This window comes from Nelumbo lutea, chromosome 8, assembly GCF_056320005.1.
Source record: "Nelumbo lutea isolate HS-2025 chromosome 8, American lotus-T2T, whole genome shotgun sequence".
Classification (NCBI taxonomy): Eukaryota; Viridiplantae; Streptophyta; class Magnoliopsida; order Proteales; family Nelumbonaceae; genus Nelumbo; species Nelumbo lutea.
Window position 1 is genome coordinate 31,981,847 of NC_142691.1, and position 62,683 is coordinate 32,044,529.

The 62,683-nt window shown below is 39.6% G+C and overlaps 1 protein-coding gene and 1 long non-coding RNA gene across 2 annotated transcripts; one reads left to right on the plus strand and one right to left on the minus strand.

Moving 5' to 3' along the window:
- Window positions 1-4,438: 4,438 nt before the first annotated feature.
- LOC148843713 (beta-mannosyltransferase-like protein) lies at window positions 4,439-40,121 on the plus strand. Its single transcript, XM_088959822.1, has 2 exons — window positions 4,439-4,834; window positions 39,535-40,121. The coding sequence occupies exons 1-2, from the start codon at window positions 4,655-4,657 to the stop codon at window positions 39,706-39,708; spliced, it is 354 nt and encodes a 117-aa protein (XP_088815948.1). The 5' UTR covers window positions 4,439-4,654; the 3' UTR covers window positions 39,709-40,121.
- A 1,194-nt stretch (window positions 40,122-41,315) lies between these two features.
- Window positions 41,316-44,571, minus strand: LOC148843714 (uncharacterized). Its single transcript, XR_016102995.1, has 3 exons — window positions 42,957-44,571; window positions 42,786-42,875; window positions 41,316-42,719 (listed from the first exon to the last, which is right to left on the minus strand). It is a non-coding gene; the product is annotated as an uncharacterized LOC148843714 (long non-coding RNA).
- Window positions 44,572-62,683: the final 18,112 nt, after the last annotated feature.

Here is a 62,683-nt window from a genome sequence, read left to right on the forward strand (position 1 = left end):
TGCACTAAGGCAGTGCTCTTAGCCCAAGGAGTGGGGGGCAATTGGTGGAGGGTGATTTGACCCTACCTATGAAACGGTGACACATGGACACTGAATCAGCATGAGCGACAACTCAGCGTTGTAACCTGGTACGATCAAGTGATGGGCCTTCCAAGCAGCTGGCTACGTTGTAGCTCGCGAATGGATTTCACCACCACGCGAACCCCAGGATCCCCGAGCTACCTTTGAAGAGATACTCCGAGGCAACCTTAGCTCGTCCTTGCTCCCAAGCAGACAAGCCATTCTGAGGACCTATTCCACTAAGGGTAATCCTGGAGTGTTCCAAGCTCACTACAAAACAGCTCGCGAATGAGCCGCACGAGCGCCATCCAGGAAGCTTTTGACTGATAGACCATATTGATCAGACTGCGCCATATCCCTTACTGACAGCACAATCCCAGTCTTTTCGGCAATCTGCGTCCATGTCAGCAAGCAGAGGCGTGCCTGCCACTCTAGAAACGTGTCACTCACCCGGGTGAGACGTACGCCACAACGGCCACTTGCGCAGCCTTGGTAGGTAACGACTATGGCAGGAGCCCATTGGCGGTTATGCCCGACCTGATGTGAGTGTCCCTATAAAAGCCCTTAGGGCAGAAGAGAAACTTCTTGAGATCTCTAATCTCTCGAGTATAGTGAGAACGCGTTATCTGCACTCTTAGCCTTCATCTCCTTCTTGCTTCTCCTTCATAGTACTAACTTAAGCATTGGAGTATCCCCACTGGGAAAACTCCCCCGGGATTCCTCTTCTTCTTCATCTCAGGTACCTTGTAGGAGCCACGTGAGTGCCAGCTAGGAGTGACCGGATCGCACCGCATCATTTGGCACCGTCTATGGGAATCGCTTCGAAAGTTCTTTTTCTAAACTTTCACATCTTCTTACTCTCCAAAACTCAACGCTCATGGCTTCCTCTAGCAACATTGGATGAAGCACGGAGTTGAATAACTCCACGGAATGTCTCCCAAGACACGTGAGAAGATTGAGGGCATGGCGGAAGTTCCCTATGCCTCAGTTGTAGGGAGCATCATGTATGCCATGCTATGCACTTGTCCTGACATTGCTCAGGCAGTGAGTGCGGTAAGCAGATACCAATATAACCTAGGGCAAGAGCATTGGGCCACTGTGAAAAAACATACTAAAATACTTTCGAAGGACAAAAGAGTTTTGTCTGATATTTGATGATAGTTCACTACATATCCAGGGGTATACTGATGACAATTTTCAATCAGACCCAGATAATAGAAAGTTTACATTTAAATATATCTTCACGATAAGATCGTGTACTGTTAGCTAGAAAAATAGCAAATAAGGGTCCATAGCAGATTCCGCAACCCAAACCGAGCACATTGCCATAAGTGAGGTTGCCTAATGAATGAAGGTGTTCATTCTAGAATTTGGAATTCAGTACATCAACCATTCCACTGTTGCGTGACAACACTGAATTTACGAGAGATTGATGGTAAAAGGTAGTATTAGTGGAGAATGTGACAGACCCATTGAATAACCCATTGAGACACAATACATATTTGACTATACATATTTGATTGCCCTTAGCTCCAATCAACATGATGTACATTATGACATTTATTGTAAATGAATAAAGTACATATTTGATTAATGTTATTGTGGTGTTTTTGTGTAATACCATTAAACTAGACACATATGAGACTCATGTTAGTTTAGAATTTTTATAGCCGTTGGATAGATATGGGGAGATTTATTCTGCCAAGGCTGACACTGATGTGCCGCCAAGTTGGTTGGGGACGTTTGTTTCACTTGCCAGGGTGAGACTTGAGGTACATGTAGTGTGGGTTTTCTCGAAACCCTTAACTAGACCAAATTGTAGTATTGCCCTGGACCTTAGAGATAAATGGGCAAAATTGAAATGTTACACCTGACTGATAGACTCGATTATGATACTACATTAGGTGTCAGATTGGGCTGTTTTTGATATGCCAATCAGTGAGATCCTTAGAGGGGGTCAAAGCCTAGGTATGTTGGGACAGTCCGAGAATTGATTTGAGTGGGTGATCATAGTGATAGGATCAATCATTTTGTCAGGCAAAGTGAATGATCGGGGAAATGCACTATCTCTGAGGGAAACCTAAACTGTCGGCAGTGGATTTTAAATATGTTCGAAATTTGGTTTTGCAAAATATATTTATATAAAGAAATACTTATATATTATGGTTTCAAGATTGTTTGCAATAGGTTTTAAATCCTGGGATCAATGTGAGTAGAGAGTGCAATAGTATACTTTGCAGCCGAGGGAGATGCCATCTCTTGTCGGGCAGTGTTTGATCATTAAGGGCTGAGATGTCAAGTATAAGACTATTGAGGGTTATACCTGATGGACTAATATTGCATCTGCCCATAGTCATTGGGCCTTCATAAGATGGTTGGACCCAATGACCATTTAGTATAAATGTTAGGCCCATTAAGAGCCCATAGTGATGAATTCAGGGGTTCACTATATTTAACAGTGAATTCGGCCAGGCTTTGTAACGGAGGCTAGGATAAACCAATGTGGCTGATGTGTAGATCAATGTTAGGCATACCATACAAAGAGGGCTAAGCTAGCCAGCATTAAAGGGAAGTGAGCCTGAAAGCTTAATGGGCATAAAACCCATTTCGAACTAGGTTAATTAAATAGGGGCAGATCTGAGTTTGGATCAGTAAATAAGGATAAGATGATAACTCTTATCCACTTAAAGAGTCCAGATTCAAATAAAGATTTGGATAAGGGAGCTCTTAATTTGATTAGGAATAAACTGATATTGAATTGCAGATAAGATAATGGATTATCTTTATCACTTAAAGAATTTAGATCCAAATAATGATTTGGATCAAGAGACTCCTAATCAGATTAGGAGGTCACCTCTTTAAGGCTATAAATAGAGAGCAGGACGGATATAAAAAAGGATACACACACAAGACAAAAGACAACTCAATTTGACTGATTTTTGCCTTTAGTTCTTTTTCTCCTTGCTTTTGCCGCTCTGCCTTGTTCGATTTCCATTTTTTGGAACTAATCAAGACTGGATGTTGATATTGTTTTTTGCTATGATAAACAATTTTGAAGTTGTACTCATTACTCCATTCGATTCTTGTTGAAGAATCGCAAGTTCTTGGTGAAGAACTACCTACTGATCCTACCTCATTCTAAGCTGTGTCATTTTTAGTGGAGGGAGGATTTGATACACTCTTTGGGCGTGAATACCTACGTTGGGAGGAGTTTTTTGTATGGATTCCGTATCAGGTATATCCCTTCCTAATCTTGGTTTCGGATTTGGTCCAGTTTGATTATAAGAACGAACATTGAAAGTGCAATTTTTTAAATTGGGAATACGATTCCTAGATGAGAACAAAGAAATTTTTGAAATTTCGCACAATTTTCCTATAGGGTTCAACCATCCATATGATGGGTCTCTCATCTCTTCAAGAGATGTATTTAATAACATTGATAATGAATTAATCATGCAACACTTTCCAAAACATGAAAATTGATAGGGTAAGTATGAGATGTATCTATTTGTCATAAAATGTTTAAGTGAAAATGTTTTAATTTCATCTTTTATTTTATTTATTCAAATATTATAATTAAATTATTGTTATGATAATGTCTCACTGACTAAAATGAATCGCCACTACAGGTGTCTACCGGGTAAAATAGAAATTGCCATCACTAACACTCACACCTGACCATCATTTTATTTGATACCAAAAGTAAAGGAGAGAATGACAGTTCAGCCTAGGGTAATTTATAGGCACAAAGTACAGTTGGGGTAGGTGCCAATTTGGAATTGATGCCAATTCATGGGCGTGCATTGATGCATAGGATGGGGGTAATTGACCTTTTGATATTCTGTATATCTGTAATGATAATCAGAATTCTACAATGGGTTTGTCCGTACTTTTCCCAAAGTAAATTTAGACAAAAATCATAAATCACAAATTAATTAGATTTTATTCTTTCGATCTAAAAATTTGGAATAAGTCTTCAATCCTTAGAAATCTGAATTGCAACCCCTTCCTAGTGGTGGACTTAACTATAAAAACCCCTAAAATTTATCCAAAGCCTACTTTTGTTAATAAGTCAAGTGCTTCAAAGCTTTTTTTTTCCTTCATAAGTACTTCCAAGTTGGAATTGCATTTTATTAGTGTAGGCAGAATAAAAGTGGATTGTGATTTGAATTTGAAGCCATGCTGGTTTAAGGAGGGAACCTCATGGATGGAAAGGAATAACGTTTCCTTCACGTTAGATTGGAATCTAAAAGTAAAAGCACCTTGACGGTTTGACCTGATCTGACCCTATAATAAATATATTATACAAGTGTCAAGTCCCATCTGGTGGGACCCTCATTCGCAGTTCAGAGACGCATCCAGTCTCAAAATGTCTTTTGTCTTCGCATCTATGCCACGTGTCGAGGTACCAAGGCAATGGACGCTTACATTGGTTCCTAGTCCCGGCCGGATAGTATGTTCGGTGCCGGAACATCTTGATGCAGATATCAGGCGATGAGTGAAGCAATTGAGCAAGAGATGCCGAGAAGCGGCAGACCTATGTGATTCCAGTGTTTCGGAATATTGAGATATCTATTTCTGGTCGTCATTAGATATGTCGCTGAGAATTAAAGCTGTGGTAGATAAGTTCGTGCAGGAACTGAAAGAAGCCCTCGATGCAGACATCCAAGACAGGATCATGAAGGAGAGGGAGATGCAGAGCTATATAGAAGAGAGGGAAAGAGAGGTTGCAGAGAGGGAGGCTGCTTGGAAAGCTGAGCTATCTCGCCGTGAGGTAAACGCGAAAACAATAGCAATAAAAATGATTGAAATGGAAAGTTTCCTTGGGAGATGGTTATTGTTTTTGTCTTGGATTAAATTGAAGTTTTTCAGTTGTGAATCCTCACTTGGTGATTTGGAGAGTGCCTATGTTTAATTCTGTCGAGGGAAATTGAAACGGAAGCTTAATAGGTTATTATAAACCAGGATTCTTTTAGTTGTAGATTGTTTTGATAATTTAAATAACATAACCATTTCAATTTCTTATTTCGCTTAAAGGAGCTACAAGTATAGAACATATTAAGCTATAGCGTATATGATAAAAAAATGCCAAAAGTTAGGTGCATGTCCAATCTACCCTTCTCAAGACCCCAGATATCTGGGACCAACATTGGGCAATCGCTAGTCTTAGGAAAACTCGATGACCGTGATATCCAAATAAGGGGACAATAGAGAGAAGGGGGAGGAAGAAGGGCAAAACCTTGATAAAATATATGAATATGAGATGTGCGGCTTGAGATAGTGGCAGAGTTGGTAAAAGAAACGCATAGATTAAGATTTTTCATTGGATAACCTACTAATAAATACAATAAAACCAAACATAGATGTCTATCTTGATTTTTATTTTATTTAAAATAAAAATGTCACATTAAACTCCTAGAACCTGAAAATACATTAAGATCAACCAAAACTGTAAAATGCTAACAATAATTGACATCAATTGAACCCATAACAGCAAGTGTACTGAGTATCCATGAAAGAAACTATTAAGTATCAGGTAGTCGGCATAATAGAAAGATTACATAGTGCACATTGACAAAATCAAATACATGTTAACTAGATCCATTGTTCTTGTTAGTAATCAAAACAATTAAGTTGTGTGGTGTTTTTTTTTTTCTTTGGTAATAAATAAAAAAGAAACTTTCATTCAAATAAAGAGAAGAATACAGGTAGTGGGGTGATGAGTAATCACCCATGAGTTTTTACTAGTTCCTGCGCCAACCTTCCAAGAAATGCAGAGCCATCACAGAATGGAACTCCATAATCTCCTACACCCCGCCCTATATGATGTTGAAACTTCTCTTGAATCCCATCCAAAATTAACCACCTCAAATTTAAAGCAACCACACTTCTCTATAAAACCTCCTTCTTCACCCGTAATCTCCAACTCGACTTACCCGATAAAGCTTTATTAAGCAACCTTTCTAACAAAAAAAAGCAACCTTATTCTTCTTATGCCCAATCCTTCCTTCTCCTTGGTTCTACATATCCAATCCCACTTTACCATGTGCATCTTTTTTTCCTCCACTCTGATGTTCCAAGGAAATTCCCTTTGCAATCTCTCAATTTCTTTTGCAACCAAAGCTTGCACTTTGAGAAGCTTGAGAGACCCTTTATGGAGGAGGAAATCAAGGCTGCCATTTCCAAGTTAGCGGATGACAAATCCCCAGGGCCAGATGGTCTCACCAACCTTTTTTATGTAAAATGCTGGGATATAGTGAAACAAGACCTGATGAATGCCTTCTAGGCGTTTCATGCAAATGCTTCTCTGCAAAGAAGCTTAAACACTACCTTTGTCACTCTCATTCCAAAAATAGAAGGGGCTGTTAATGTCAAAGATTTCAGACCAATCAGTCTTTTGCACAGCTTTTATAAGATTTTAGCTAAAGTTCTAGCCGAGAGAATGAAAGGGGTGTTAGGAAATGTAATTTCAAACAATCAAAGTGCTTTTGTCCCGGGGAGGCAGATGCTTGACTCTGTACTTATTGCCAATGAACTGATTCATTCAAGAAGAAGAGAGAGAGTCCCTGGTTTGATTTGTAAATTAGATATTGAAAAGGCCTATGACCATGTCAATTGGAGATGCATTGATGCTGTACTGCAGCATATGAATTTTGGCTTGAAATGGAGGAATTGGATCAAAGTATGTATAACTTCCCCTAAATTCTCAGCTTTGATTAATGGTCAGTTAGCAGGGTTTTTTGACAGCTCAAGGGGCTTGAGACAGGGGGATCCCCTCTCCCCATTGCTAATTTACTTGTGTTATGGACATACTTGTCCTCTTTTGCAAGAAGGCAGCTGACTCTGGTTGTTGGGAAGGTTTTGCAATATCCCCTGAGGGGGAAAAGGTCAATATCCTTCAGTTTGCAGATGATACATTATGCTTTGTGGATGCCTCCCCTTCTCGGTTGGACTTAGTCCTTGGGATCTTAACCTGGTTTGAGGTAGTTTCTGGGCTCAAAGTTAATTTGAATAAAAGTCAAATCATTCCAGTGGGGCAAGTTGACAATTTTGAAGATTGTGCTGAGGTGCTGGCTTGTCAGATTGATTTCCTCCTTGTGAAATATTTGGGACTGGCCTTAGTGGCAAATTGGTCTTCTTCCTCCGTGTGGGACTCAGTCATTGAAAGAATGGAGAGAAAATTAGCTTCTTGGAAGGCAAGATACCTCTCTTTTGGGGGCAGGGTTACTTTGATAAAAAGTACCCTCTCCAATCTGCCCACTTATTTCCTGTCTCTTTTCCCTATCCCAAACAAAGCAGCAAAAAGATTTTAGCGGCTTCAGAGAAACTTTATTTGGAGGGGTTGGGAAGAGGAAAACAAAATCTACTTAGTCAAGTGGGACAAGTGTGTTGTCTTAAGGAAGAAGGTGGTTTAGGAATAAGGAAATTAAAGAGTTTTAATTCAGCCCTTCTAAGTAAATGGATTTGGAGGTTTTCTTCTGAAAGGAATGCTTGGTGGAGATCTCTTATAGCTGAAAAATATGGGATGGAGTGGGGTAACTGGAGATCTAGAGATCCTCCTCCAAGTTGGGGTAACTCCCTTTGGAAAGGTATCATGAAGAATTTTTCTACTTTCTTGGGAGGAATTTCAGTCAAGATTGGGAAAGGGGATAGAACTAAATTTTGGAAGGACCCTTGGTGTTTGGATGGGCCATTGGCTGATTCCTTTCCTCTCCTATTTAAGTGTGCTTTTAATCAAGATTCCTCAGTGGCTGAGGTTTATTGTTCTTCAGGAGATTCTTTTATTTGGACCCCCCTTTTTAGGAAGAATTTATTTGACCGGGAGCTGGAAGAGGTGTTGGAGCTGATGGATCTCCTTCAGAAGCAGAAGCTTGACCTTGGCTTGGAAGATAATTGGTGCTGGAAATGGAACCCTGATGGCTGTTTTCTTGTCAAATCTCTAGCTTCCAAATTATGCAGCTCGGATCCCCCAGACTTTCCTGCTACTCAGATCTGGAATCCTACAAGTCCATCTAGATCCAACTTTCTGGTGTGGACAATGGTCCTTGACAAATGCCTTTCCAGATCTAATCTTGAGAGGCGTGGCATTCAAATATTGGATCTATCTTGTGGTCTTTGTGGTTCTCTCCCAGAATCTACAGATCATTTGTGTCTTCACTGTTCGGTCTCCTCTTAGGTGTGGGAGCACTTTCTGAAATCCATGGACATCAGCTGGGTTATGCCTAGGTTGGTCAAAGAGCTACCGTGTTGCTGGAAAGTAAAAGGCCTAAGTAAGAGGAAAATTAGTGTGGAGGACCATTCCTGCAGCAGTTTTGTGGTCCAATTGGACTGAAAGAATCAACAGAATCTTCTGTAATAGAGTTAAAAGTCCCGAAGACCTTGTACAGAGAGCAGTGGGCAAGCTGATCTCTTGGGTGTCTGTTACTGAGGAGTTCAGGCACCTGAACTTGCCTCTTTTATTTTGGTCTCAGTCCTGTTGGAGCTTGTAATTTGTGTTGTTATCAGGCTGTTTTTCCTTGGCCTGATCTCTGTCTGTACTGTACGGTTTCTTGTTCTGAATAAAATTGCCTTATTTTTTCCAAAAAAAAAAAATAATAAGTAGGTAAGTTGGACAAATTAGTGTAGTTTTGCCTCCAAAAGGTAGGCACTTTCCTTTCCAACCTGCTAGTTTCTGCTCAACTCTATCCAACACTTTTGGCTGCCAAGTGGATGCTGAAGATGCTTTAGCCCCAATTGGGAGACCCTAATAAGTAAATGGAACTTCCCCTACAAGACAACCCAATGATACTTCACAGTCCTCAAGCAATGAATGGGAGGATTTTTAGTGAAAAGAGTATAACAGAAATGGAAATCTTTGATTTTGTGAAAATTAAAGTGGCACATTTTGAGAACTTGGAAGGAAGTGGCCTTATCGGCTCAAGCCAAGGAAAGGGTAAACATGGAATGGAGACCCCCAACAACCAACTTTGTTAAATTCAATTTTGGTGGGAGTTATATTGGTAGTCAGGTTGCAGCTGGACTGGGAGGGGTGTTCAGAGACACAGAAGGAAAGGTCTTAGCACTATATTCAGGGCCATTAATGCATTGACAGCAGAGCTCTGTGGATTACTCCATGGGTTAAAATTTGCTAGGCAATTTGGTTTTCACAACTTGGAAGTGGAAGTGGACTCTCAGGTGGTCATTTCATGGACAAGATGTAGCTCCAAAATCCCATGGGTCTATAGACATACTTTTCAGCAAATGGGATGGAGGATACATTACCTAACAAGGGAAGCAAGGCACCAAATGTTTTGGGCAGAATTATAAAGTATAAAGTTTGTCTTTAAGAAGTAAATCCCACCTATTTGTAATACTTGAAATTGATATTAATAAATCTTTTTTACTGATAAAAAAATGAATGAGCAATATCCTGTACACATTTTTGTTCAAGTTGATTTTTCAACACTGACAACACCGTAAAGCATTTTAAAATAGCTATCAAATTCGGCAGTTATTCTATCGAGGCTTCCACAAATATCAAAGTGTCCTCTGCATATTGAAATTAGTAATGCCTAATCTTTCACCACCCACTTTGACACCTGTAATTAAACCTCAACCACCCCTTATTAATTAGCAAGTTTAACAACTCCACCACCAAAACAAAGAGCATATGAGACAATGGATCTCCTTGCCTAATTCCTTTTGTTGCATTAAAAAATTGTGTTTAAACTCCAGCTACAAGCATTGAAAACGAAATTGAAGAAACACATGCAAACATCCAACTTCTCCACTTCTCCCCAAAATACATCCTGGTGTGAACTTCCTCCAAAAATCCCCAATCCACATGATTATGTGATTTTTCAATATCAATTTTACAAATTACCCCATCCACCCCACTTCTTATCCTTGCATCCACACATTCACTTGCGATTAACACTCTCCAATATTTGCCTATCCTCCACAAAAGCCATTTGAGCTGGGCCCACTATCAAGTGTAACACTCTCTTCAACCTGGATGATAACACCTGGTCAATAATCTTGTAAGGATCTGAAACCAGTGTTTTAAAAGGGCATGGCACAAGAAGAAAAGCAAAGGGGCCTTTTTGTTCCTGAGGTGCAAGGTGCAAGGCAAGGTGTGCACCTTTTTGAAGAAAGGCACAAAACTTTTTAAAATTTTCAAAAATGGAAAAATTCCAAAAAATAGTATTAACAAAAAATTCATACTTAAATTTTAAACTAAATGTTTTAAAAAACATATTAGCTCAAATTAAAATACATAAACATAACATATGCAACAAATTCAAAGTGAAAATGTACACATAATTTTTTTTGGATAATTAAATGAAATTTTATTGAAACAAAAAAGAGGAGCAAATACAGCAGGGCAAGGGGAGGGGTAAAATTTCTTAACCCTTCCCAAGAACAAACTTATATTACAACATTGCCCAAAAAAGATCAACTCTTCCCACCCCTTGTTTAGCAAGTGCATTCGCAAAGGAGTTTGCACTTCTCTTAATCTGCTGAACCTTAATCTCCTTGTCTTGGATCAGCCATTTAAACTTTCTTTTTCTCATTCGAAAACTTCCAGTCCCATTCTCTTCCTTTTGAAGCCAACCAATGAGCAACATTAAATCACCTTCCACAACTGGTTTTCTGATAGTTAATTCCTTCGCTCTCTTTATCCCTTCCAAAATTACCATAACCTCAGCTCTTAGGGAATCCCCTACTCCAATGGCACCAGAATACATAGCAATAAATTTTCCTTCCTCATCCCTAAAAACTCCTCCTATACCTGATGAGGTCAGATTGCTTTCACTACTTATGTCAAAATTCAGTTTTGTGAACCCAAATAGTCGGAGGGGACGAAAGTGGACTAGTCACATATTTAAGAGGAGCTGAACAAGCCACTTCTTTCCAATTCTTGGTAATGTCTCCTATTGAAATACCTCACAAGAGTATCATAGTCTTTACACAATGAACCACCCTAATAGTTATTGTTTTAATGATGACATCCTTACTTTTTTTCTTTTTTTCCGGAGATTTTTTTTTTTTGATTTCTTTCTTCCCAAATTGTCCAACAAACAGCTGCTCTTACACATCTCCATAGTATTCTACTTCTTTTCTTTGATCTTGTAGTAGAAAAAGGAGCAAACAAGCTCTATAAACTTGGTGGAGGGTCCATCTACAACCAAATAGAGAGAGAAACCAATTCCAAAGCATTGAGACAAAAGGGCAGAAGATTAATAAGTGACAGCAACTTTCATCATTATCTTTACAAAGGATGCACTAGTTTGGGGATAAACACCAACTATGTCTTTTTCTTTGGAGCAAATCACAAGTGTTACACTTTTCTAAGAAAGCTTCCCAACAAAAAGCTCCTATCTTGGGAGGAATTGGTTTACTCCAAACTTCCTTAACTGGAAAAGGTTGCCTAGGGTTAGATGAATGATTTACTTACTCTCTAAAGAAGTAAGCATAGGAAAAAACACCCGATGGTGGAGTCCAAATCCGGTTAGCCCTTCTAGAAGGATCCAACACCACCCCATCTAGAACTTTAATCAAAGCAGAAACATTGTTCAATTTAGAATCTCTAAGTGCCCTTCTAAAACCCATATTCCAGTAAAAAATTGAGCTTAGATTAGAATGGACTTGAAATGTGGTGACATGCTCATTTTTTAAACCTAGAGAGGAAATATAAGGACGAGAATTGTTCTTTCCAAGGTAATTCTCCCACCTAGACATGTTCCTAGAGTTTCACAAGATTTCCAGAGCAAATGTCATACCTGATGGAAGGAAGGACGGTTGAATGACATGACCATATTTCCAAGGAGAAGTTCTTGTGGCCTTAGCCAATACTCCCACATTCCATCTTTCAGTTGCTTGCCCATGGATACTTAGAACCACTTTAGTCCACAACTTAACCCTATCCACTCTCAGCCTCCATAACCATTTTCCCAACAAAGCCTTATTCTTCTTCTTTTGTAAATTACCTAATCCTAACCCACCAACACCCTTAGGAATCTTATACACTGACAAGAAATAAATAGGCAAATTATCCAACGTAGATTTAATTAATGTTATCCTACCTCCCAAGGAAAGGTAGTTTCTTCTTTCATAAAGCTAATCTCTTTGTGAATCTATCAATCACCAGATTGCAAAAACTGCTCTTATTCGGATTATCCCCTAGGGGTAGACCCAAATAACTCAACAGCCATTAAGTAACTGCAAAACCCAATATATGAGCCCTATCTTCCACTTCCGTATGACTCATTACTTCCAACCACACAATTCTTATCAAAACTGTCTTTAAGATTGGACATTTGTTCAAACAAATTAATCACCAACTTCAAGTTACTAACCTGTCTGACCTCATCTCCTTTGTAGAACAAGATGGTATCATTTGCAAATCGTAAATGGGTAATTGAAACCTTATCCCTTCCTACTTTCCACCCTCTCACCAAATTTCTAGAATCTACCCTCTTAATTAATCTCCCCAAAACTTCGACAATCAAAGTGAAGTGGAAAGGAGAGAGGGGGTATCCTTGCCTAATACCTCTAATGGTAGGAAAGCGATCTACCACTGAACCATTCACCAAAATAGAGTAGTGGCAAGTCCAAATACACCCCTATACCTACTTACACCACCTCTCCCCAAACCTAAAGGAATCTAGCAGTTCCATTAAAAATGACCAATCAACCATGTCATTTGCCATTTCAAGATCCAATTTGCAAATTGACCCTTTTTTCCCACTTCTTTTAAAATCTTCAACACTTTCATTAACAATTAAAAATCTACTCGACAATTTGTCTACTTTTTATAAAGGCACCTTGATTTGGGGAGATGAATGTATGAAGCACCTATCTAATCCTCCCAGACAGTACCTTAGCAATGATTTTATATTAACTGTTTACCAAGCTAATAGGCTGAAACTTTTGAAAGTAAGGAAAAATGCAAGGAAGCTTTAGTTGAAACAATAACATTGAGGGTGGCACATTGGGTAAAAAGCTTAAAGCTGTTCTCAGATTTAAAAGTTGAAGACTTTTTCAGGGTTTGGGTCTTATTGCTGTTTCATCATCTATGAGGTGACAGGTTTGTGAGACCTGGTCCCCTCCAACAGAGGGTTGGAAGAAGCTGAATTTCGATGGGAGTTGTGTGGGTAACCCAGGCCCTTCAGGTATTGGGGGGGTTATTAGAAATGAAAATGGTTCCATTATTGCTCTGTTCTCCGGTCCTGTGGAGGAGGGTGATGTGGCTAGGGCAGAGTTTCTAGCTGTAGTATATGGGGCTGAGAAGGCCAAAGAGCTGGGGATTAATAGACTGATCGTCGAGGTAGACTCAAAAACTGTGATAAAATGGTTGCAGAAAGGGGAATGAGTGACCTGGCAGCTGAAGAATGATTTCAGAAGGTTCAAATGGATGTCAAGGAATATGTCTAGCAAAGCAAAGGGTTCAAAGAACAGATATGTTTTGGGCACATTTGTAATTCTGTCCTGGGTCAGCTTCTATGCTGATTTCTTTGCAACTTCTTGTTTTATTCTAAAGCATCTTAATTAATGAAAATTTTTAGAGTTATTGATAAAAAGAAAGCTAATAGTCTGAAACTTTCTAGGATGACTTGCTCCCATCTTTGGAACTAAGGCAATGAAAGGAGTATTTAGACCCGGATTAATCACTCTCTTTCAAAAAATTCAATGAAAACCTTTTGAATGTCATCCTTAAGAATGCCCCACTAGTCCTGGTAACTTAGGCCAACCCTAACCTTCTAACCTTATTCTGTCATTTAGGGTCCTTGTATAGATATGTTTGAAGTGATCCATAAAAGCCCCTACAATTATCATTTACCACAAGCTTAGAGATGTGATTTTTCTTTCTCCTCTCATTTGCTATATTGTGAAAGTATTTTGTATTATTGTCTCCTTCCCTCACCCACTTGTGCCTAGATTTTTGTCTCCAACATATTTCTTCTTTGAAAAGAATATCTTCCAATTTCTTCCAAGCTCCCACATCATCTTCTTACCCTTTCCCCAAAGTTCCGTCTCCTTCCTTTGCCTCCAAGACCTCAATTTGATTTATCACCTCTTGTTTTCTTTCTTCTATCATTCCAAAATGCTGTATATTCCATTTCTTAATTCTAGATTTCAACTCTTTTAACTTCCAATGAAATTTCATTCCCTCCCTTGGGTTACTCTCATTCCACCAATCCTTTACTTTTTCCCTGAACTCCAGGTGAAGTAACCACATATTCTCAAATTTAAATGGGGCTGGACCTCTATCTCCAAACTCATTCTTACTAGTAGAAATTGGCCAATGATTAGAAGTTACTCTAGGAAGTGCATTGGATACTAAGTCGCCCCGATGCTCTTCCCAATCTGCAGTGAAGAGGAATCTGTCTAATTTTGAGTAAATTGGGTCAGCCCGAAGGTTGGACCAAGTGAAGCTGTTATATAACAAATTCAATTCCTTAAGCTCAAACATGTTGATGAACTCATTAAACTTCCCTATACTTGTGGTGTTTTTTTGCCTTGAATTATCAGACTCCTCTGTGAATCTAATTACATTAAAATCCCCTCCTATACACCAAGGTCCTTCACAAAGTCCTTTGATATCACCCAACTCTTCAAACAACTCATTCCTTTCTCTGTAACCATTAGGGCCATAGATGTTAGTCAAAACCCATTCATACTCATCTGCCACTTGTTTAAACTTAACAGAAACTGTAAATCTTCCCACTGTTTCTTCAACTCCCTTCACAATCTCATGATTCCACAAAGTTACTATCCCTCCAGATGATCCCCAAGTGGGACTCATTGCCTAACTAATTCTTCTTGCCCTCCACATACTTCTAGCCCACCTATCATCAAAAGTTGTCAGCTTAGATTCTTGAGTTAGAACTATGTCTAGGTTTTCTTTCCTTATAACCCCCTTTATTTGAGATCTCTTACATTTCCCAAACATCTCACATTCCAACTTACAATCTTCATTTCTCCAAATTTGCCCCCTAGCCTATACTCTTGACTACCCGCTTCCCCTTCTCCTTCTCTTCCTTTCACTAAACTCTTTATCTCCTTCCATATCCAATCTTAATCTCTCAACTTCACTCAATTTCCTTTTTCTAAACTTCCCTTCTTCCTTCTTGTTCCTCAAACAGTTTAGCTCTTTCGGGTCTTTAGACCCCTCACAAATTCTCTCAGGTTCCCCCCATCCCAGTTACAAGACTCCCATTTTCCTTTCCCATTATTCTTCTCCTTGTCCAAATCTTTTCTTTTTAATTCTTCAAACTCTTCTACTATTAAGTCCCACTGCCTTCTCCCTCTCTCCTCCTACACTACAATATCCCCGCTTTCTCCTTCAGCTTCCAATTCATGGGCCAGGGTTTGGTAGCAGTCTGGGAAACTAGAGAACAAACAACAGGCACAGAGCAAAAGTTAGTACCCAAATCCAAATTCTCAGACTTACCTGGACCTGGTTCCAAGGAAGACTTAACAACCTGAAGTGGGACCTCAACACTCTTTCCCATTTGGGAAGTTTGTGTTTCACAAACCAACTCAGGGAGAGTTTTTTGTAAGGAGCTTCCTAAGCTTAGATCACACCCACCTTTACTTCCACAACTCTGTCATTTATCCACATCTGTAGAATCCTTGTGAAAATTCTAGTGATCATCCACTAACCCCTTATGGACACCTTGCCCATGGTTTAAATGATCTAAATGGTCCATTTAACCACCCTCTCACATCCTCCTCATCAAACTCTTTTTCCAACCACTCCCTCAACACCTCCCCTATTTTATTGAATTCCAACCCATCTAGGAAGTATTTCCTACTTGGGTCCATTTTGAATAACTTCAAAAAATAGTTCGTTATTATTTCCTCAATCTCCCTTTGGTTGTCAATCACCCTATTCCCTTCTTCCGGTTTAAAAATAAAGTTTCTTCTTTCCCTTGCCATCATATGAAAGAAAAATGAATTGTTCTTATCACCTTCCTTCAACCGCAATGCCCTAGATTTTTGCCTCCAAATTACCTCTTCATATGGTGAATCATTTTTTCAAGCTCTTCCCTTTATTCCTCTCTTGTTTTTCTCCCTTCCCTTAATATATTAGTGTCCTTCTTCCAATCTATCTAGATCTGCCATCTTTAGTAATTCTGTTTTTTTTTTCTTTTTGTTTTCGTTTTTTTTTTGTCTCAACATTCCCCAAAACTGATTTTATTCCATATCGTCAGGTCTTCCCTTAACAGTTGTAATTTCTTCATAAAAAAAACCCAACTTTTCTCTGAATTTGATAACTTCTCCATTTTATCTTCCATCTTCTACAAACTGAAGGAATTATGGATGCCCAAATTGCATATTTTCAAATCTAAAAGGTTTGGTCCCATCCACCTTTGAGGAACTTCTCAACAAAATTGGCTTGTGATCCAAGATTGAAAAGGCAAAGGTCTCTTTAATTCGAGAAAAAAAATTCTTCCTAATTAGAATTGAAGAAAGATCTATCCAATCACCTTAAAATCAAAGGTATTTGCCCATTTGACCAAGTAAACTTTGAACCCAATTTCCTACAATCCAATAATCCGTTTCTTCTAATAAAATTGTTGAAGCTTCTTATTCCACTCAACACTCTACTATCTCTCCCCCTTTCTTTTCATTGGTTTTCAAACACATTGAAATCCCCCCTCCCCAAGCATCCGAGGACGCACACCCACTTAATGAACCCCCTCCAACTCCTCCCACAACTCCACACTATCCTCTTCTCCATTTGGACCACAAACATTAGAAACTAGCACCTTTTCCTTTGGTTTCAAATGCTCAACACCACCAACATTAAAAAAAGATCCCTTAAAAAAAACCACCCTAGCCCAAACATCTAGGTCCCAAATAATTAACAAGCCTTGGGTAGACCTGCTCCTGATTTTTTTGGCCAGCACTCTCATCCTCCAGGGCTGAGCTGAACTTAGGTTTCAACAGGAACCTTAGAGAATTTGAAATTCCTAGTGTGTCTGAGAGCTGTTAGCTTTGCTGAATTCAGTGGTCCTGGGAGAAGGTGGTTAGGATTCTAGGTTTGGGACTTAATCCTCATTGTTTGTTCTGGTCTTTCTTTAATTCCCTGGTAGCCACCTCCCCTTCTTCTTTCCCAGTCAAGGAAGTTTGGTGTTCTCCCATCCCCCAAAAATCAGTGCTTTCTGTTGGGCATTGTTTCATTGCTGTATTAGTACCTTTGACTTGCTTCAAAGAAAAAAGATCAAATTGGTGTTTCCTTTATAAGTTAAATGGTGAGACTGCCTCTTAATCTCCTGTCCTTTTGTTAGCTTTATCTGGCATTGGTTTTCTTCTCTCTTTGGATGTAGATGGTCTTCTCTTGGCAATTTGGAAGAATTGTTTAGCCCTATTGTTTTTAGTTGTACTAAAAGGAGGGACACAAGATTTTAGGAAGATGTACTAGAGCAGTGGTGCTTTGGACTGTTTGGGAGGAAAGGAACTCAAGATTTTTTGAAGATAAAGAAAGAAGGAAGCTCTGGTAGATGTCATACCTCTAAGAGTGGCACAATGGGCTAAAAGTCTGAAACTTTTCTCAGATTTTAAGGTTGAGGATTTTTTCAGGTCTTGGGGTGTAATTGTTGCCTCATTGCCCAGAAGACAGAAAATAGTTGAGTGGTCACCCCAAACTGTGGTTGGAAGAAACTGAATTTTGATGGGAGTTGTGTGGGCAATCTGGGTGCCTTAGTTATAGGAGGGGTCATTGGGGATGAGGAAGGAAACATCATGGCCGTATACTTGGGACCAACTAAACAAGGTGATGTGGTTAGATTAGAGCTACTGGCTGCAATATATGGGGTTGAGAAGGCCAAAGATTTGGGTATTGATAGACCGATCATTGAGGGTGATTTGAGAACTGTTATGAACTGGCAGAAGAAGGGTGGGGGTTGACATGGCATCTAATAAATGAATTCAAGCGATTTAAATGGCTATCAAAAGGCATGACAATCGACATTAAATGGGTTAGGAGAACTGCAAACAGTCTGGCAGATGGTTTAGCTAGGCAAGGGGTACAAACAATTTCCATATATTGGGCTCAATTGTAATTCTTGGGTTGGGTCAGCTTTTCTAAAGCTGTGTTTTTTTCTTGTACACAACCTCTTGTTGTAATTATTTTTTTCTATTATTAATGAAATCACTTCTGTGTTGCTGATAAAAAAAAAACAATTAACAAGCCTCCCACTAAGCCATTTGCCTCACAACCCACCCATCCAACTGATAGGCCCCCAATTATCCTCACATATGCTAGGAGAGGAAAAGGGCAGCGCAAGCCAGGTCAGCAGTCGGTTGAGGGAAATGTTTAGCAATGCAGCTAAACATTTCCCTCAACCGATTGCTGACCTGGCTTGCGCTGCCCTTTTCCTCTCCTAGCATATGTGAGGATAATTGGGGGCCTATCACCAACATCATTTGAACCCCAAAGATCATTAATGATACCTATGTCCAGCCTTTCCAATTTAGTCTCTTGTAGCATCACCATATCCAGTCAATAACATCTCACCATATTCCTCACTGCCTCCCTTCTCTTATAGTCCCTCAACCTTCTCAACATTCCACTAGCACGTTCTCATCTCTTCCCTTAGCCTTTCAGTATTTCTCTCTCTCGCCCCCTACCTTTTGTAACTTGTTTGTACAAATTGCTATCATTTCTGGTCTTTGGTTTTTTGTACCTTTTTCAACTCTTTGAATGTTCTTTTGGTAATTCATCTCCTACAAATCAAAGGCCCAACACTTTACTCACTTCAACTTCAGTGTTCACTTTTTTTTTTTTTTTTTCAAATCAAATGTTTTGTCAATCATATGTCTTTCATTCATCCTCACTTTATCGTCACTTATTTCACTTGAAACATCATCCTCTTCTAATGACTCACAATCAGAATCCCCTTGATTGTTGATTTATAGAGGTTTGGCCCTACATTTTCTTTTCCTATAATAATACTCTGGAGTCTTCTCCACCCCTTGGAAATAGCCTCTCTGTGTATTTGTAGGGGTAAGGCTACGTACATCTGTTCCTCCCCAGACCCTTTAACTTTCTCCACCCCAAATCTTTTTTCATTTTTCAATCTCCTTGTTTCCTCCTTCCTTCCCTTTTTCTAAGCCCTCCGTATTGTTATGCTTACCTTCCTTTTCTTCTACAAGACCCTCAGTCCTGGCTTCTCTTGGCTCCTAATGACTCTCTGCCCCTCCCTTTCAGATTTGAGATTCAACTCTATAGTTCTGTCCTCTAACTCCTTGTTTGAACTACCATTCTCCCCAACCTCTTCTCCTTTCAGCACCGCTTCTAACCTCTACCTCGTAAATATTTATCTTTTCTGTATTAACTTCAACCTCTATTACTGGACCTAACTAGTCTTTGTGATTTCTTAACTCACCATCAACTGGATTATTTCTACATTCATCATGCAACCATGATTGGTAGTAAAAATTTGTCATGTAAGGTGGAGAAGCCAAAGGATGGAAATGACTCACCAAAATGGCCTCGAGAAATTCCTCTATTCCTAACTTTGTCCTGCCCTTGTCAATTCATCTTTCACTTTGAACAACTATAATTGCATTGCCTACTTTTCTATTAATTCTTGTCCATTGATCATCTTCCTTTCGAACATTTAGGTCAATACCTACATTACCAAAGTGATTTGTTGAAATTGTTCCTACATGCTTGTAATCATAATGAGTGATAAACCATTGATAGTTGCCTCTCCCTCTTACCTCTGTTGTCTTTCGTGCTAAACATCTTGAAGCTTCTTGACTTTTCCTCTCCTTGGGATCCCTATCTTTGAACAACCCTTTGTAATGAAACCCTTAGAAGAATTTGGTAACCCCCACTCTTATTGTTAATGGGCCCAATTAGATTTGAATTGTTAACTGGTCCAAAACCTTTAAAATTTGAATTGGCCCCACCATTCCTTTTAATATTTGATTTTCCATGAATGCTGTTAAAATTTCTAGAATTACCTCGCTACCCTTCTTCCTTGACCCATCATCTTCCTTCTTCCCTTTCCCCTTTGCCTGTTTGTCACTTTCCTTCCCTTGTGAAACCCTAATTTTGTTCTCTGTCTTCTCCTTTAAGTTTTATGTTCTAGTGCACTTATCAATTAAAGTAAACATTGGGTCACCATTCCTCACAATCATTCTCAGTTCAAAAGCTTCTCCTACATGGAATAAATCAAGAAGAGTTGGAAGTGAAGATGGGTCCTCTGTTTCTATTAAGATTTTTGCAGATTGTATTTGCACCCAAAGCCTACTAAAATCAAATCTTTTGAATTTGCCACAAGCATTCTCTATTTCTACTAAGGTTTGTGTGCTCCAAGCATGAAGAGGGATTCTGAAGTCTTCAATCCAAATGAAGGATTTTTGCTGTGCTATAAACCTTGTGGGGACCATCTATCCAGCCTTAGTTCAGGTACCTCCCCCATTTTTCTCTCGATCTAGCAATGTCTTAGCACTACTCTTCTTGAAAATAAATAAGAAAGTACTTACTCCCAATTTTCTTGCTCAAAAGAAACTCCATCTATTCCATCCTGCAAATGCCCGCCTTTCCACCTCACTTATTTCACGATTAGAGTTTTGAGACCTCCTAACTAAACACCGGTGGATGAACTCCAACCTTTCATCTAGTTCCTGAAATTCCCCAACTATAACACCTCTTTATGCCATCCCCTCCAATACTGTAACTTTCAATCAATGTTCTTCGCAAACAGCATCCCACAATCCCTTTTCCATTGTCATTGGTGATAGGAGGTCCATGCCAATTTGGATTTTCCACCCTTGTGAAGCATATATAGGAATCTATGTCTGTCTTCTATACTTTCTCATTACACGGAAAATCACAATTATTTTTTTTATGGTAAAGAAAAATTTTATTAAAAAAAGAAGGTATAAGGAAAGTTGATAAGAAATCAACCACCCTAAAATTATTGATAAAAAAATAACCACTCTAAAACCAAAATATAAACATCGTACTGCAAGGACAAGTAGCCCTTTATACATCAACCGGCCCAAATCCACAACCCCATTACTTCAACTAAAAATATCCACCTAAAAAGCACTATACCAGTATCTCCGGATTTTTTGAGATTCATTCCTCTTCCATGGCATCATTAGACTCAGAATTTGGTATCTGCATCATTTCAATCCCTCCTCTTTAGGTCGATAAAAGCTTTTCTTGAAAACTAATCACCTCCCAAAAGGGTAAGGTAAGATGGTGCTTTTATTCATAGAACATGGAATATAGGACTTGTCAACAAAACATAATTGAGGCAATTTGCATTTAAGAAGACTAGAAGGAGAAATAAGACTAAGTTTATCAAAATGTGGGTGCCAAAGATGACAATGCCACAACTGCTAGTTACTCCTTGAAGAAGAGGATGTTGATGATGCAAGTGAACAACTATGGAAAGATGTCAAACTATTCCTACCAAACTCTATAGCAAAAAGGTGTCCAACCTTGTAGCCCCTCCCTTTCACTGTCCTAGTGAGTTGGTTCTCTATGAAACAACCATTACGAGAAAAATGGATAGAGTATCCATCATCAACTAGTTGACCCATAGAGATTAGATTAGTGGCTAATTTTGGAATAAGAAATATTTTTTGATCAATAACTGAATTTCATTAGATTAATATAAAAATAGTTACAGGATTGGGAGATGTAAACTGTCTTACCTCACCACAACAACTATGCAATTACAAAAGAGCCCAAAACAAATGATTCCTTCCCATCCCTTGTTTAGCTAAAACATCAGCAAAGGCATTTGCAGTCCTTTTAACCCAGCTGAATTGCAATTCCATATCTCTCGTCAGCCATTTACATCTCTTTTTCTCATTGTTGTAAATCCAGAAACCCTTATCTTCCTTTCGCAACCGTTCCACTACTAATTTTGACTCACCTTTGATAATCAACTTCCTAACATCCAGCTCCTTTGCCTTTTGCACTCCTTCCATGACAGCTGAGCCATAACCTCAGCCCTTAGAGAGTCACCTACTCCAACAGGGCCCCGAATATAATCCAATAACTCTGCCTTCACCATCTCCAAAGACCCCTCTACTACCAGAAGGACTCGAGTTTCTAGAACTACTCCCATCAAAGTTCAGTTTGATGTAATTAAACGTTGGATGAGACCAAACAAGACTTATATTGGATCTATGACAATCAGAACTAGCCACTTCCATCCATGAATTCAAGATATCACCTGCTGAGAAGTTGGCAAACATATCCATTGATTTAACCCAATGAACCACTCCCACTGTAATGGTTTCTATGGTAGCTTCTCTACTTCTTTCCCTTTTTGAAAACAATCTTGCATTCCTCTCTTCCCATATGGTCCAACTTACAGCCACCCTAACACATCTCCACAAGACTCGTCCCGTTTTCTTTGGCCACCTCAAGAAAGAGGAATCAAACAAGCACAAGCTTTACACATTAGTCGGGGGAGACCACCTGTACCCAAGTAACAAGAAAAACCATTCCCAAATAGAAGTAACAAAGGAGTAGGAAATTAGTAAGTGAAAGCAAGTTTCTCCATTATCCTTACACATTACACATCAGCAAGGAGATAAGCACCAATTTGTTCTTTTCCTTTGGAGTAAATCGTAAATCGCACACCAATGAGGAGTTAAGCAAGTTTTTCCAGGAAGACTTCCCAACAAAAAACCCCAACTCTTGGAGGGATAGGATTACCCTAGACCTCAACCATTGGATATGGAATTTTGGAAGAATCAACAGGTTGAACGAGGGCCTTGAAGAAAGAAGCACATGAAAAGGAACCAGAGGAGGAAAGAGTTCAAATGCGACTATCAGGTTTTGAGGAGTCCAAGTAAACCCCATCAAGGATATGAAGCAAATCCAAGAGCTCATTAAATTTTGAATCCCTCACACCCCTCCATAGTTGTCAAGGCGACGCCTAGGTGACAAGGCGTCCTTGGAGGCTTGCCTCGCCTAATCGCCAAGCAGTTTTCTATAGTGTGTTATAAAAAACTTTTATATTCTTAATTTTTTGAGGTTTTAATTATAAAAAGGACATTTTAAACTAAAATATTCATTTTATGTGTTTATATACTAATTTATTTTTATTATTTTTTTATTTGTTAGGGTTTAATCAAAACAAACATTGCTAAATGCTGTATTGAACCCTCAAAGACTTCAAAACCTGAACCAATAAGTAAGGAAGAACTTAAAATGCTGTCTTCTTTTTCTTTACTAATTATGTGTTTATATACTAATTTCTTCTTTTTCTTCTTGTTCCACCTTTTCTTCTTTTCCTATAATAGAAATAGGGGTTCAGCCCCTATATTTTTTTTAATTTTTTTCTTCTTTTTCTTCTCATGAATATGTTGGAATATGCTGATTTTCTATACTTTAACATGAAGTTTATACTTTTCTTATGAAAATTATGGATATTTATTAAGGAAATATATTATGGAACCTAGGGAACTACCCTAGGATACATATTTTTACTTAAAAAAATCCATCACCTAGGCGACAAGGCGCCCCCCTATTGCCTAGCCTTGCCTTGGCGCCTTGAAAACTATGCACCCCTCCTTAAACCCAAATCCCAATCAAAACCTTTTTGAACTTGATGGAACCAGGAAAGATGACGCAAGTTTATCTTTATATTGCAAAAGGACAAATATAGCGGGATATTTATCTCTCAAAGATAGATTACCCACCCAAACCTGTTCCCAAAATTTTATAAGGTTACTAGAACAAAGGTCATACCTGATAAAGGATAGGAAAGATGGAAGGACAACAATAATGGCTTTCCAAGGAGATGCTTTGGTATCCCCAACCAAAATTCTAGCATCCTAGCCATCAGCTGCAAGCCCATGAATACCAGTCACTATCTTAACCCAAAGCTTGTCCTTCTCCATAAGTTGTCTCCATGGCCACTTTCCTAGCAGAGCTTCATTTCTTTTGAGTAAGTTACCTAGGCCTAACTTCTTGCTTCTACTCATCATTTCCCAACAAACTCTATGGCCTTTTTTTCTCCTCCCCTAGCTCCCACAAGAAATCCCTCATCGACTTTTCCAGTTTTCTACTCACACTCACTAGCATCTTAAAAACAAACATAAAGTACACTGGCAAATTGGCCAAGGTAACTCTTATCAATGTGATCCTTCCTCCTAAGGATAGGTAGTTTTTCTTCCAAGATGTAGGTCTTTTGACAAATCTTTTAACTATCCTTCTTCGAATTATCACCTAAAGGAAGCCCTAGATACTCCAGTGGCCATTGAGACACCTCACAACCCAGATAATGTGCATACTCCAACAACTCCCCTTTTTCCAAATTTACATCCACAATACAACTCTTGTCAAAATTCACCTTAAGGTTGGACATTAACTCAAAGAGTTGTACTGTCAACTTGATATTTTGAACCCAATTTCTACTTCCTCCATCACAAAAAAGCAGAGTATCATTTGCAAATTGCAAGTGAGTAACTGGAACACTGCCATGACCTACCTTCCAGCCTCTCAACAGCTCTTGTGAATCCATAGTTTTAAAAGGCTAAAGAGGCGAGGCGTGACGCGTACACCTTAAGGCGAGGCGGCCAAAATAAGCCTTGCCTCAATAGCCTCAGAGAGAGGGAGGGAGGCAGGGAGCGAACCTTTGTTATTCTTATTCATGAATCATTGGAGAAGATAACTCTTTTTGTTGGAAATCCATTGGTAGAGTTGATCGAAAGAGTGAGATTGTGAGAGCAAACCCTGTTCTTCATGAGCCAGAGAAGATTGAAGTTTCAATGATGTAGTTGTTGGGAATCTACCATTACCACTGGGAAGTCCATCTACCGACCAATCTGTTTATATAGATTCAAGTCTACAAGTTTAAGCTTCAAAACCTGAACAATATTTTGAGTTCAGATGTTTTGAGATCAATTGTACTTCAAATGAAGATTTTTAGGCGTGAAAAGATGGATGAAAAACTGACGAATAAGTACTTCTGTATTTTAATGTTTTGGATTGAGTCGACTAACTGATTGTTGCTATATGTACTCTGTTATGATTAAATTTATTAATACAAACAATACCAACAGTCAAAAAAGTCCAATCGTCCAATGGGTATATGAGAGTGTCTTTTTGCTCATTAACATTTAACAGGGTTGTAGTTGCTTAACAAGTAATGGGATGTACACAAATTAACATCCTATACTTTATTTTTTTTGGTAAATAAAATAAATTACTTTTATTTAGTGAATATAAATCCTAATCTTAAAATTCAAAAAATCAAGTAAATTACTTTTTTGATTGATAACAAATTGATTTTTTGATATTCAAATGCAACTTTGTCTTCAACATGTATTCACAAATACTAATTTTTCTTTGATTCTTAGCTTCTTCTTCTAGCATATTTATTTACTTTTTCTTCTTTTTTTTTTACAATAATAAAATTATTAATTGGTCAGTAATTTAGTATGTTTTGGTTGACCACCAAATTACATGATCAACTCCTTCATTACTTTGAATCAGTAGCCAATTTTTATTTTCCTTGTTAGGTTTCAAAGTAGCACCATAAGCACTTCATCATTGAAATTAATACATGTAGCAAAAAATACCTAATTGATTAGTATGTTCCAGTTTGATATGCTTAGTAGTACTATTATAAAGTGTAAGCTAGCCTATTGGTCATTAGACTATCGATATATTACATAAGTTACTATAAACTATAAGCTATCTTATTGGTTATTAGACTATTAATATACTAAATAAGTCGCACAAAATTACACAAAACTTCATTTTCATTCTTTTCTTAATGCCTTTGTTGTTTATGAACTATATTTATAATTTTTTATCTTTTTACTTCGAGGCTTACACCTCAAACCACCTTGAGGCTTACACCTTGCCTCTCCAATACCCAATGGCCTCACCTCTGCCTTTAGCCTTTTAAAACTTTGTGTGAGTCGCCTTAGCAATAAGCATACCAAGAACCTCAACAATCAAAGTGAATAGAAAGGGGGCTCCTTGCCTAATTCCTCTCAAAGCCGGGAAAAAATCCACTACAGTTCCATTAACTTGTAATTAGTAATGACAAGACTTAATACACCTCTTAATCCAGTTACACCATCTAGCCCCAAAACCAGAACTCCTCAAGACTTCCAAGAGAAAGGAGCCATATATGGGGCAGTTGAAAGAGTTAAATTGCCAGAGCCAATGATATTAAGCCTTTTCCCGTATTTTTTGTGACAGTTTGAATCTTCCCACTATAAGGTTTATATGAAGTAATGATGACTAGGAAGAGCACTAGTGATGCGATTAGAGGTTTTTGAGTCTATAATCCAAATTGGTTTATGGAGAACTGAGGTGACAACACTTACAAGAGAGTCCAATGGCAGAAAAAGCAGATAATATGGTAGAAGAAATCATACATTGAACTTGTTGTTCAAATATACCTCCAATTAAAGAAGATTGCCCTACAGTTGGAGTAGCAGAAGTAGAAAAGGGAACAATGTGTAGAAACTAAAAAATCAAAAGTGTCTTAATATGCTCTATGAACTTCACATCCCCCTTGTTGTGGCTAGGTTTTACATTTAGTCAAGATATGTCCAGAGTGCTTGCAATATACATAGAAGTTTTGCTTCTACCAATGGGAAGCTATCTGTCTACTCTAACCTTTCTATATTCACGAGACGTTTTTTTTTTATGAATAACAATAGCTTTATTAAGAAAGAAAGCCAAGAAAGGAACAGGGAGAGAGAAGATCTCTTAGCTCTCCCATGAGGGTTCAAACAGACCAGAAAAAACAAGAAAATTAGCAATTACAATTGAGCCCAAAACGTTGCATCCCTATTCACCCCTTGCTTTGCTAGCCCACCAACTATGGAATTATCATTTCTTTTGACCCAAACCACTTTAACTTAATATTGTGTTAACCACTTGAACATTTTCCTTTCATTGCTGTAATTCTAGAACCTGCTTCTCCCATCATTGAACCATCCCACTACTAGCTTGGAGTCACCTTCTATGATTAGTTTACAAATTCTCATCTCCTTTGCCCTCTTAACCCCTTCCAAAACTGCCATTAGTTCAACCCTTAGAGAGCCGCCTTCTCCAATTGGGCCAGAGAAGAGTGCTATGAACTTTACTTCATTCCTAAAAACACCTCCAATTCCTGACGACCCTAGATTTCCAACAACTCCCATCAATATTTAACTTGACATACCCATTGCTTGGGGGGTCCAAGAAGGAATTAAAACATTCTTAACCGGGATTGAGGAAGCAATTTCCTTCCAATTACTTGTGAAATCTTCCATTGAAAAATCCTTAAAAAGATCCAAGGATTTAGTTTAGTGTACTACTATGTTGAAGATCACTTCTATGATAGATTCTTTGGTTCTTTCCTTGTCTGAGAATAACCGTGAGTTCCTCTCTTCCCAGATAGTCCAACAAATAGCAGCATGTACAACTGAAGAACACCTTGGATTGCTTTCCAAGGGGAAGCTCTTGTAGCCCTAGCCACAATTCTAGTATCCCAACCATTAGCTGCAAGCCCATGAATGCTAACTATTACCTTAGCCCACAAATTGTCCTTCTCACTAGACAACCTCCATAACCATTTTCCTAAAAGGGCCTCATTTCTCTTCTAAATAGTTCTGATTACCAAGCCCTCCCCTGCTTTTGCTTTTAGTAATCATCTTCTAACCCACCCTATGATCATTTTTCTCCTCCCCTGGTTCCCAAAGGAAGTTCTCATCACTTTCTCAAACACCTTAGCTACTCCTCCCAGGATTTTAAAGACCGACAAGTAGTACACCAGCAAATTGGCTAAAGTAGATCTAACTAGAGTGGTCCTACCATCAAATGAAAGGTAGTTTCTCTTCCAAGAGGCAAGTCTCTTCTTAAATCTCTCAACAATCAGATTCCTAAAGCTACACTTCTTTGGGTTATCTCCTAAAGGCATGCCAAGATATTGCAAAGGCCATTGAGAAACCACACACCCTAGAAGTTCTGCACACTCTAGTACCTCCACCTCCTCTAAATTTACTCCAGCTATACAACTTTTGTCAAAATTGATCTTTAGATTTGACATGTGCTCAAAAAGTTGAATTACTCTTTTTAGATTTCTTATCCACCTCAGATCACCCCACTCACAAAAAACAATCATATCATATGCAAATTCTAAATGATTTAAAGGCACTCCAAATCTTCCAACTCTCCAACCTCTAACTAGGTTTCTTGAGTCAGCTCTAGAAATGAGTCTCCCAAGAACATCCACAATTAGGGTAAAGGGGAAAGGGGATATAGGGCCGCCTTGCCTAATGCCCAATTCACCCCTGTTCACAAAGGTGGAATTCAGTCCTGGATTTATAAGTCTTCTCTTGAAGAATTCCTCTAGGCAAAGATCTGAACACTAACCCTCCCAATGCTCTTCCCAATCCACTGAAAATAGAAACCTGTCCAGCTTGAAGAAAATTGGATTACTTTGGAGATTGGGTGGAGAAGGTTTTGCTAGAAAATCTTTTGAACATTTCGAAAAATGTAGGAGAGAGGAAAACAACACAAAGAAATCAATAGGGGAGGGGGTGAGAGAAAAGAGAAGGTCTATGGTGAGTAACTTTTAAGAAGACACAAGCTGGATATGGTGTTGTTGTAGGAGACAAGTTGGAGAATTTTGATGAGGTTAAAAAATGAAATATGGGGCCATAGCAATGGGTAGGGATGCTCACGGTTTGGTTAACCGAACCATGAGAATTTTTCTGAAACCAAACTGGTTCTACCGGTTTTTACCTTTCCCCGAACTGAAATCGAACCGGTACCACTGGTTGATTGGCTTTGGTTTTTGACCGATTCAGATCTTCAGTTTTTTGGTTTTTTATATTTATAACATATATTATTAATAAGTATAATATATTATAAGTATTGTACAAATATAATATATAATACATACATACATACATAACTGCCGGTTTTTTTCTAGGTTAACTAAAAACCGAACAGGTGATTATTTGGGATCCAAGGGTTTTAATGAGGGTTGGAGAGAAGATAGATGTTTTTAATATCAATTTGTTTTCAAATGGTGGATGGGGAGTGGTATTGTGGTTTAACAATACCACTAGGTATTTCCACTCTCTAGCAGATGGCAAGAGAAGGAAGAACTTTATTTCCAAATTGGTAGTAGATGGAGTTGAGTTAGTACAACAAGAGGAGATTGCCAGGGCCTGTGTGGAGTACTTCAAATCTATTCTAAGAAGGCCTATGAGTAGAAGGGTGTGGGTAGAAGGTTTGGATTGGCCAGATGTAGGGGTGGAGAACAGGAGAAGGTTGGAAAGAAGCTTTAATCTAGAAGAGATCAAGGAGGCTGTGTTTTCTATGGATAGAACAAAAGCTCTAGGGCCGGATGGGTTCACAATGGCTTTTTATCAGGACTGTTGGGATATCTTGAAAGATGATCTCTTGCGGGTGTTTGAGGAGTTTTTCAGGAGAGGAATTGTCAGTCCAGGTGTGAACTCTACATTTATAGCCTTAATTCCAAAATAGAAAGATGCATCCCACCCGAAGGATTTTAGGCCAATTAGCTTGGTTAATAGCTTGTATAAGATCATTGCAAAAGTGTTGTCTTTGAGGCTGAAGAAGGTACTGCTAGATATCATCGCACACTATCAATGGGCTTTTGTGAGTGGAAGACAAATTACTGATCAAATTTTAATTGCTAGTGAGAGTGGAGAACTTTAAGAGGGATAAGAAGAAGGGAGTGGTTTGTAAGTTGGACTTGGAAAAGGCTTATGACTTGGTGGATTGGGATTTTTTGAGGAAAGTTTTGACTAAATTTGGGTTTGGGGCTAGATGGTGTAAGTGGATCATGGGCTGTGTCCGGAATTGTCATTATTCAGTGCTAGTGAATGGGACAGTGGTAGATTTCTTTCCAGCTAGTAGGGGTATAAGACAAGGAGACCCCCTTTCTCCTTTCTTGTTCATTCTAATTGCGGAGGTTTTGGGGAAACTGATTCACAGAGCAGATTCTAGGGGGCTCATTAGAGGCTGGAGAGTTTGGAGGGTGGAAAACCCCCTTACTCACTTACAGTTTGCTGATGACACGATTCTGTTTTGTGAAGGCGGTAATGTGAGCTTTATCAGGAACTTGAAGTTGGTGATACAACTGTTTGAGGAAATGTCCAACTTGAAGGTTAACCTTAGGAAAAGCTGTGTAGTGGGGGTGAATTTGGACGAGGGAGAGATCAGGGAGAGTGCTGAAGTGTTGGGGTGTGAAGTTTCGGGGTGGCCTTTGAAATACTTAGGGTTGCCATTAGGTGATAATCCCATGAGAGAGAGTTTTTGGAACCCGGTGGTGGAAAGGTTTGAAAAAAGACTGGTATCCTGGAAAAAGAACTACCTCTCTCTTGGTGGGAGAATTACACTAATTTAGGCCACGCTTGCTAACTTACCCATCTTTTTCCTGTTGGTGTTTAAAATCCCAGTGAAGATTGCTAACAGATTAAAGAAGCTAATGAGAGAGATCCTGTGGGAGCCGAGAGAGGAGAAGAGGGATCATAGAGTTAGCTGGGAGATAGGGTGTAGGAGTAAGTCTTGTGGTGGTTTGGGGCTTGGGAGTATTAGGAGAAGGAATATGACTCTATTGGGGAAGTGGTTGTGGAGGTTTCTGATAGGTTCTGGAAATCTCACACTCAATTTACAGGCACTCGGCAAACACACAGTTCAAAATGAGAGAAAACTTGTATTCATTCAATGGAGAGTGATAACAGTGGTCGGTTCTTCGAGAGACCGCCGACTCTCCCAACACTCAAAATGTTCTTTCCTCCCCCCTCCCCCCAATTCAGACCCCCCCTATGTAATAATCCCCCCTGACATCATAACTAATTTTCTCAGAAATATTCCCTCCTGACATCCTAACTGATTCCCTCCAGATATCATGACCAACTCCCCATATAATATTCCCCCCTGACATCATAACTAACTCTCTCTAGCAATGCCCAACTGGCATAGCTAAACATTTCCTTCAACCGACTGCTGACCTGGCTTGCGCTGCCCTTTCCCTCTCCCAGCATATGTGAGGATAATTGGGGGCCTACCATTACCTGCCGCCCAAAGTCTAACCTTGTCCTCAAGGTTAAAATGAGGGAATTGATCTCGTAGCAAGTCAAAGGGCTCCCAAGAGCCTTCAAAATCAGCAGGTCCCGCCAATGGACAAGCACTAACAAACCAGTAACTCCTGGCTTAGTGGATGGACACACACCGCACATGGCAGCTAGTTCCACAAGCATCTCCATATCAGTAGACAGAGTGGAAGGAATCACAGGAGAATAGATATGGTTACTAATTACCTTTTTGAGTTACGAGACATGAAAAACTGGGTGAGTTCGTGCATCCGGAGGGAGGTGAAGTTTATAAGCGACAACACCAATTCTTTCCACAATAGCAAATGGTCCATAAAAACGAGGGGCAAGCTTTTCATTGGCTCGGCGAGCTAAAGACTACTGATGATAAGGTTGCACCCTCACATACACCAAATCCCCAACATCAAAATTCACATCACGCCGGCTTGCATCAGCCGAGTCCTTCATCTTTTGTTGTGCACGGTGTAGGTGAGCACGTAGCTCCGTGAGTACAGCGTCACGTTGAAGGAGAACAACTTCTACATCAGCGTTAGCAGTAGAACCAAGCTCAAAGCGGATCAATGGGGGAGGATTGCGCCCATAAAGCCCCTTAAAAGGTGTCATACCAGCGAGAGGGAGAGTCAGCCGCAAAGCAGCGCAAATAAGTCTCTAAAAAGCGATTAACCACCTTCGATTGACCATCCGTCTGAGGATGGTAAGCTGAACTACGACGCAATTCTGAACCTTGCAAGGTGAAAAGCTCGCACCAAAAGAAACTCATAAAGACTTTATCACGATTAGACACAATTGATCGGGGAATGCCATGTAATCGAATTATGTTGTGTAAGAAAGCCTGTGCTACCATGAGAGCTGAGAAAGGATGACTTAGGAAGAGCCTTAATAAAGTCCATAGTAATGTCCTCCCAGATCTGATCAGGAACGGGTAAAGGTTGCAAAAGGCCAGTAGGAGACATGGATTCATATTTATTGCGTTGACACACGTCACAAGCCTGCACAAACTCCTGAACAGAGCGTTTTATCCCCCGCCAATAAATTTCAGCTGCTATACACTGATATGTTCGACGGATATCAGTGTGACCCCCCACAACACCAGAATGAAACTCTTTAAGTAAGAGGGGTATATATGGAGAAGAAGAAGGCAGAACCAATTTACCATGATAACGAAGGTGATCCCCAACTAAAGAGTAGATAGGATAGGCCGCAGGATCCTGCTGTTTAACTTTTTTAACGTTGGCCAGAAAGGAATCAATGTCAACTTGCTCCTTAAGGTCATTAAAATCAAGAAAAATAGGGAGTGTAAGATAATTTAAGTGCACTTCAGCAGGAACTTTGGAAAGAGCGTCAGCCACAACATTCTCAGTACCTGGTTTGTACTGAATCTCAAAATCATAATTCATAAGCTTAAGGAGCCACTTATGATGTTCACCTTCGACAACTCACTGCTCCAATAGATACTTAAGGCTATGCTGGTCAGTACGTACCGTGAAGTGCCTACCAAGAAGATAGGGCCGCCACTTTTTAATGGAAAAGACAATGGTCATCAACTCACGCTCGTAAACAGATTTGGACTGTGCAGATGGACTAATCTTGTGGTTGTAAAAAGCTTCCTGAGTCGATTGGAAACGTTCAAGGAGTTCTTTGAATTCTTCCCATCCGTGAAAAGGTCGCCGTCCTTCCCAGTAATACCAAGCCAACGCATCTCCTTCTAGATAGACCACGATAGGCGCTCCACCGAAAGTAACCCATTAATTTCAAAATAGTGCTCAACACGAAAAAGCCAGCCGTCTGGATTCTCCCCATCAAAAATAGGCAGCTCCAACTTCCGAGGAAGAGAATCAGAAGCATGTTCCAACACCGAGATCGAAGAAGACACTGGAATTGCCGTGCTCTTCCCTTTGTCAGCACCACTACTCGATGCAAAAAATGGAGGAGAAACATCAGCAGTAGATAGAGGAGCAGATGATACCTGAGGAAGATCACGTTGATGAAGCAACAGATCAAAACTTTTCACCAGATCCTCGCCTTCTTCCAGAGATTGTACAGAACTCTCCAGAGTCAGAATCTTCGAAAGACCAGCTGCTATCTTATCTGGATCGAGACGCTGAAAGTCATTACATAAGCCATCCATCTCCAAACGAAAATCTGCATGCAGAGAAGACAAACGTTCTTCGAATCCCTCCACCTGCGATGCCACCTCTTTAACTATTACCATGGCTGAGGAAGTCACGCTCTGATACCACTGATAGGTTCCGGAAATCTCACACTCAATTTACAGGCACTCGACAAACACACAGTTCAAAATGAGAGAAAACTTGTATTCATTCAATGGAGAGTGATAACAGTGGTCGGTTCTTCGAGAGACCGCCGACTCTCCCAACACTCAAAATGTTCTTTCCTCCCCCCTCCCCCCAATCCAGACCTCCCTATGTAATATTCCCCCCTGACATCATAACTAATTCCCTCAGAAATATTCCCTCCTGGCATCCTAACTGATTCCCTCCATAATTATTCCCTCCAGATATCATAACTAACTCCCCATATAATATTCCCCCCTGACATCATAACTAACTCTCTCTAGCAATGCCCAGCTGGCATAGCTAAACATTTCCCTCAACTGACTGCTGACCTGGCTTGCGCTATCCTTTCCCTCTCCTAGCATATGTGAGGATAATTGGGGGCCTACCAATTTCCTATGGAGAAGGAGAAGCTATGGGCTAGAATTGTGGCAAGTATACATGGGCTGGAGCAAATGGATGGGATGCTGGAATCAGAGCTAGGACCACAAGCAATTCTCCTTGGAAAGCCATTCATGACCTGCTACCTGTCTTCTTCCCTAATATCAGGTATGACTTGAATTCCGATAACTCCATAAAATTTTGGGAACAAACCTGGGTGGGGAGCGCCCCTCTAAAGGATCAGTTTCCGTCTTTGTATGCTCTTTTTAATTTGAAAAATGAGCCGATCTCGTCTTTCACCACCCCGTCCTCTTCCACTTCTGGGATTGGGTGGAACTTGGGTCTAAGAAGGGATTTGAGGGACTCAAACTTCGACAGTATTTCGAACCTTATTGTACTTCTTGATAACGTTGTCTTAGACCCCACTAGGGCGGATTCTAGAATTTGGACACCTACCCCCAATGGCATTTTCTCTTGTGCTTTGTTCTTCAAAGTCTTAAGTCAGTCCACCAGTCCTACCTTCCCCCCTTTCCCTATTGGTGAGGTTTGGTGCAGAACAATACCTCCTTGGGTTGGTAGTTTTTGTTGGGAAGCCTATCTGGGAAGAATCAACACTGGTGATCTACTCCAAAAGAAGAGACCCAATACTTGCTTGTCACCTCAGTGGTGTGCTCTGTGTAAAGCGGATGGGGAGACTGATTTTCACCTATTGGTGTCTTGCCACTTTGTGAGGTCAATTTGGGATTGGGCTTTCTCCTTATTTGGATGCAACTGGAATCCCCCATCAGACTTGTAGGGCCTTTTCTCCCCTTCCTTGTTCAGGTGGCAAATAAAATGGAGGACAATGTGGAGAGGACTAAGGGCTGCAGTATGTTGGACACTGTGGGAAGAAAGAAATTCCAGGATATTCTCAGAAACTCAGAGAGGAGCAGCAGATCTGAGGGCTATCATACATATTAGGGCGGTACAGTGGCTGAAATCTTTGGAACTATTCACAGATTACACTATGGATGACATGTTGAGGAAGTGGGGTGAAATTGCAAATTGCACACAGACCAAGTCAGTAATGAGTGTGGCTTGGACCCCCCCACCTAGTGGATTCTTGAAATTAAACTTTGATGGGTGTAGTAGGGGAAATCCGGGACAATCAGGGATTGGGGGTGTTTTTGGGGATGAAAATGGGGTCATCTCTGCCATGTTCTCAGGCCCAATTGGAGTGCGTGACTCCCTTAGAGTTGAGATCTTTGCAGTTATGGAAGGAGTCCGGAAAGCTAAGGAATTGAACATCAAGAAACTCATAATTGAAGGGGATTCAGAGGTGGTGATAGGGTGGCTGACTAAAGATCAAAATGGTTTATGGAAATACAATAATGAGAGGAGGAAATTCAAGTGGCTGGTGCGGGAGATGGAAGTTAAGACATGTTGGATTAAAAGATCGGTCAATTCCCTTGCTGATGGTTTAGCTAAACAAGGGGCAGAAAGGGATTCACTGTTTTGGGCTAAGCTGTAACGTTAGTGTCTTTTTTTCTTTTTTCCTTTCTTGAAGCTCTTTGTGGCTCTTGGAAGATAAGTGTGTTTGTCTTCCACTTGTAAATTTTCTACTGATGATTTAATGAAAGTGTTATTGATAAAAGAAAAGTGGTATTGTGGTTTAACAAATGTCTATGAGAAGGAATCACTTTGTTGACCCATCCCTAATTGGTGGTAGGTTTACTTGGACAAATGGTCAATGCCCAGCTATCCTTAGAAGACTTGACATATTTTTATTCTGTGTTGATTGGGAGGAGTATGTTGGGGAAGGTAGCTGGCTTTATTTGGACATTTTTTTTCTTTCCTGTTGAGTGTCAGAGATTTTCAGCCAAGATCTCCTGAAGAAATCTTCTCCTCTTGGATAAAGATTGGAGGTGGTAAGAGGGCTAGAGTGCTTTTTGAGTTGCACCCCTTTTTCTGTCTGTTGGAACATATGGAAGGAAAGGATAGGAGATTATCTGAGAACAAATCCTGGAGCATAGAAAGGCTGGTGGCGGACATTAGCAAACCAGCGGCAGATTGAGTGTTGGTCCTTCCAGATTTTGTGCAAGTTAATAGAGGAGATTTGGGGGAGAATTTTTGGGAAATGCTTGATTTGCAGAATTGTAATGCTATTAGTTTTTTTTTTGGGTAGTTCTTGTGTGAAGTTCTTATCTTAACACCTTATTAGCTTGCAATCCTTTTCTTTTTCTTTCACTATAAAAAATCTAGTAAATTACCTGTTGATAATTGATGGAATCCAGTGATCACCTTTTCTCCATTGCCAGCTTGCTTGGGAAATTTGGAGTAGGATCCTATGAGAGCTCAAAATCTCTTGGTTCTTGTTCACAATACTCAAGGAAGCTCTAAATTGTTGGAAGGGTTGGGGAAATCTGAGAAAGGCTGGAAGGTGTGGCAATCCATTCTGGAAGTTATTTGTTGGATCATTTGGAATGAGAGAAATCAAAGGATATTCAATAAAAAAATCTTCACAGCACATTGAGATTTGTATGAAGGTGATGGACACTGTACTCGTGGTTAGAGGTGCACAAGGAAATCAAAGGGACTGCTTTTGGGGATATACTGAATGCCCATTCCATATAATTTGACTTGGAAGACTTTTGTTTTCTGTTTTACCTTTTTTGTAGCTTGGATTGTATAGTCCCTCACTGTAAAGTCAGTATATTTGGGGGTGTTTTACCTCCCTTTTTTCTAATGAAAATTAGTACATTTTCTTTTTCAAAAAAAAAAAAAAAAACAGAAAAGAAAGAGAAAAGGTTTGTATAGAATATTGAATGAGCAGAAAAGGTCCATAGAAGACATTGTGGAGAGAATCCAAATCAGAGTTCTTCATTGGGTAAAAACGGTGGAATCATTTGCCCTATTCTCCACTGCTGACCTTAGAGATTGGTGGTACATTGCTATTCAACATCTTCCCAAACTGAGACTGATGCAGTGGAGCCCACCAAATCATATAAAACTGAATTTTAATGCATGCAGCAGGGGCAATTAAGGTGCTTTAGAAGCAGGTGGCGTGCTAAGAAACTTCCAATGGGTTATCGTAGGGAGATACTCTTGTCCACTAGGTGTATGAGACTCAACAAGAGCAGAGATCTAAGCTGTTCTCTGGGGACTCAGGTTGAGCAAGGCACTCCAAATCAGAAATTTAATTGCGGAAGGATGTTCTAAACTGGTTGTGGGATGGTTAAAAAGATCAACAATTGCACTTGTCATTATAGAAACATGATGAGGGAAAAATAAGGCAGCTAGATATAGATGTGCTGATCACTTACACATGGATTAGAAGATCAACTAATGAGCGAGCTGATTCATTGGCAACCAAGGGATGAAGGAAGCAGTTATTTTTTGGGACTACAAGAAAAATGATTTATAGTGAGAAAAGAAAAGGCGGGTAAAAGAAAAAGGTGGGTGGAAGATTTATAATGAAAGGGATTAGAAGGAATGAGAAAACACCTGGAATATTTATAATGAAAGGAATTTTATTCTAAATACCTATAGCAAGGTGGGTGGAAGATTTCTCCAGAAATATTTTTCTGAAACATGCCTTCTCTCATGTTAAAATTTTGCTATTATCTTATGTTTCTTTCTTTCACTCTTCATAAAAATCTGTCTGCAAAAGAAGGTAAGAAGCCATCTATGGTTGAGTTATTTAACCAACTGATTATGGTCCCCCTACTAAAGATGCTTAAAAAATTTAGGATCAAACCATTTATAGCCTTCTCCTTTGACTTGATTGACCATGGTAGGGCTATTGGAGGGGGGATTCTCTGAGGGCTGAAATACTGGCAGTCTTGGAAGGGATTAAAAGAGCGGCAGCTGAATATTAGAAAACTGGTGGTGGAAGGTGATTTGAGCCTGGTTATTAGGTGGTTGCAGCAGGAAGACTTCAGTTTGTGGAAATACCTAAATGAGAAAAAGAGAATTAAACATTTGATTCAAAACATGGAAGTTCACTTTCAGTGGACTAAAAGGTGTGCCAATTCCTTGGCAGATTCTTTGGCTAAGCAATGGGTGGGAAGAGCTATTCTTTTCTGGGAAACTTTGTAATCTGAAGTAAACTTTTGGGAGGGTTAAGACATTTTACTCCTCCCTCCTATTGTATCATCCTTTTTAATCTCTTTATTAATAAAAGTTTTTGTTATTTATCAAAAAAAAATGGTAGGGCTATGATCAGTTTGTATTTGGATTAGATCTAGCTGCCTTTGAATCGCTTCAAATTATTAAAAAGTTAAATCTAAATCCAAACTGAAATCTGATCAGATCTAGGGGTCTTGGATTGGATTTGGGATTTAATCCAAGTCTGTTTCATTATCTTTAAAATAAGAAAAAGAAAAATAAAAATAAAAAAGTAATCACTTTTTAACAAGATAAATTTATATTAATATAAAATACTAAATTTATTGATTACAAACTTTATATAATTATATATTATCCATATATAAACAGATCATCCAAATCCGAAATAATTGAATTGGATCTTGGACCAGGTGTTAGATTTTTGGACTTTGTCGACAGCACTAGATTATAGATCTGTCCAAATGGAAGGTGCAAAAGAATAATTCCCCCTGTGATAAAATTATTTACTCTTGCTGACTATGGTCTACTACAGAAAGAAATGAAAAGGAAACTTGCAATCCAAGACATAAGTGTATTATCATATCTGTAAAAGAGGTTTGGTGTTGTAAAGCTTCTTGGTTGTATTTTTCATCTTGTAAAATTTGGATATGAAAAGAAATGCAACCAGAATTCCAATCAAAAGAATTTCTAGTGTATATGTTATGCATGTTGGTTTATTCTATTTATTTATATTTCTAATTTAAAATCAAGAAGTTTTTCTTCCCTATGTGGAGATGTAATTAAGGGAATCATCTATATGACACCCAGTATGGCCCTTCTCTAGAAAAAATAAGAACTTCAATCATTTGATTGAGTGAATTGTGTTGTGGGAAAACGTTTTCAACGTTTCTCACCAAAATACACTAAAAAATAATATAGTATTTAATTTGATATAGTTTCAATGGTCTAATTAGACAAAAATACTGAGGAGAGTCAACAATATCATTGTTGATTTGGGTGGGAAAAATTGTTCTACAGAAAAGGATTTAACTAATTGCCTAATGCTATTTTTGTGAAACGTAGTGAGATATATTATTTCATCATAACAATTTTTATGTCCAATTTTGTATTGTGAGGTTCCTGTACAATTTTCTTAGCGTGCTGGAATTTAGAGAACTTTGATTTGTGTCATTTCTTACAGTTTCTCAAAGTAGTGTATAATTTAGGGCTGTGTGTGGTTTGAATTCCTTGTGTGCTTGTAGAGTAGTGGATTTAATATCCTTTTGCCTATAAAAATATGCAATTTTTATTAGAAATTCTTTTTAATTAGTTTGCTTATCTGATTGATCCATACATTAGCCTAAGATCCATCTCGATAATCTCTAGAGGACCTCCATTGAAGATCAATTATACACTCGAAAAACCTTTTTGTTTTCATAGTTGACATACAAGGTGCTTGATATCTGATTGATACAGGTTTATTTTTCATATGGTTTCAATTGGAAATCAATTTATAGAGTATCAAATGGAAATCAGTTGGAATTCTACTTGTGATATTTATTTGTAGCAAACCTTTCATTATTGGCAACTCAATTCCTAAACTAGTATTATAGATGTTTGAACTTCATCCATTGTCTAACAGGCTGAGATTGCACGGCAAGAAGCAAGACTAAAAATGGAAAAAGAAAACCTTGAGAAAGAGAAAAGTGTTCTGATGGGAACTGCATCAAATCAAGATAATCAGGATGGAGCCCTTGAAATCACTGTTAGTGGCGAGAAATACCGATGTCTGAGGTTTTCCAAGGCTAAAAAGTGAGGTTTAAATGTTGAAAATAAGGGAGGAAATATGGAGACAACTTTCAGGTCTCTTGATGCTATCAATTCTTTACCGACCATGAGGCCCCTGATGCAATTTACGCAAGAACTTGTTTCATAAGGTGCAATGATGGTTTAATTGCATATATTATCTAAATTCAATGGGAATAACCGGTGGGCTGATGGGGTGCTTCAAGTTGCATGTGTAGTCTATTTTTCAGTTGAAAATGGTTTGGTAACGCAATAATGGTGTAATTCAAGTAGACAAGCTGTATCGTAGTGTTTGCTTTTTTTTTTTTTTTCCTTTGTATGTTGACGATATCCAGTCAGTACTGTTACTCATGTAAATGGTGAACTTGCTCACTTAACACTTACTGATACAATGGGCCAAAAGTTGCTCCGATGTTGTGCAAATTACATTTGTACGATTATCGTGATTTACTTGCCTCCTTTGCTATTGGTGTGTTTTAATTGGTGTAAGCATATCAACTCATAAAAAGCAGTGATGGTCGAGTCTTCGGAGGTTCAAGGACAGCGGCGGTGACTCGGTGACGGTGTTTTAAGACTCCGACTGGAATACTAACGGAATGTTTTCTGGGTCCCGGTTTTACTAGTTATCCAGGCAGTTTGCCCATCCAACCCATCAAAATCGTCATTCAATCGGGACCCAGAAAGGCCACTGGTTCCCAGTTTCCATGGTCCGACCATCTGGTTCGGGTTAAGCAAATCGACCGGACCCCTGAAGGGTTGTACTATGTACCCTCTAACGAGGTATCAGGCCTTCAGGTGGTGGAGCTCCCAGAGGGGGAGAGAGAAATCGAGGGAGAATCTAGATCTCCCCATAAATTGGGTCTTAGATCTGATTAAGTGTCTTGGGACTCCGTGTGGATAATGGACCCTTATTTATAATATTCTCTTCATTAATTATAATTCTAAAAAAACTTCCTTCTTTTTGCATTAATGATACTTCTGGAATTTTAGGAATCAACAATATAATTTGATCTGATATTTTGGATTCAAGGTTCAAAATATGTTAAGTATTGGATCGTATTGGTCAATATGTATTGTATAGTGGCCTTCCCGATATATCCGTACAGGGTTTGCCGTTGAGTCAGCTTCGTCAATTCCCTTTTATAAATTTATTGACATTAGCCCCCCTGTTCAACTTGGTCACTTGTGGCTGACGTTGAACATGAATTAGAGTTCTAACTTAAGTGATTTGATGCATATTCATCTAAACTGTCATTCAAGAAGTGACACTAAACTTAGAAAAACTCGGGTTGTGAATCTTGAAATTCATGGTTTATTATGTGCGAGCGCAAATGGCAGTCTGTGAATCTCTTGTGAAGTCAAGACTCGACTGGATTTTGCGATTTCAATTCATGAATCCAAGTTGCAATTTCAATAGTAGGAGGCTTGTTTGCCTTGCAAATCTGTCTTGTATAGTTGTATGGCTAATTTGTTCTACAATTCTGTGAACCTTATTGTTTTTTAAGTTTATTTGCAAGTTTGTGATTGTGCAGATTTGTTTGTGATCCACGATTTTTGCAAATTTGTTTCGCGTTTTGCAAATTTGTGCTGTGAATTTGGTTTGCAATTCTATGAATATGAGCTTTGAATCTGATTTGCAAACCTGCCTATTCACACATGTAACAACAATGCCTAGCATTTGTCTTTGCTACCTAAAAGTTCAGGCATTATATAATAGATCAGAAGGTGGTCTTGATAGCAAGAAATGACAGTCAAATACTTCATAGACAGACCAGTGCTCTCTGGGCGGTTCGTCAAATGGATGATGCAACTGAGTGAATACAGTATTGAATACACCCAGCCCAGAGCAATCAAATGTCAAGACGTTGTTGATCTGCTGGCAGCCTTCCCATCTAGTAGTGATTTTTCCATCTCTAATGAAATACCAGGAGACCTCCCCCTGATTGCAACAGTAGAAAATGCCGAAGGGACTTTAACCTTCGACAATAGTAGCACCCAAGGTTCAAAGTATCGACATGTATCGGCCCGTATCGGCTGATACCTATCAAGGGTCTGACCGGTTCAAGGGGTGGAGGAGGCCTAATTCACCCCCTGAACCAGTTACAAAAAAAGGCATCAAAAGCTGTATCGATTCGCCCATACACCCATACCGGCATATCAGGCGTATCGGGCGAATCAATCGAAATTTTGAATCTTGGTAGCACCTACTCCTCATATGTTTCCCTACAATGATGCAACATATTGCATTGTCGATCACCTCTATGCCATATTGCAGAGTCCTGATACTCCAAATTTATTCGTGAACCTTTTCTATTTTCAGAAATAGGCTAGACTCCTTATGTCTAGTCTTCTAGTCTTCCAAAACACATTAGCCATGCGAAGTGCTCATAACCCCGACAGGGAACTTGGTAGTAGGAAGCCACCCCTTTTGAATAATCAAGGACACCATATCTGCGACGTTGCGGATAGTAATGAACTACTCTTGCCTATAGACACCTTGAACAGTAACAGGATTGGACACCGCAAAGCCGACAGACACCATGTCCTCTTTCGTGTAATAGTCCTTCATCTCTTGGTGCACTACCGTGAGTTCCGCAGAAATATCCAATTCATCGCAAGGAGTCTCAAAACACATCACCCCCGCAATTTGAACATCTTGCATAGGTTCTCCTGAAACATCGTCCTCTTCCACGATCACCGGGACTCATAGAAGGGTCGAACCTCCCTTCATGCCAAACCGGAGGGAGCGATAACTTGTGTAGAAGCCTCAGGGGCCGTATGATCCTCAGAGACATCAAGGGCCCCCAAGGGCTCAACAACAGGATCGTCAGCAAACTCGATGCCTTCCTTTGGCTGATCAACTTGAGATCCCGACACCTTCAATAGATGTTGTACCAGACCAATGTCACCACCAACTCCATTCTCCTTCACAACCTCAGGGCAGAGAGCGCCCAATTCCATAGCCAATCGCTGGATAAGTGGCAATACGATGACACACAAGGGGATGGAACCAAAGGATACCTAAAGGAAACACAAAGTCAGAACAACATAATACGTAGAAAACACACACTGATAACACAAACATACCTCATCGCAGCTAATATGGCCGTTGGCCAACTATGAGCCTATGAAATTGGGATGCTCTTCCTCCACCTCCACCCTATTTAAGACAAAATACTGCAAATAAACAATAACGATTAGAGACACAACAAATAACCAAGAAGCGATATACAAAACATAACAATAACAGAAGCTTACTAATTCGGAAGCCTTCAACTCCTTCCTCTGGATATGAGGAGCAATCTTTTCAACTCGACCACCCGCGATGGGAACTATAAAAAGAGTAGTAGGTGGCATGACACCCCTTGTTGATTACACATACTCTACACTGACCCCCTGCACCCTTTTGTGCGAAGGGTTAGGTCTACTCCGCATGGACTCCTCACAAGAACGCTGGGTAGAGACCCCCTCTACAACACCCTTGCCACCGGGGTCCTGCACTTCAACCTGGGGCACCCCCAATTTGGTGTTGCCACTGAGTCACCTTTGGATCCTACCACTAACAACAGATAGGAACGAACCCCTCTCGCCCTCTTACGCTTATTACTAACAGGGGATGACTGCTCTCCCCCTCTTCGATTGTGGGCCACTTACCTTTAGCATAAAAGTTGGGATGATGCTTCCCCTCCAAAATAACCTAGGCCACTGACACACCCATAGGGCCATGAACATCAGAGGGAAACTCCCCAACCTGTTCAGCTGCATGACCTGGTAGGGTGGGGGGCATCACATGTCGCGGTCCTGTTTGGCATTCATCCAAAGAAGCAAGCCCCAACTCTATTTCACCGACACCAAACCACTTGTCCCGTTTGGCATTCATCCATCACTTCCCACGAGACACACATCCAATGTCATATCAGTGCCCTTACCCTCCAATGTCGCTATGCCAATAGACATCGGGGACGTACGACGCTTGTAACTCAGATCCATTTCAAGTGGAAGTGCTCATAGATAAATATGAATAAAAAGGGGGAAAAAACATAGGACGTATGATGCTTGTAACTCGGATCTATAATCCGATGAATCGTGTTGTCCATTTGGTCATAAAAGTATCCCAAGAACATGAAAGCCAGGGGAAGTTGATGACCACCGACTACCAGGATTACAAGTGGATCCAAGACGGTGTAGAGACCATAATCAGAGTTTCCTATAAACAAGAATCGTGATGCAAACATAGAGAATGAATGCAACGAGATGGCATTGGTTGTTTGCCTTCCTGGCCATCACATCTGTCGAACCCTTGCTTTAAAACCAATAACCCATCGACGCTTTAAGGGGCCACTTCCCCCGAGCGGTCATAGCATCTACCTACGCCTTAAAAGCGTCTAGCTCCCTCCCCAACTCCGCATACAGACCCAATAGTGCATTGGGAATAGACTCAACATACTACAAATGGTGGGTCAAAACGACACTAACCAATGACAATGCAAGTAAGGTAGCCACGTTTCGACAATAACGCCAAATTCACCAAACACACCTAAAACGTATGTATTCGGCAACACCAGTGAGACAAGAGTGGCCACAAATAATCTACCCCTTCCTTACCTGGAAGATACATGAAATAGTCGATGAATCATAACAACTCGATACTGTGTAGTAATCGATAGTATGTAGGGTTTTCTAGGACGAAAAGAGCCCATGCTGTAAAATTTGCAAGAGACTTGGAGCCATTGGTCCTTGGTTTAGAACACCTAAAAGAAACAGTGCATTTCAAGTAACTGTACAGACATGTAATTTCATTCCCCTCCACAGCATCAAACTCGCCCTTTCTCCCTCTCAACACCGGCATGGGAGGCCAGAAACCCTTCTCGCTGTCACCAATCATAGTAGACTCATACTTAAATGGTAACTCAGTAGTGTCCACCTCCTTGATAAAATCGACGAAAAGGTAGTTAGATTGTATAATCTTCTTTTGCTTGTGCTTGTGAGGAGCCGTTGATACCAAACAAGATAACACTACCAAAGGGAGGAAAACGAGCGAGGAAAGCAATACCAGATTGAGGTTATCTTCACAATAAAGCAAATGTAGAGGTGAAGGATGGACTGTACGATATCGTTTATAGAAATCCTATGTGCACTGACAACCGAAATGGCGCCGTAGGGAGATAAAAGGAATGATTGCCTAGTCACCCGTCAACATACAACTGAAATACCAAACGTTACAAAATTACACTGCTGTTCCTAGGAAAAAGGTGGAACACCTAGACACTTAATTTAAAATACCTGTCGCATCACTATACGCATAGTGACCTATTTGGTCAAAGAGCATGAAGTCTGATACACCCGCCGACACACATGATCCACTAGCAAGAAGATGAACAGGCGTTAAGACATTCAACATGGTGGGAAGTCCGCCATCACCCACTATACACAAAACTGAAATAAGACTGTACAAAATACAACCATAATAACAAGAGTGATGGGGTACCTAGAACATGACCCAACACCTCTTCATTAAAATATTGCATGACGAGAAGTGGGGAAGAGAAACACCCTTCAACAGACTTCCCCAAGACAGAGAATACATTTACAAGTCATTGGAAGCAGAAAACACCTCGACAAGGTACAAGAGGGCTGAAATTACCACCCCCCGGACACATAAACACTCAAGGTGTTTCTCGATAGAAAGCACTTTTCCAAGACACAAGGGGGGGGGGGCTGAAAATCCAAATGTAATCAAAGTTGTCTCTTGACAAAATGCTTCCTATTGAGAAATAGGGGGGGGGGGGTAATAATAACTATATAAAAATAATCAATCCTAACAACGATGAACTTCAAATCATGCACCCAGTAGCAACATCCTTTCCCAAGACATGATCAAAATTTCATGATCCCCTCAACAACTATAGCCACTAGAAGCACGCATGCGATACCAAACTCCAAGAGTTAACCAACGATTGGACGGAAATGAGCTTAAAGTCATCTTCCCCCACGTGCCGACCATAATAATCTAACCAATACCAAAATGTGCTATGAAAGAAGCAACACGTGATAAAGAAAGCAAAGAAATCACACCAACTATAGAAATGCTTATTGATAAGAATACTGTTACCAATAAGCAAGGGGGCTAATTGTAAGTACATGTATTTCCCTACAATGATGACCACGATAAAGGCATCAAACCAGTCATACGATGGACCCACAACTATCACAGAGGCCATTGTGAATCTACGATGAACCCATAACTTTTCGAACACTAGCCATGAGCTCGAAGCCATCATGGACCTACGATGGACGAAAGGAGCATTACACGACTGCAATGAGCCAATGTCACTCATGGTAGGACACCTAGCAGGCTAAGTGGAACTCGTTTCTGATGTCACCCACCCCACCTTGATACGGGAGACCCGCAAAGAGAAGTAACGTAGGTGCACTATGAGAATCCTCAGACGAAAGGAAACTTTGTCTTGGGAAGATCTCACGTGACACGTGGCGAACCCTCAGTAGTGTCTTGACAACCGACATTGAATCGAAGATCCTCTTTCCAAATAGGAGTCAAACCCCTTTTTGGTTCATTCCCTTTAGGGCCTTGGGATCTCTCCTTTTAAAAAGAGGCGTAGACCATAACAAACACACGATTCCGTCAATTGAAGATACCTACCTACCTCTGCTACCTGATACCTCTAGCCTTTCTTCTTCCTTCAAGGAGATCACTACACTTAGCCTTACCATACCACTTACACCCCTATAGATGTTGCTTATTTGGTTATTATAGAAAAATTTGAGAAATTTTTAGGAGAAATTAGCTCCTAAAATTTGGAGAAATTGTGTGAACAATTTGTTTGCAAGGTTTGTGAAATATTGTTGAAGAATAGCCCGGAAAATTTGAAGGAATTTTTAAGAAAAATTATCCCCCAAAATTATGTGGAATTTTATGTTGAGTCCCTAGAAGTTTGAAAATTAATCCCTAAGGTTGTTGAAAAATTATCATCTATGGACTATGGTTTTGAATAAAACAACCCCTAGGGTTGTTGAAATAGCCTCCATGCTTTAAACTAATTTTGTCAGCGGTGCAAAGTAATTATCGTAAGTAATGTGAAACTATAAGAGTATTTGTACAAATCCATCTTTGTTGGTGAGAAGCCAATGTGTGGTATCATACGAGACATATCATGATAACATATTGTTCCTTAACAGGTATCATAAGGGATATGAAGTATAGAAAAGTAAAGCATGGATAAGATAAATAAAATATGTTAACTTGTTAAGCACAAGTATGTGAATAAAAATATAAATATGTGAAGCATAACTATAACTAGTGTAGAAGATGAGTTAGTATCCATTAGTATGGGCTTGTAAATCATGAATCATGATGCATATGTATGGTGTTAAATGTTAAATGTAAACATAAACATGTGCTCGAGTTTTGAGAGGTGTTTGAGGAGACAAGAGCTTTGAGAGTTTCCTAGGGAGGCTAGGGTTTTATATAAGATGCATGGGGAGATCAAGGCTTTGTATGAGATATTTGGGGAGACCAGAGTTTGGTAGATATTCTTGGGGGCTTATTGAGGCTTAGGGTACTGCGTCAAAGTTACTAGGGCCTTTATCTATATATATAATATAAAGAGGAAAGAGGGGAGGTAAGGGGACCTCTCCCATAGGCCTCATACAGATTTCTCTCAATTCTTGTACAATGCACATGTGGCCTCAAAAGGTAAAAATAAATTATTAAAAATCATAAAAACTTCCTCTCCCATTACAATTTAGTACACTGTCCTATTTAATTCCCACAACTCATTAGTTTCACTTTAATCCATCCTATTTAATCACCTAAATTCTCTATATTACACCATGCTATTTAATTCCCTCCACCCCATTAGTTTCACTTTAATCCTTCCTAATTAATCACCTAAATTAGGAAGAGTCTTTAGTCTTTTACATCTCATCTGTGGCTTTTTCTTCTCAAGAGTCCCCTCGTCTCTCTTCCTCTCTCTTCTTTTTTTAACCTCTTGAATATTATAATCTTGTATTTACTATTCCTTACCATGCTATACTATTCCTTCTATCAGGATCAATGCTTACTCTATTTTTTTCTATTTTATTTTAGTGAAAATAGTGACTACTCTCTTATTAGTTGAAAGTAATTGTTGCTACACAGAACTTGTTAGAGATTACCATCGCAGTAAGTTTTGTATCTTTTCTTCCTATTTTTATTTTACTTAATGGAGACAGTGGCTACCCTTTATTGTTTCAAAGTGATATTATAAAGCTGGTTACAGGGGAGAATCCAGTAGAAATCCCAAGTAAGTGCTTATGTTTCCATTTTTTTTTAATTCATTAGAATCATTAGTTACTTTTATTTCTTATTTTATTTTGTTAGAATTAATGATTACTGTCTTAATTGTTATTTTATTTTATACTTATTTAATTTTATCTACTTCATGGAGTTAGTGGTTACCCTTTATTGTCTCAAAGTGATCTTATAAAGTTGGTTATAGGGGAGAATCCAATAGAAATCCCAAGTAAGTGCTTATGTTTCCAATTTTTTTTAATTCACTAGAATCATTAGTTACTTTTATTTCTTATTTATTTTATTTTGTTGGAATTAATGATTACTGTCTTATTTTTATTTTATTTTATACTTATTTAATTTTGTTTCCTTCATGGAGTCAATGGCTACCCTTTATTGTCTCAAAGTGATTTTATAAAGCTTGTTATAGGAGAGAATCCAATAGAAATTCCAAGTTAAGGCTTATGTTTCCAATTTTTTTTTTTTTAATTCACTAGAATCATCAGTTACTTTTTATTTCTTACTTATTTTATTTTGCTGGAATTAGTGATTACTGTCTTATTTTTTTATTTATTTTATACTTATTTAATTTTATTTTGCTAGAATTAGTTTTCAAGTTCATTTTATTCGAATCACTTTTGATGTGTTGATGGCAAGATTTAGGTGGTGAAAGATAGAAGGGAAACTAAATGTATTTTATTTTCTAATATTTGCTATCCTTTTTCCTTGAAAGTGCTTCATCAACATGGGATAGGTTGCTATTTTTATGGGGTTTAGTTTGGTTTAGACTAGGTTTTTTTATTTTATTTTTATTTTTTAATTTGTTGATTCTTTTGAAGGTTTTCTCTATTATTTCCTTTGCCATTTTTTTCAAAATTTTATAGATGTATTTATGCATTTCCATTATGATTTTTGGTATTTCCTTTTTGAAGTACATGTCGTTCACCACAACCGTAATAGCATAGAAGGTGCTAAACCAATGCTATGAAGATACCCACAACGAGTTCACAACTTGGCACATATTTGCAATGAGCCTAGAGACCACACAGACTTGTGATGAGCTCAAGGTCATCACGGACCTGTAAAAGACTTAAAGCTATAATACCGAAGATGAATTCAAAGTCGCCAAGGATCTGCGATGAACACAAAGCCATCACAAGCTTGTAATGAGCTTAGAGCCATCGCGAACCTGTGATGAGCTGACAATCATCACAAATATGCGATGATCTCAGAGCCATCGCAAATCGATGATGAACAAAATATAATGAGTGACTGATGTTACTCGTGATAGAGTGCCATGTAGGATTAAGAAAGACATGTAAGACAAGCATTGACATCACCACTCATGCCACGTTAGTACGGGATACCCATGAAAGAAAGTATTATACGTGTATTATGAGAATCCTCAGACGAAAGGAAACCTCATCACTGAGAGATCTCATAAGACACGTGGCGAACCCTAGCGGTATCCCCCTGATAACCAAAACTGAATCTAAGATCCCCTTTTCGAAAGGGAATCAAACTCTTTTGACTCTTTCCTTTTGGGATCTCGGGATATCCCACTATAAAATAAGGCCAAACTTGTAACAAACACAACATTCTGTCAATTAGAGCCTTTATCTTACCCTTTGCCCTATGCCTTCCTTCATCTTCAAGGAGACCACCACTCTTAGCCTTACCACACCACTCACACTTTGACATGGGATGCACTTTATTGTTATCTTCTAATTCTTCTTTACTCTTTTCCTTCTCTTTCTCACAAAATATGCAGAACTTTCAGTTGTCTTCACCAAATCAAGAAATCTAAATCCAAAAGTTTTGATTGATATTTACCTTTTTTTATATAAATCCTTTTACATTCTTTTATAATAATGTTTTGTTCACTAAAGTGGATTCATACAAGATAACTGTGTTCTACTAACTACTTGAAATATATCTTAATTTTAGTTTAGTTTTAGTGTTAATAATTTACCATGTTCCTATATAACAGCATAAGGGAAATTACCCCGTAACCATTAGATCCTTTACCGGCCCTTGTAAGGGGAATCCCATCCCATGCCTTATGCTACTTTAAAATGCAAAATTAATAGTGCACTTCATCTTTTTATTCTTTCTTCCTTTTGACTTCTCTAATATGATTCATATCAAAAGAACCACATTCTTAGAAATACTTTGACAATTGATAGTTGGATCTCTATATGGGTAAGATTTTTTCAGAGATTTTCCCCAAATTTAATGTTGCTTTTGGTGCTATTTGGTTGGTATCTCATTTGCCATTTTCTTATAACTTTGCAATTTCCTTTTATAATCTTCCTAGAAACGTTTTGTTATTCTCTTTCTAATTTGCTATTACTTTTCCCCTTTTTCCTTTTAGTTTTTCCCTTATTCTTTCCTTATTGTTAAAAGTTTGGACAAGCTATTCAATTCCAAAAGAACCTTTTTTTTTGACGGCCAAAAGAACCTATTTTAATATAATAGAAACTTGTCGCCTAACATAAGCCTTTCTCTTTCTACATATTAATGTTCTTTTTTGTAGGGATCTATTTTCTTTTATCATCCTATTGGTAAGTGGAAGTTAATGTAAGTATTGATCTTTCAAGATGCGACCAATGCACCTATTTCTTCATTATGGTCTGATCCAATTTGCTACAAAGAGGTCTACATGGATCCATGCACCGGTGTGGTGTTTTTTAGTTTTTGTGGTAATATGCCCATTTAAAGATAATTTCTTTAATATTCTTAATTTAATTTATTTAAGGGGTAATTTGAGTTCAGTCCCCTTCATAATTTTTAATGCATTCGTGTACAGTTTAGGCTAGTGTCGGGGGGCGGGAGATTCCCAATTCACAGGGATGGTGTTTATAGTGGTGGTGGGCATAAGTACATTTGGGAAAGCAATAAAACAATTCTAAGGGGGGACTTAACTCTAAAAAGGGATTTATTTAAATGCTTCCTTTATTAATTTAAATATAGTAGGTTTGATCACGATTTCATTTGTTAATTCTATCATTTTCTCTCTTTTTCATGCATCACATAGTCTTCTCACTAGTATATGATATTTCTAGAAGCTTATTGGGGTTTAGGGCACCAAACCAGAGTTACTGGGGCCAAGTGGCTTATTTGGGTGTGTTGCATTGGGGACGTATTGTATTAGTAAATGTTTGATGAGGTGTGAGCAAGATGTCTGGAATCTAAGGAAAGTAAAAGACTCCCAGAAAAAGTACACACTATACAAAAAGTTAAAAAGATTAATGTATTATTGGCCAAAGATGAAAATGCAACTTAGAGAAAGGCAAGAGGACTATGTTGAATGTTTGCCTATGTTTGACAAGCATGATGAAAGAATGGTAGGATCCATCTAATGGACGCCATAAAGGTTGCGGAATGGGTGGGCGAATTTCAAAAATTTCCTACCTTCTCCCAACTGGGAATCATATTCCCTAAATTTAGAATACAATATTCAAGGATCCTACTTGAACCATAATCAAACCAGATCTGTACCAAAAGATAAATGGGAGGAATGTACCTGATCCAGAGAAGCAGTATCTCCCAAAGTTGGTGTTCACGCCCAAAGAATGCTCCAAGATCCGTTCCTGCTGAAGATGACACAGCTGTGGATGGAACAGAACCAGCAGGGTGCGTCCTACACACTGGATCCTTCACAAGAATCCTCTGGAAACACTAAACACTGAATCCTTTTAGTTTTTGTTGCAAGACTAATGTCAAGAACAAATTTCTTGACATTCTTTTTCTGCAAAGATCTAATCTTGCAAAAATAGATGGCGGCGGCAGGAGGAGAACTCTAAAGGCGAAAAGGCTGAACTGCCTTTTTCTTTTCTGGAGTATGAATGCGATCCTATCTCAATTCGCAGGAGATATCCTATATCTCTTCAAGGTGGTTCGAAATTTGATATTTCTCTTTCTTGGTTAGGGTTTCTCCTCCTTTCTTCTTGATTAAGAATCCTCCTAATTAGGAGTTATCCCAATCCAAATCAGTATTTGGATAGGGGATAATCTTAATCCTATCTGCAGATAAAGTCAGCTTACTCCTGATCTTATCAAGAGTTTACTAGATTCAAATCTAATTTGAATTTGGTCTCCAAGAGTGGATAAGGCTAAAGGCCCAATCCTTTTACTAACATTAATCTCAGATTCGCCCCAAGGATGGGTGATCATATCAGCCCACCTCGAAATGGGCTTCTGGCCCATTAAGTGTTCAGTGTCTAATTACATTCCAATCTGCTGCCCAGTTGGGCTTCTTTGTATGGCGTGGGACCCAAGCATTGATCTACACACCAGGCACATGGGTTCGGCCCAGCCTTTAATAAAAGGCCTAGCCGAATTCACTGAAAAACTCAATGAACCCCTTGATTCCATCATATGGACCCTATGGGCCCAACAGTTACATTAAGTGGTCCCTGGGCCAAGCCATCTTATAAAAACCCAGGGACTGTGGGCAGGTGCAAGATTAGCCCATCAGGTATTATCCTCAATGGTCTTACACTTAACCTCTCAGCCCTTAATGATCAAGCACTGCCCGACAAGAGAGGACCTCTCCCTCGGCTACAAGGAACAGTGCCGCACTCTCCTCTCACATGGATCCCGGGAATTAAAACCATTTGCAAACAATTTGAAACCGTACATATATATATAAATATATTAATTTTGCAAAACAAAATTCCAACGATTGAAATCAACTGCCGGCAGTTTGGTTTCCATCAGAGAGAGTGCATTCCCGATCATTACCCTTTGTCCGACAAAGTGGCTGATTCTGTCACTATGATCACCCACTCAGATGAATTCTCAAACTGCCCCAACATACCCAGGTTTTGATCCCCGCTAAGGATCTCACTGATTGGCATATCAAAGGCAGCCTGATCCAACACCTAGTGAAGTGTCATAATCGAGTCTAGGGGTCAGGTGTAAATTTCCAGTTTTTGCCCATCTATCTCCAAGGTCCAGGGCAATACTGGAAATCTGGTCCGGTTCAAGGATTCAAGTAATCCCACACTACATGTGCCTCGGGTCTTACCCTGGTGACTGAGACAGGCCATCCCAACACTTGGTGGCACACCAGTATCAGCCTTGGCAGGATAAATCTCCCCAGACTTATCCAACGGCTGTGAACATTTAAAACTAACACGAGTCTCTATAAATGTCCAGTTTTAGGGTTTTACACAGAATTAAACCAAACAACATGAATCAAACATGCACTTTATTTATTTCCACTAAATAACAAAAGTACATCAAATCAGATTGAAGCTAAGGGCATACAAAAATTGTCTAACAGCTCCCACTTGCACTTAGGTCCAATCTGGTACAAGCCGGAGTCCCATACTTTCCACGTGTTTCTCAAACACCTTCTGTGTCAGTGGCTTAGTCAATGGGTCTGCCACATTATCCGCTGATGCTACCTTCTGAATCAGGACGTCCCCTCTACCAACGATCTCCCGCAGTACATGGTACTTTCTCTCGATGTGCTTTGACTTCGAGTGAGCCCGAGGCTCTTTAGCCTAGGCGATCGCTCCATTGTTGTCACACAACAACGGGATGGGAGTTGTGCTGGATGGAATCGCTCCCAATTCATGTATGAACTTCTTCATCCACACGGCTTCCTTGGCAGTTTCACTAGCGGCAATGTACTCGGCCTCGGTTGTGGAGTCTGCAGTGGACCCCTGTTTGCTGCTTTTCCAGCAAACAGCACACGATCCTATCATGAAAACATACCCAGATGTAGACTTTCTATCATCTGGATCCGACTGGAAATCAGCATCGGTATACCCTAGAACTTGCAGTGAACTACCATCGAATATCAGACAAAACTCTTTTGTCCTTCGAAGGTATTTGAGTATGTTCTTCACAGTAGTCCAATGCTCCTGCCCTGGGTTTGCCTGGAATCTGCTTACCACACTCACCGCCTGAGCAATGTCCGGGCGAGTGCACAGCATGGCATACATGATGCTCCCTACGGCTGAGGCATAGGGAACGTCTCTCATGCTCTCAATCTCCTCAGAAGTCTTGGGAGACATCTTCTTGGAGAGAGTGACTCCATGCTAGAAAGGAACGTTTCCTTTCTTGGAGTTCTCCATGCTGTACCTCTTGACAATTTTGTCAATATAAGCAGCCTGGGATAATCCAATTATCCGCTTCGATCTATCTCTATAGAGTCGAAGACCCAGTATGTATGAAGCTTCTCCAAGATCTTTCATGGAGAACTGCTGTGATAGCCATACCTTGACCGAAGTCAACATTCCTACATCATTCCCAATGAGTAGGATATCGTCCACGTACAACACCAAAAAGGTGATCTTATCCCCACTGGACTTCCTGTAAACACAGGGCTCATCCGGATTCTACTCAAAGTCAAACGTTTTGACTGCAGAATCAAAACGGATGTTCCAACTCCTAGAAGCATGCTTAAGTCCATATATGGATCTATTAAGTTTACATACCATGTGTTCCTGACCAGCAGCAATGAAGCTTTGCGGCTGCTGCATGTAGATATCTTCACTAAGATCTCCATTCAGGAACGTGGTTTTGACATCCATTTGCCAAATCTCGTAGTCATGGTACGCTGCTACAGCTAGCAGGATCCTAATGGATTTAAGCATGGCCACGGGCGAAAAGGTTTCCTCATAGTCGATGCCTTCTTTCTGATTATACCCTTTTGCCACCAAACGAGCTTTAAAGGTCTCAATCCTGCCATCGGGGCCCTTCTTCCTCTTGTAGATCCATTTGCAACCAATTGCTTTTACCCCGGGGGGCGGATCCACTAGAGTCCAGACTCCATTGGTCTCCATTGAGTCCATTTCAGCTCTCATGGCCTCCACCCACTTCTGGGAGTCTATGTCTAACATAGCTTCCGCGTAAGTCACGGGATCCTCTTCACTAGTCAAGGTTTCCACCAGGTAACTATTCTGGTCATAACCATATCGGACTGGTGGTCTGGATACCCGGGTGGTTCTTCTAGGTTGGTCATTACCTAGAATTTGTGGGACATCTCCCACTGCTCCTGAGCTCTCCTCATCAAGAACTATTTCCTGACGATGGGTGTCCAGGATGTAATCGGATTCTAAGATCTGGGCGTTTTGACTGCAGAACACTTTCTGCTCACTCGGGTCACAGAATAGATAACCCACCGAATCCTTTGGGTAGCCTATAAACAGGCAACGACTGGTTTTAGATTCCAACTTGTCCGCACTTGTTCTTTTAACGTGTGCAGGACAATCCCAAATCTTCAAGTGTCTTACACTTGGCTTCCTTCCGGTCCAAAGTTCATATGGAGTTTTCAGAACTGATTTGGTTGGAACCCGATTCAGCACGTAGATAGCAGTCTCTAATGCGTATCCCCAAAAGGATGTGGGTAATTGTGAGCGTACGAGAAGCGACCGGACCATGTCCAACAAGGTCCTATTCCTCCTCTCTGAAACACCATTGAGTTGAGGTGTAGCAGGAGGAGCTAATTGTGACACTATCCCATTGGCCTTTAAGTAGTCCCTGAATTCGTTAGAGAGATACTCGCCACCTCGATCTGATCGAAGGGCCTTAATTTCTCTCCCTAACTGTTTCTCGACTTCCTGTCTGAACTCTTTGAACTTTTCAATTGATTCAGACTTATGTCTCATTAGGTACACGTAACCATATCGTGAAAAATCATCTTAAAAGGTGATGAAGTACACGTGTTGATTGCGTGTCCTAACACTCAGGGGACCACATACATCAGTGTGTATCAGGTCAAGTGTGCCTTCAGATCTTTCAGGCTTACCGTCAAATGGCCGCTTAGACATCTTACCTTGAAGGCAAGGTTCACAAGTGGGAAGATTTTCTACGGTTAGAAAATCCAAAGGACCATCCTTTACCAGCCTTGTGATTCGGTCAATACCGATATGGCCAAGTCGGTAATGCCAGAGGCACGTGGGACTTATTGTATCACGATTCCTTTTCTTGGGATTTTCGACCGACGTAGTTTCGGTTAAGTTAGTTTCTAGAGAAGGATGTAGAACATAGAGACCATTCTCTAGTTCCCCGCATGCGATGAATTTATTATTCCGTTTAACAGTAATCATATTACTAAAATAAACAGTATATCCATCAGCATACAGTTTTGAAACAGAAATTAAATTTCTTCTCAAGTTCTGTACATAAAGACAATCTTTAAGTACAAGTATTCCTTTTTTAAAAACTAATTCTACGGTTCCAATTGCCGCCGCTGCAACACTTGCAGTTGTTCCCAAGAATAGTGTCACTTCACCTTCACTCAACCTTCTACTAACTTTGAACCCCTGCAGTGAGTTACACGCATGAGTTGAAGCCCCGGAGTCAACACACCAGGACATAGAAGTAACTAACATGTTAGTTTCTATGACACAAGTTTCGATGTTACCTTTCTTAGATTCCAGGTAGGCAGGACAATTCCTCTTCCAATGGCCGGTCTGCTTGCAGAAGTGACAGACATCAGATGCCTTGTTCTTCTTCTGCCTCTTAGGTTTGGCAGCCTTCTTCTGAGGCTTCTTTGCCTTTCTATTTTTCTTGCCCGATTTGTTAGTTTCAGCAAGCATAACCACAGGCTCATCCTTCATGAGTAGATCCTCGGCTCTCTGCAACATATTGCTGAGTTCCTGGACGCTGACATTCAGCTTATTCATATTGTAGTTCATTGTGAACGCATTGAAGGAAGAGGGCAAAGAATTGAGGATGGCATCCACTTGCGTGCCAAGATCTAGCCCGGATCCAAGAGCTTCAAGTTCGTTAATGTATCCCATCATCCAAAGACAATGGTCATGAACTTTCTGCCCTTTGGTCATCTGCGCAGTCATGAACAATTTCAGGACCTTCTGTCGAGTAGAACGGTTCTGCTCTTCATACATTGTTCTTAGACTGTCCAATATGTCCTTGGCTAGTTCGATCTGATCGAACTGCCTCTGTATTGAGTTGTCTAATGAGGCAATGACAAAGCAGCGGGCTAGGGAGTTCTTATCCTCCCACTTTTGGTAGTCCCTCCTACGGGCCTCAGAAGCCCTATCACCCGGACGTTCCGGGGCAGGATTTTTCACCACCTTGTCTAACTTTTCGGAAGTTAGGACCAGCATAAGATTTCTGTACCAGTCGGCATAGTTTGGGCCCTTAAGCTTGTTCTCGTCTAGAAACTTTGCAAATTGACCGTTTGCCATTTTCTGATAAAATAGCAAAATCATTAGTCCACAACCTTAGTTTGATTCATGTTACCTACATAGATATGGCTTTTAATCTATGTTCCATTCCCATTTGTTCATCTCTGAGATTTCCCTCCTTTCTCAGTGACGGAGACGACGAAATGTCTCTGGAAATGTGGAAAATCACATGGGGTGTGTGAAGCCAACTGTTTCAGCTGCAAAACCCCACCACCTTTCTGTGACGGATCATATCCACTCATCAAATGAGTTTCCTTTTGGCCTCTGTCAGACAAGGTTCAGAGCCGTTTTCAGGTAAACCTTTCTGTCCAGTGAGTTCACACCCATCATATTCAGGTTACGCCAAGGTACCGTGAGAGAGTTCCCATTTTCTGGTGAAGCCCCTCCCACATCGGTCTATGACGCCCCTATCATCTTATGAAACACTCTAATAGATCCAACAGCAAATGGATAGCCCAATTTTATGGTGCGTTTCCTCATTACTGAAGGACCCATCATTGTGCTAATGATGGAAGGCCTTTAGAGAGTCCATCATATGGGTCTCCCTATCACATGCATTCATATTTGCTGGAGGGAACAAAAAAATGCCCTAGTTTTAATTTAGGTCAAACCAGAGTGGCTCCCACTGACTTTCATAAAGTCAGATTTCTGGTGGGCCTTAATTGGCTAGGGGTTCCGTACGCATCCCTTTTCAGGGTTGTGGGGCCCACCAAGCAAAGAGGGGTCATCCAATGACCTTGAAGGACACCATGGCAATGATGTGCATTTAGCCATGGTGTGCGCAAAAGCCACTAACGAGTCTTCATGGGCCAAGTACTTATGGCCCATGGGCGCAACACATCAAACATCCAAACATCACATGTAAAGGAGGAATTGATCCAATCAATTAACTGCTGTAAAGCCCATTGAATAGCCCATTTAAAATCTAAGTCATTAACAATTAATGACTACTAGGTGTATGGGCTGAATCGCAGATAGCAGTTCGGCCCATACAGCTTATCTCACAGTAATGGGCCTTTTGCAGTTTTAACCCTTTAAAATTGGGCTTTACAGGTGGGCCGAATTAATCCCTGTAATTGAACATCAGATTTGGAACAACAAGTGTGAGAAATACAGACTAAAAAACAGTCCCTATCGAACCCCAGATTCGGTCCAAACAGTTTTGGTCCAATCTAGTCCGAGAGGATCCAAAACTGATTTTCAATTCAAGAATTAATTCATGAAAGATCTGAAATTAATAATTTTGATTTCAAACAATCACAAATCAAACTATGGACTGTTCACACCACCTGCAAAACAGAGGTTAATCACAAGGGTTGCAGTTTCACAAACTGCAAATCGTAGAAAGCGATTTCTCCAACTGCAAATCTCCAGCGCCGCCTTCTTCTTCCTTCTTCTTTAATCAAGAAAAAAATAACAGAAATCCTATTTCTATTAATTACATTCTTGATCAAATCCTATACATTCAGTCTAAAAATAAATAAAAAATTTACAAACCGAATTAAATGAAATAAATAAATAGAAAGAAAAAGGGTGCGCAGACTATCTGCGCCAAATCTGCATTGCGATCTCCAGGTTCGAACAGCCCATTAAATCAAAATAAATAAAGAACAATTCTAAATAAATTTTGGATTTAATAAAAAAATTAATTTCAAATCAATCGCCCTTAACAAGAAACAGTTTCTTGGAAAAAGAAAACAATCTGCGCAAATCTTGAAAGAACACCTTCTATCCATCTGCGCAGGGTCAGATCTGATTTTCTTTTGGTTCAAGATTCGAACCTGTGGCTCTGATACCACTGAAAGAATGGTAGGATCCATCTAATGGACGCCATAAAGGTTGCGGAATGGGTGGGCGAATTTCAAAAATTTCCTACCTTCTCCCAACTGGGAATCATATTCCCTAAATTTAGAATACAATATTCAAGGATCCTACTTGAACCATAATCAAACCAGATCTGTACCAAAAGATAAATGGGAGGAATGTACCTGATCCAGAGAAGCAGTATCTCCCAAAGTTGGTGTTCATGCCCAAAGAATGCTCCAAGATCCGTTCCTGCTGAAGATGACACAGCTGTGGATGGAACAGAACCAGCAGGGTGCGTCCTACACACTGGATCCTTCACAAGAATCCTCTGGAAACACTAAACACTGAATCCTTTTAGTTTTTGTTGCAAGACTAATGTCAAGAACAGATTTCTTGACTTTCTTTTTCTGCAAAGATCTAATCTTGCAAAAACAGATGGCGGCGGCAGGAGGAGAACTCTAAAGGCGAAAAGGCTGAACTGCCTTTTTCTTTTCTGGAGTATGAATGCGATCCTATCTCAATTCGCAGGAGATATCCTATATCTCTTCAAGGTGGTTCGAAATTTGATATTTCTTTTTCTTGGTTAGGGTTTCTCCTCCTTTCTTCTTGATTAAGAATCCTCCTAATTAGGAGTTATCCCAATCCAAATCAGTATTTGGATAGGGGATAATCTTAATCCTATCTGCAGATAAAGTCAGCTTACTCCTGATCTTATCAGGAGGTTACTAGATTCAAATCTAATTTGAATTTGGTCTCCAAGAGTGGATAAGGCTAAAGGCCCAATCCTTTTACTAACATTAATCTCAGATTCGCCCCAAGGATGGGTGATCATATCAGCCCACCTCGAAATGGGCTTCTGGCCCATTAAGTGTTCAGTGTCTAATTACATTCCAATCTGCTGCCCAGTTGGGCTTCTTTGTATGGCGTGGGACCCAAGCATTGATCTACACACCAGGCACATGGGTTCGGCCCAGCCTTTAATAAAAGGCCCAACCGAATTCACTGAAAAACTCAATGAGCCCCTTGAGTCCATCATATGGACCCTATGGGCCCAACAGTTACATTAAGTGGTCCCTGGGCCAAGCCATCTTTTAAAAACCCAGGGACTGTGGGCAGGTGCAAGATTAGCCCATCAGGTATTATCCTCAATGGTCTTACACTTAACCTCTCAGCCCTTAATGATCAAGCACTGCCCGACAAGAGAGGACCTCTCCCTCGGCTGCAAGGAACAGTGCCGCACTCTCCTCTCACATGGATCCCGGGAATTAAAACCATTTGCAAACAATTTGAAACCGTACATATATATAAATATATTAATTTTGCAAAACAAAATTCCAACGATTGAAATCAACTGCCGGCAGTTTGGTTTCCATCAGAGAGAGTGCATTCCCGATCATTACCCTTTGTCCGACAAAGTGGCTGATTTTGTCACTATGATCACCCACTCAGATGAATTCTCAAACTGCCCCAAATACCCATGTTTTGATCCCCGCTAAGGATCTCACTGATTGGCATATCAAAGGCAGCCTGATCCAACACATAGTGAAGTGTAATAATCGAGTCTAGGGGTCAGGTGTGAATTTCCAGTTTTTGCCCATCTATCTCCAAGGTCCAGGGCAATACTGGAAATCTGGTCCGGTTCAAGGATTCAAGTAATCCCACACTGCATGTGCCTCGGGTCTTACCCTGGTGGCTGAGACAGGCCATTCCAACACTTGGTGGCACACCAGTATCAGCCTTGGCAGGATAAATCTCCCCAGACTTATCCAATGGCTGTGAACATTTAAAACTAACACGAGTCTCTATAAATGTTCAGTTTTAGGGTTTTACACAGAATTAAACCAAACAACATGAATCAAACATGCACTTTATTTATTTCCACTAAATAACAAAAGTACATCAAATCAGATTGAAGCTAAGGGCATACAAAAACTCTCTAACACATGAATACTCACACATATCAATGAAAGACTGGAGAAAACCTTACATGGATTATTTAGGATAAGGCATCATACTTAAGGATCAAAAAGTTGTAGTAATCTTAGCTTGTAAAGTTGAAAGGTATTACCTTGTAGATGAAGTGTTATTCAGAAGGTGCTTCCTAAATAGATTTCTATGGTGCTTAGGGGGAGAACAGGAACAAGAAGCCTTAGCCTTAGCACACAATAGGGAACCCGCTACCTATCAAGGATAACATGCCTTAAGTGACCTTATCATTTAGATGTGATTATAATTGATCATAATGTTGCAAGATGCTATAGGTTACTTCATAAGGTAGAACACCATTCATATATTGGATATCAAGGATAACATGCCTTATTTGGATCTTTGTAGCCACATATTACTTCAAAACATAGGTAGTTGTAGTGCCCTCAAAAAGGTCACCATAGCCAACATAGCCAACATCATAAGGTTGAACATCATTCATATATAGGGTACCTATGAGAGTGTTAGCAAACAATGACCTTTCTTTTAAAAATACAAAGGTGTTAGACATATTGGACCTACATGGTGCTAGACTAGGGTAGTTAACAACTTACTACCCCTAGGTCAATGGACAAACATAGGTCACAAATAAGATAATAATAAAGATGATGAAAAAAGTGGTTAATGGACATCAAATTGATTGGGCAAAGTAGTTATCTAATACAATTTGGGCATATAGAACATCCAAGATGAAAGTAATAGGAACTTAGTCTATGACCAAGAGGCTATCATACCTGTAAAAATCCAATTAATACCTGCAATGGTGGCTCAACACTTAAGAATGGAACACTACTATGATTTCATGAATAAAGCTATATATGCACAATTAGAACTCTTAGATGAAAAAAGAGATCAAAGTTTGTTAAAACAGATAACTTACAAGTAGCAAAAGGTAACATAGTATAATAAACTTGTTCGGGCAAGAGAGTTCAAGGAAGGAAACCTTGTGTTAAAAGTTGCATCTCATATAAGGTAGGGAAGATCAATAAAGAAGTTCATTGCACTTTGGCAAGGACCTTATGCTATTAAACAAACAAACTTGCAAATGGGTACTATCAATAACCAAACAAGATGAAACACTAGATGTTCAATGGTTGAAAACCTATTATGCATAAAGACTGTAATTGAATTCAATCTTCAATTCCACGAAAGTTATCTGCTGTATTTCAATCTTTTCTGCAATGTATATTTTAATGTTCTAATAATAGCCCATTCCATTTACAACATTCTTCATAGTTGTCTTATTGAACTTCATATATACATATGTGTACTAAAAACCAAGGCACCTATTGCTCTTATTTCTATAGTCACACAAGCCTAATTGAAGGAATACCACAGGTTTGAGAGTGTTACCCTTTTGTGTAATGACACTATCCCAAGGGCATTACCTCTCGTCGTCACTGCTTTGATGGCCTCTATGGCTTGATTGAGGGCGTTTCCCCTCTGTAGATTTCATGTTATAGGGCCTCAATGGCCTAACCCTCTCATGGCCTAAAATCCCAGTAACTCTGGGAGGGGCTCAAATTCAATTGTGGTCCGAAAATCCCAATAACTTTGGGCATCATTCATAGAGTTGCATCAACCCAGGCCTTCTATGGCCTAAAATCCTAAAAACTCTAGGGAGTTTTGGCTCAACAATATTCCTCTAGGTACAATGTCCTAGTAACTTTAGGGGGATTTGCCTTAATGGTAATCCTTTGGGCATCATTGGTATAGGTATTACCCTTAGTGAC

Bases quoted from the DNA above. Each gene is read 5' to 3' on its own strand.
- LOC148843713 (XM_088959822.1), top strand. From the start codon at position 4,655: ATGTCGCTGAGAATTAAAGCTGTGGTAGATAAGTTCGTGCAGGAACTG. The intron at 4,835-39,534 runs GTAAACGCGAAA...ATTGTCTAACAG, and splicing joins CTGAGCTATCTCGCCGTGAG to GCTGAGATTGCACGGCAAGA.